Consider the following 72,089-nt stretch of genomic DNA (forward strand, 5'->3'; position numbering starts at 1 on the left):
TTGAACATATTGTGCCTAAATTGTGAGAAATGCGAGAAGTTAAGACCAACTGATAGAAGTGGTGCATGCGTGCTCAGTTGCTCAGTCTTGTCTGACTCTTTAAGACCCCATGACTGTAGCCTACCAGATTCCTCTGTCCATGGAATTTTCCAGGAAGAATACTGGGGTATGTTACCATTTCCCCCTCCAGAGGACCTTCCCAACCCAGGGATCAAATCCGTGTCTCCTGCACTGGCAGGTGTATTATTTACCACTGTACCACCTGGGAAGCCTGATAGAAGTGGTATGCATTATGAGAGGCAGGATATAAGGTACTTGTTTTACTTTTTTGTTGTGTTTGCATGCAATTAGTGCATGTTTTAATCATTATTACATATTTGAGATAAATTTATTTTCAAGTTAGGAAAAAAACAGTCTCATGAGAAAAATTTGTAAAAGTGTGGCTATATAATCCATTTTCAAAATTAAACAATTTTCTAATGTAGTTTAAGGAAGCCCTAGCTGTGAATATGTGCTTCAGTTGAGAGCTAAATTTTAATACAATGAGGTTATGAAAGAGATTTCTATTTCCCAAAGCATTCCCTTACATATTGAAATTTAATTGCTCCCCCCATAAAATTGTTAATGTCATTGTATTATGATTTAATATCAACTTATGGTTGCCTTTGCCTTGTAGTGATGTGAAAGCTATTCAAATTCATTAACAATACTATTAGGATTTATACTTAGAAAAGAAATTATTTTAATTTAAGTAATTTTCATTCTGGCCATTTTTTTTTCTTTTAAGAAAATTATGATCAAGTCTAGAGAAAATTAAAAATGATTTAATTGATGCTGCCTTAAAATCAGGACATGGTGAATATATATCTCTTTGGTAAAATGAATCAATTTTGTTTTTGAATAATCAGGATTTTTAATTGGATATTCATATTATATTTTTAAGATAACATGAAGAATTTACTAGGTAAATTGTTTCAATGTAGCAAATTTTGAGACAGCATTTACAGATCAGAAAACTAAGACTTGGAGAGAATAATAATAACAACTGTTCACTTTTTCAAAAAAAGTCCCATTATTTTCATCTTACATATTTTTATTTGAATTAGGAAGTAAGGCTGATACAAATATGGAGCTTGTAGAAACAGATTATTGGTGGGGATACTAATGGCAACCTGGGACTACAGACATAAGTTAAAATGACAAATCATTATTGACTGCTATATAAAATGAGAGAGTCATTAGCAATTATAAATCTAATTAAGCAGCCATTGATTGTCTATATATCCTGGGACTGAAGAGATTTCTGATATTACATGTTAAAAGTTTCTTAATTTTTAAGGTTTTCTTGGTAATTTAAGAGATGCAATATAAAGTAAAAAAAGTGAGAAATGGTGTAAAAAAAATTGCACTGGATGTTGTTAGATAAGAAAGTAAGTCTTTACTCAAGACTGTTGAAGTAATGGAGAGAGACTGAACCCTATCCCCTAAAACTCAAGGCAGGAAGAGTGACCTAGTGGGAAAGTTCTAGAGGACATTAGGGCAGAGTTTGGAGGGTATAAGGTCATCTGTTTGCCACCCGAAGTTTATCAAAGTTAGGCTCCTTTCTGCTTAAGGGAGACTGGGAATTGGGAATCTTTCTTTCTTTTTTACTATATTCCAAAGGTATGACTCCCTTAAGAAAGGTACCCTTGGGTTTTGAAACTGACTAGAGGCTGGGAGAAAATGTACATCTCAAAGGGTGAAGAAAATTTTTACAATTGCAAGTTTTCTAAAGTAAATGCTCTGAGAAAGGGAAGTCTGAGGTAGATGGGGGGGAAAAGCTGTCTAAAACATGGTCAGTCTGAAGGCTCTCTTTATCATAACAAATTTCTTTATTAGTTTGCTATATTTCAGTAACTATAAGAGAATATATGAATATAGGGTTATAAAAATAGCTTTGTAGTTGTGGTTCCACAAAAGCACATGAAGTAGGGTGGGTTTAAAATGTTTGAACCCATTCTCTAGATCTCTTAAGTCACATGTTATCTTGAACAGTGGATTTTAGTAAATCCAAGATTCACATTCAGATAGACTATGAATTGTGTCTAACAGAGAGGAAAAATATAATCCACTATTATATATTTAACATATGTAAAATATTATTGATATTCTTTTATTTACATTCCTGCTATTAAGGTTATTGCTGGTATGTTTATTCATGGTAAATTTTTAAGTGAGTTCTTTAGTTCACTCATGCTTTTATTATCAAAAGTTTTCTACTGACTATACAGCGTAAGCTAAACATCTAATTGGGAAGAGACTACTGTATTTCTAGTCTATGTTGATTTCTCTATTTCTTAATCTCTTGTGTTAATGATGTGTCATTTTATTTATGAAACATTACAGTTTGCCAAAATGGTTCATTAACATTTTGTTTTGTTTTCACAAATTAACCAAATTATCTTCGTTTTATAACTATTGGGAATCACAAAATGTTATCAAAAGACCATCTGCATTAGAATTACCAGCAGTCTTTGCTAAAAACTCATTTCCTTGATCACCTCTCCATACTCACTACATCAGAATCTCTTTCAGAATCTCAGATACAACTCAGAAATTTGTAGAACTTCTTGGACTGATGTTTGAGGAAAGAAAGAAAGCTAGATAGATAGATAAAAAGAAAAGAAAACATATGAAATATAGATGTGAAAATGAGAAAGATAAAAGAGATGAGATGAGAAATTTGCACAGTAGTGATAGTACTACAATAATAAATGTACATAATGAATATATATGTGTGTATTAATATATATACTTATGTATTAAAGAAAGTATCATATTATAGTATTATAAATAGTTTTGTTATTTAAAACTTATTAGAATTTGAATTAATTTTAAGATTCAGTTCAAGTATGTCTTGCATATCTATGACCCAAGTACTAGGCTATATTCCCGTAATGCAAAGAGTAATATAATAGAGAAATAAATTTGATTATTTTTATCAAAAAATAAACATGATTCATAAAATAGTAAACTAATAGTGTTTAACTTCTATGGATTGTTTTAACAAAACATGTATGCCTAAGCTACATTTGGTATTCATGTAATTCAATAAGAAGAAAGGATGTTAGGCTTTGATTGAAGTTCCATAAATTCATTTCAATTTTTTTAGCTAGTGTTTCCCAGACTACCAATGGTGACATGTGAGATAGTTTTACATCAAAAATGATGAAAATTTTTATTTTTGTTTTATATACTTAAATATATACTTTATACTTTTGTTTTTTATACTGATGTTGAAGCAGAAACTCCAATACTTTGGCCACTTGGTGCAAAGGGCTGACTCATTGGAAAAGATCCTGATGCTGGGAAAGATTGAGGGCAGGAGGAGAAGGGGATGACAGAGTTTGGATGGCATCACCGACTCAATGGACATGGGTTTGGGTGGACTCCGGGAGTTGGTGATGGACAGGGAGTCCTGGCGTGCTGTGGTTCATGGAGTGGCAAAGAGTCGGACATGACTGAGATACTGAACTGAACTGAAATGTAAACATTAGAAACATATAACATAAAACATAAAAGAAAATAAAAGCTATGATTTTAGGAGTATTTTTTGCTTAGAAGGAAGCTTTTGTGGAAAGTGTTTTAGTATTCAAGCATGTGTGACTGCCTGCATTACAGACCTGATACTTAGGTGTATCTATGTCAACTTCAAAAATGCAACAACTTAATCTTTTCCCACAAGTATTCAGCTATTAATACCTGGGTAGCAGAAACAAGAGGGGACCTCCATTACATTTGTGTGTCTGAATATCTATAACACAGCTGTGTTCTTTAGTATTATATATAAAAATAAGATTTCTTGTAATACACGGATATAAGGAAAAATATGATGGGCAAAAATTTGGTAAGCAATATATTTGGCATCTAATAGAAGTCTACCTTAAGTAATGGGGTCAAAAACAGAATGTATAAAATGCTGTAGTCATTTTAAATCTTATGTGTTATTGGACAAGAGACTCAAAAAGGCAAGAATTAACATATCCCTATAGCACTAAAAGAGAACAAAAAGTTTACAAAAGTTCAACAGACAGAAATATGTGAATTACTGTGGAGGTGTCATTAAAAAGTAAGTAATCATTTATTTTTTACTTCTCTATTACAAAACCCTAAGAGAACAAAAGTAGAATTTGAAAAATGACATTTAAACAATTTTAAATCATTAATAAAGTAATATGCCAATCAAAATGAAACAGTGACACAGAGACTCTTCCAGGTAAAGTGACTTAGAGAATTGTAGATGAGTATGAAAGGAGGATTGAGAGCAACTTTGAGAATTAATGCAGGATTGCTGCATTCCCTGGGATATTTACATGAATTCAGGAAGAAATAGAGAGAGAAGTAAAATTCACTTAAAAGTTCAGAGATAGGTTTAATATTTAGTTGACTAAATTAAACTAATGTATTCAGCAAAATAATATGGTTAAGCAAGTCTGTGGAGCTTATAAAAAATCTATGGTGAAAACAGTGTTATGCAAAGTAATTTATCTTCACTTATGAATATATATTTACTTTTGTGAAACAATATCTTGAAACAAATATTTTAAACTAATTTTGTAAGACTTGTTTTACTTGTATCAATATTTAAAACTAAATGTTTTTTTTTCATATGCATATGGGGAAACAGTGGAAACACTGTCAGACTTTATTTTGGGGGGCTCCAAAATCACTGCAGAAGGTGACTGCAGCCATGAAATTAAAGGGCGCTTACCCCTTGGAAGGAAAGTTGTGACCAACCTAGATAGCATATTCAAAATCAGAGACATTACTTTGTCAACAAAAGTCTGTCTAGTCAAGGCTATGTTTTTTCCAGTGGTTATGTATGGATATGAGAGTTGGACTGTGAAGAAAGCTGAGCACCAAAAATTGATGCTTTTGAACTGTGGTGTTGGAGAAGACTCTTGAGAGTCCCTTGGACTGCAAGGAGATCCAACCAGTCCATTCTAAAGGAGATCAGTCCTGGGTGTTCTTTAGAAGGAATGATGCTAAAGCTGAAACTCCAGTACTTTGGCCACCTCATGCGAAGAGTTGACTCATTGGAAAAGACTGTGATGCTGGGAGGGATTGGGGGCAGGAGGAGAAGGGGACAACGGAAGGATGAGATGGCTGGATGGCATCACTGACTCGATGGATGTGGGTTTGGGTGAACTCCAGGAGTTGGTGATGGACAGGGAGGCCTGGCATGCTACGATTCATGCGGTCGCAAAGAGTCAGACACGACTGAGAGACTGAACTGAACTGAGGACATAATTCTATAAAAGCAACAACCAAAAAATTGATGATTTTACTTTACATCAATAATTTTTGAGTGCTGAAGCATAAGATGTGAATTCCCTCTTACTAGTTTGCATAACTATAAACATGTAAGTGAATTATAAAATAAACTGGCAGTTTGGCATACCCATCTGAGCTACCAGGACTTCCCTGGTGGCTCAGATGATAAAGCGTCTGCCTACGATATGGGAGACCCGGGTTCGATCCCTGAGTCAGGAAGATCCTCTGGAGAAGAAAAGGGCAACCCACTCCAGTACTTTTGCCTGGAAACTCCCATGGATGGAAGAGCATGGTATGCTACAGTCCATGGGGTAGCAAAGAGTCAGACACGACTGAAGGACTTCACTCGCACTTTAAACAAGTGAAAGTCACTCAGTTGTGACCAACTCTTTGTGACTGTAGCACACCAGGCATCCCTGTCCATCACCAACTCCCAGGGTTTACCCAAACTCAGGTCCATTGAGTTGGTGATGCCATGCAACCATCTCATCCTCTGTCATCCCCTTCTTCTGCCTTCAATCTTTCCTGGCATCAGGGTCTTCACCAATGAGTCTGTTCTTCACATTAGGTGGCCAAAGTATTGGAGTTTAAACTTCAGCATCAGTCCTTCCAAAGAATATTGCGGACTGATTTCCTTTAGGATTGACCAGTTAGATCTCCTTTCAGTCCAAGGGACTCTCAAGAGTCTTCTCCAACATCATAGTTCAAAAGCATCAATTTTTTGGTGCTTAACATTCTTTATAGTCCAACTCTCTCATCCATACATGACTCCTGGAAAAACCATAGCCTTGACTAGATGGACTTTGTTGGCAAAGTAATGTCTCTGCTTTTTAGTATGCTGTCTAGGTGGCTCACAACTTTTCTTCCAAGGAGTAAGTGTCTTTTAATTTCATGGCTGCAGTCACCATCTGCAGTATTTTGGAGCCCCAAAAATGTCTGACACTGTTTCCACTGTTTCCCCATCTATTTACCATGAAGTGATAGGACGGATGCCATGATCTTAGTTTTCTGAATGTTGAGCTTTAAGCCAGATTTTTCACTCTCCTCTTTCACTTTCATCAAGAGGCTCTTTAGTTCTTCTTCACTTTCTGCAATAAGGGTGATGTCATCTGCATATCTGAGGTTATGGATATTTCTCCTGGCAGTCTTGATTCCATCTTGTGCTTCCTCCAGCCCAGCATTTCTCATGACGTACTCTGCATACAAGTTAAATAAGCAGGGTGACAATATAAAGCCTTGACATACTCCTTTCCCTTTTGGAACCAGTCTGTTGTTCCATGTCCAGTTCTAACTGTTGCTTCCTGACCTGCATACAGATTTCTCAAGAGACAGGTTGAGTGGTCTGGTATTACCATCTCTTGAAGAATTTTCCACAGTTTGTGGTGACCTACACAGTCAAAGGCTTTGGCATAGTCAATAAAGCAGAAATAGATGTTTTTCTGGAACTCTCTTGGCTTTTCCATAATCCAGTGGATGCTGGCAATTTGATCTCTGGTTCCTCTGCCTTTTTGAAACCACCTTGAACATCTGGAAGTTCACGGTTCATGTACTGCGAAGTCTATAGAGTACTATTGACTACTACATTACTCTACTATACACGTACTATAGAGTCCATGGATTTCTCCAGTCCAGAGTAATGGAATGGGTAGCCTTCCCCTTCTCCAAGGGATCTTCCCAACCCAGGGATCAAATCCAGGTCTCCCACATTGCAGACAGATTCTTTACCAGCTGAGCTACAACACACATTTTAAATAATACTCATAATTTTTTGTTTAATTTTATGCTTACATACAACTGTTTACTTTCACACTGTGTATATATGCAGTTAACTGCTCTAAAATTATTAATGATTTTTAAATCTTTAAGAGTAAATAGGTTTTATTATATTTAATTTTCAATTGATAGAATTAATGTGATGAATTTTTTTTTATTTTTTTTTATTTATTTTTTTTTTTAATTTTTAGTTTTTTATTTTTTAAATTTTAAAATCTTTAATTCTTACATGCATTCCCAAACATGACCCCCCCTCCCACCTCCCTCCCCAGAACATCTTTCTGGGTCATCCCCATGCACCAGCCCCAAGCATGCTGCATCCTGCGTCAGACATAGACTGGCGATTCAATTCACATGATAGTATACATGTTAGAATGTCATTCTCCCAAATCATCCCACCCTCTCCCTCTCCCTCTGAGTCCAAAAGTCCATTATACACATCTGTGTCTCTTTCCCTGTCTTGCATACAGGGTCGTCATTGCCATCTTCCTAAATTCCATATATATGTGTTAGTATACTGTATTGGTGTTTTTCTTTCTGGCTTACTTCACTCTGTATAATCGGCTCCAGTTTCATCCATCTCATCAGAACTGATTCAAATGAATTCTTTTTAACCGCTGAGTAATACTCCATTGTGTATATGTACCACAGCTTTCTTATCCATTCATCTGCTGATGGACATCTAGGTTGTTTCCATGTCCTGGCTATTATAAACAGTGCTGCGATGAACATTGGGGTACATGTGTCTCTTTCAATTCTGGTTTCCTCGGTGTGTATGCCCAGAAGTGGGATTGCTGGGTCATAAGGTAGTTCTATTTGCAATTTTTTAAGGAATGTCCACACTGTTCTCCATAGTGGCTGTACTAGTTTGCATTCCCACCAACAGTGTAGGAGGGTTCCCTTTTCTCCACACCCTCTCCAGCATTTATTGCTTGCAGATTTTTGGATCCCAGCCATTCTGACTGGTGTGAAGTGGTACCTCATTGTGGTTTTGATTTGCATTTCTCTAATAATGAGTGATGTTGAGCATCTTTTCATGTGTTTGTTAGCCATCCGTATGTCTTCTTTGGAGAAATGTCTATTTAGTTCTTTGGCCCATTTTTTGATTGGGTCGTTTATTTTTCTGGAGTTGAGCTGCAGAAGTTGCTTGTATATTTTTGAGATTAGTTGTTTGTCAGTTGCTTCATTTGCTATTATTTTCTCCCATTCAGATGGCTGTCTTTTCACCTTGCTTATGTGGGTAATCGTCATTAGCTTTTGACATGCAGTCTTCTAACCCATAATTTGCATGTACTTCAAATATCCATATTAGAGAACTGTTTGTAGAATATAATCCAGTTATAATATATACAAAGAGGACAATATCTGTAATTAAATTATGATCTAAGATGCTTATACACATAGTATTTAATTTAATAATATAGTTTACAGCCATTTTATTATTTTTCAACTTAATGTGTTCTTTCAATATTATTAGATAGAAAATAATGAGTAATGCATTTAAATGTAAAAAGAAAATGTTAAAATTTTTATTGTTGACATCATTAAAACAGAAATAAAAAATTAAATGTACATATAAATCTGTGTTTACATGCATGTATTACAGATGTACGTATGTATATGTGCATGCAAACTCAAATCATGAGTGTGTATATATATTTGGATAACCAGGATTGATCTAGTAAAATGTTTAATCATTTATTTTAACCTATGGTCTTTAGACTTGTCTTTGAATCACTACATGTGAATATCAAATGCAAGTTTGCCTATATAACAGTTGGTATTCTGTTTATACTGATTATAAACAGATTGCAGTTCTTGAAAGATTATATGATAACTGAAATTTAAAAAAAAACAATCCTCTCAAAGCCTCAAAAGTCATGTGAGTATATAACAGATTCTTTGAGAAAATAAGTTTGCCTTGTTTGCAGATATTGTCAATGATATGAAGGCTAAATATTACATTTTATAAAAAAAATATCAATTTCATGCACCTGATCACATAGTTTGTGGCTGAGATAGTCTTTGAATGAGGAAATTAAAACTCTATGCCTGATTGTGTTACTTGCACTACAAAATGGTTTATGACAGAAAGCAGAGTTAAAATGAAACTTAGGTGAAAAAAATGTTCTGACATAGATGCCTAGCTCTCAGCTTTCATTCTTTGTGGGATTACAAAACTTTGGCCACTTTGGAAAACAATTTGGCAATTTCTTATAAGGTTAAACTGATGTCTATTGTATGATTTTAAAAAGTTTTTGCTTATGCAAAAACTTCTATACAAATATTTATAGTAGCTTTCTTTATAATTGCTTTTGTTTTAGTTTAACTGGTGATTGGATAAAAAAAGTGGTATATCTATATAATAGAATTCTATTTAACTGTTAAAAGGAATAAACTGTTAATACATATAATTGGATAGATGAATCTACATGGCATTTTAATGAAAGTGGCCTCATTCAAAAAGCTAAATATTGAATGATTCCATTTATATAAATACAGTAGCTGCTTGTAATTGGGAGTGTGAGAGGGATTGATTATAAAATAGCAACACAAGCAAATTTCCTAGCGGTAGTAGAATTGTTGCTTATCTTGACTGTGGTGGAAGAGACACACACCTCTGTGTGTGTCTTTGACCTTTATCAAAGGTCACTAAGATTTCTGGGGCTTCCCTGGTGGCTCAGATGGTAAAGAATCTGGCTGCAATGCAAGAAACCTGGGTTTGATCTCTGGGTTGGGAAGATAGCTGGAGGAGGAAATGGCTACCCATGCCAGTATTCTTGCCTGGAGAATCCATGGATAGAGGAGCCTGGAAGGCTATCAGTACATGAAATCACAAAGACTCAGGGCATGACTAAGTAACTTTCACTTTTCAATGCCTATCATCAAATTTTTTTTAAGATTAAAATAATTTTTATGCCTGGAAGCTAGCAGGAACTTTAAAAATACTTATTTTTTAATTATTCTAATGATGTTATTTATTTATTTGTTTGTTTATCATTTTTACTTTACAATATTGTATTGGTTTTGCAATACATCAACATAAATCTGCCACAGGTGTACATGTGCTCCCAATCCTGAACCCCCCTCCCACCTCCCTCCACATATCATCCCTCTGGGTCATCCCAATGCAGCAGCCCCAAGCATCCTGTATACTGCATCGAACCTAGACTGGTGATTCATTTCTTATATGATATTATTCATGTTTGGGAATGCAAACTAGTAGAGCCACTATGGAGAACAGTGTGGAGATTCCTTAAAAAACTGCAAATAGAACTGCCTTATGACCCAGCAATCCCACTGCTGGGCATACACACCAAGGAAACCAGAATTGAAAGAGACACGTATACCCCAATGTTCATCGCAGCACTGTTTATAATAGCCAGGACATGGAAGTAACCTAGATGTCCATCAGCAGATGAATGGATAAGAAAGGAGTGGTACATATACAGAATGGAGTATTACTCAGCCATTAAAAAGAATACATTTGAATCAGTTCTAATGAGGTGGATGAAACTGGAGCCTATTATACAGAGTGAAGTAAGCCAGAAAGAAAAATACCAATACAGCATACTAACAACGATAACCCTGTATGCAAGACAGCAAAAGAGACACAGATGTATAGAACAGACTTTTGGACTATGTGGGAGAGGGAGAGGGTGGGATGATTTGGTAGAATGGCATTGAAACGTGTATTCTAATGATTTTAACTACTTATGTTATTAGCAATAATAACTGTGTAACTATTATTTTAAATTAGATTCCAAAATGAACAGACTAGTGTGAGCCACAGTGAAACTTCATTTTCTATAAATAATGAGAAATTATCCCAAAAGAAAATTTGCAGTTATTAGTACTTTAAACTACAAGCTATAAGAATTTTCTTAATGTAGGGGAGAAATAAAAGCTGTTATTTTTTTGATATAATACATATCTTATATCTAGTACTTGTGGTATTTAAATACTCATGTAAACTTGGATTGTTGTTCAGTCATTAAGTCATGTCCAACTCTTTGCGACCCCGTGGACTGCAGCAAGACAGGCTTTCTTGTCCTTCACCGTATCCCAGAGTTTGCTCAAACTCATGTCCATTGAGTTGATGATGCCATCCAACCATCTCATCCTCTGTGGTCCCCTTCTCCTTCTGCCGTTAATCTTTTCCATCATCATAGTCTTTTCCAATAAGTTGGCTCTTCCCATCAAGTAGCTAAATTATTAGAGCTACAATCTCAGCAACAGTCCTTCCAATGAATATTCAAGGTTGATTTCCATTAGCATCGACTTGTTTGATCCTCTTGCTGTCCAAGGGACTCCCCAAGAATCTTGTCCACACCACAGTTCAAAAGCATCAATTCCTTGGTGCTCAGCCTTTTTTGTCCATCTCTCACATCTGTGCATGACTACTGGAAAAACCATAGTTTTGACTTCATGGACTTTTGTCAGCAAAGTGATGTCTCTTATTTTTAATACTCTGTCTACTTTTGTCATACCTTTTCTTTCAATGAGCAAGCATCTTTTAATTTCATGGCTGCAGTCACCATCTGCAGTGATTGTGGAGCCCAAGAAAATAGAGTCTGTCACTGTTTCCATTCCCCCCCCAATCTATTTGCCATGAAATGATGGAATCAAATGTCATGATCTTAGTTTTTTGAATGTTGAGTTTTAAGCCAGCTTTTTCACTCTCTCACTTTCATCAGGAGGCTCTTTACTTTCTATTCACTTTTTGCCATTAGGGTAGTTTAATCTGCATATCTGATATTGTTGATATTTTTCCTGGCATTCCTGATTTCAGCTTATGATTCATCCATCCCAGCATTTCACATGATGTACTCTACATATAAATTAAATAAGCAGGGTAACCAGAAACAGTCTTGACATACTGCTTTCCCAGTTTTGAACCAGTCAGTTGTTTCATGTCCAGTTCTAACTGTTGCTTCTTGACCTGATACAGGTTTCTCAGGGGGCTGGTAAGGTGGTCCAGTATTCTCATCTCTTAAAGAATTTTTCACAGTTTGTTGTAATCCACACAGTCAAAGGCTTTAGTGTAGTCAGTGAAGCAGAAGTAGATTTTTTTTTTTCTTTAATTCCCTTGCTTTTTCTGTGATCCAATGGATGTTGACCATTTGGCCTCTGGTTCCTCTGCCTTTTCTAAATCCAGCTTGAATATCTGGAAGTTCTTGGTTCACAGGCTGCTGAAGTCTAGCTTGAAGGATTTTGAGCATTACCTTACTAGCCTGAGAAATGACCGCAATTGTCTGGTAGTTTGAACATCCTTTGGTATTGCCCTTCTTGGCAATTGGAATGAAAGCACATCTTTTCCAGTCCTGTGGCCGCTGCTGAGTTTCCAAATTTGTGGTATATTGAGTACAGCATTTCAACAGCATAGGTTTTATTATCATTATTATTTAGAATAGCTCAACTCTAATTATATCACCTACACTAGCTTTGATTGTAGTAATGCTTATTAAGATACTAAGGCCCACTTGACTTCACACTCCAGATGTCTGGCTCTAGGTGAGTGATCATATCATTGTGGTTATCTGGGTCATTAAGACCTTTTTTTGTACAGTTCTTCTGTGTATACTTGCCCCCTGTTCTTAATCTCTTCTTCTTGTGTTAGGTCCTTACTGTTTCTGTCCTTTATTGTGGCCATCTTTGTATGAAATATTCCCTTTGTATCTCTAATTTTCTTGAAGAGATCTCTAGTCTAGTTACCATTCTATTGTTTTCATCTATTTCTTAAGTTTTCTTGCTATTCTTTTGAACTCTGCATTCAGACTCAGACAGACTGTGTTTTCAGTACAACGGTTTATGTTGACCAACTTGACATGTTACATTCTTTTATAGTAAAAGAACCAGTGTCTTACTAAGACTATTATTTGTTACTATTTTGTATCTGTGGTCATTCAGTCACTTTTTTCTAAAATACCTTTCTGCTAAATTTTATCAAAATAACAGAAAAAAATTGCATTTCTTAAAGAATCTAAAATGATAGAAAATGTGTTCAGTTCAGTCACTCAGTCAGGTCCAACTCTTTGTGACCCCACAAATCCCAGCACGCCAGGCCTCCCTGTCCATCACCAACTCCTGGAGTTCACTCAGACTCATGTCCATCGAGTCAGTGATGCCATCCAGCCATCTCATCCTCTGTCGTCCACTTCTCCTCCTGCCTCCAATGCCTCCCAGCATCAGAGTCTTTTCCAATGAGTCAATTCTTCACATGAGGTGGCCAATGTACTGGAGTTTCAGCTTTAGCATCATTCTTTCCAAAGAAATCCTAGGGCTGATCTCCTTCACAATGGACTGGTTAGATCTCCTTGCAGTCCAAGGGACTCTCAAGAGTCTTCTCCAACACCACAGTTCAAAAGCATCAATTCTTTGGCGTTCAACCTTCTTCACAGTCCAACTCTCACATCCATACATGACCACAGGAAAAACCATAGCCTTGACTAGACGGACTTTAATTGGCAAAGTAATGTCTCTGCTTTTGAATACGCTATCTAGGTGTATCCACCAATTATTTATCATTTTTCTATAATAATTAACTCCCCAAAAAGTATATCATTGTTAATGAGATGGTAATATCTGTCCTTGTTTAAAAATTCACCTTCTGTTTCACGCCAGTCAGAATGGCTACAATCCAAAAATCTACAAGCAATAAATGCTGGAGAGGCTGTGGAGAAAAAGGAACCCTCTTACACTGTTGGTGGGAATGCAAACTAGTACAGCCACTATGGAGAACAGTGTGGAGATTCCTTAAAAAACTGCAAACAGAACTGCCTTATGACCCAGCAATCCCACTGCTGGGCATACACACCAAGGAAACCAGAATTGAAAAAGACACGTGTATCCCAATGTTCATCGCAGCACTGTTTATAATAGCCAGAACATGGGAGCAACCTAGATGTCCATCAGCAGATGAATGGATAAGAAAGCACAATGGAGTATTACTCAGCCATTAAAAAGAATTCATTTGAATCAGTTCTAATGAGGTGGATGAAACTGGAGCCAATTATAGAGAGTGAAGTAAGCCAGAAAGAAAAACACCAATACAGTATACTAATGCATATATATGGAATTTAGAAAGATGGCAATGATGACCCTGTATGCAAGACAGCAAAAGAGACACAGATGTATAGAACAGTCTTTTGGACTCTGTGGGAGGGGGAGATGGAGAGGGTGGGATGATTTGGGAGAATGGCATTGAAACGTATAATATATAAGAAACGAATTGCCAGTCTAAGTTCGATGCAGGATACAGGATGCTTGGGGCTGGTGCACTGGGATGACCCAGAGGGATTGTATGGGGAGGGAGGTGCGAGGGGATTCAGGATTGGGAACACCTGTACGTACACCCATGGTGGATTCATGTTGATATATGGCAAAACCAATACAATATTTTAAAGTAATTAGCCTTCAATTAAAATAAATAAATTTAAATTAAAAAAATAAAAATAAAAATTTTTAAGGGAAAAATTCTAATTTTTTTCCTTTAAAAATGTTAACACAAACTGTTTCTTTAGTCCTGCTGTCCTTCTGATACTCTATCATTTAGAATATATGCTTTTTAAAATACAAAATAATAGTGAAAATTCAAGATACAGATTTAGTTTCTCTTTAGCTAAAGGATTCTGGAGGTTGAAAACCGAGGCTGTTAATGGAAGCTCCAGTGATATCAGGATCCAGCATCTTCCTGTTATTTGCTGTTAGTTTGTTTTTCAACCCCTTATCTGCCTTCCTTAGTGAGTGGTTTCTATTTTCAGCATCAGATTACACGTTTTAAGGGAAAACAAGGATTGTATATAAAAGGAAAAATAATAAGCAGTATATGTAAAAGGCAAAAATAATCTCTCAACTTTGATAATCCCTCTTATATAGCTAGTTCACTCAGTTTTCCTTCCATTCATTTACTCATCTTCCCTGGAAAGGAAGATGTAAAATATTATTTATTAACTGCTAAAATCATGTCATATTAGTTGTATTCACCCCTCTCAAAGTGGAACAAGTACAAGGTCATATCTTGTTACTCAATAAAGCACAATGTCTTTTAAACCTGGTGCTGGGTAGACCGTGATATCAGATACAAATGTGCCACCTTATATTTGCAATCCAGAAACTAAAGTTCCATTTATCTCCTCATAACACACTCATTCCACAATAGGAGATGAGAATAACCTCAAAAAACTCTGAGTTATTAAAGTGAAAAATGAAAGTGCCTAGCATTCACTAATTCTGAGCAATAATCAATCTTCCTTCTACAGAAATGGATAGAATCGATCCTTACTTGATTTCCATTAAGAAAGCATTCACAGAATATCATACTTACAGATGATTGAATCTGTTTCAAAATTCATGCTTAATTAATATATATTTGAAGAATAAATAAAGTATCTAAGTAGAAAAATATACTGGGGATTTTTGGTTTGGGGGGGACAGGAGGTAAAATTATACCATCTTTGGATTGTATACTGGCTAAGAATCAGGTTTTTAAAAATAAATAGTTTCATTCTTTTACAAGTGGTTGACCAGTTTTCCCAGCACCACTTGTTAAAGAGATTGTCTTTACTCCATTGTATATTCTTGCCTCCTTTGTCAAAGATAAGGTGTCCATATGTGTGTGGATTTATCTCTGGGCTTTCTATTTTGTTCCATTGATCTATATGTCTGTCTTTGTGCCAGTACCATACTGTCTTGATGACTGTGGCTTTGTAGTAGAGCCTGAAGTCAGGCAAGTTGATTCCTCCAGTTCCATTCTTCTTTCTCAAGATTGCTTTGGCTATTCGAGGTTTTTTGTATTTCCATACAAATCTTGAAATTATTTGTTCTAGTTCTGTGAAAAATGTGGCTGGTAGCTTGATAGGGATTGCATTGAATTTGTAAATTGCTTTGGGTAGTATACTCATTTTCACTATATTGATTCTTCCAATCCATGAACATGGTATATTTCTCCATCTATTAGTGTCCTCTTTGATTTCTTTCATCAGTGTTTTATAGTTTTCTACAATCTCTTTAACAAGTGGTGCTGGGAAAACTGGTCAACCACTTGTAAAAGAATGAAACTAGATCACTTTCTAACACCGCACACAAAAATAAACTCAAAATGGATTAAAGATCTAAATGTAAGATCAGAAACTATAAAACTCCTAGAGGAGAACATAGGCAAAACACTCTCAGACATAAATCACAGCAGGATCCTCTATGATCCACCTCCCAGAATTCTGGAAATAAAAGCAAAAATAAACAAATGGGATCTAATTAAAATTAAAAACTTCTGCACAACAAAGGAAACTATAAGCAAGGTGAAAAGACAGCCTCTGAATGGGAGAAAATAATAGCAAATGAAGCAACTGACAAACAACTAATCTCAAAAATATACAAGCAACTTATGCAGCTCAATTCCAGAAAAATAAATGACCCAATCAAAAAATGGGCCAAAGAACTAAATAGACATTTCTCCAAAGAAGACATATGGATGGCTAACAAACACATGAAAAGATGCTCAACATCACTCATTATTAGAGAAATGCAAATCAAAACCACAATGAGGTACCACTTCACACCAGTCAGAATGGCTGGGATCCAAAAATCTGCAAGCAATAAATGCTGGAGAGGGTGTGGAGAAAAGGGAACCCTCCTACACTGTTGGTGGGAATGCAAACTAGTACAGCCACTATGGAGAACGGTGTGGAGATTCCTTAAAAAATTGCAAATAGAACTACCTTATGACCCAGCAATCCCACTGCTGGTCATACACACCGAGGAAACCAGAATTGAAAGAGACACATGTACCCCAATGTTCATCGCAGCACTGTTTATAATAGCCAGGACATGGAAACAACCTAGATGTCCATCAGCAGATGAATGGATAAGAAAGCTGTGGTACATATACACAATGGAGTATTACTCAGCGGTTAAAAAGAATTCATTTGAATCAGTTCTGATGAGATGGATGAAACTGGAGCCGATTATACAGAGTGAAGTAAGCCAGAAAGAAAAACACCAATACAGTATACTAACACATATATATGGAATTTAGGAAGATGGCAATGACGACCCTGTATGCAAGACAGGGAAAGAGACACAGATGTGTATAACGGACTTTTGGACTCAGAGGGAGAGGGAGAGGGTGGAATGATTTGGGAGAATGACATTCTAACATGTATACTATCATGTGAATTGAATCGCCAGTCTATGTCTGACGCAGGATGCAGCATGCTTGGGGCTGGTGCATGGGGATGACCCAGAAAGTTGTTATGGGGAGGGAGGTGGGAGGGGGGTTCATGTTTGGGAATGCATGTAAGAATTAAAGATTTTAAAATTTAAAAAATAAAAAACTAAAATTAAAAAAAATTTAAAAAAAAATAAAAATAAAAATAAATAGCAGTCTGCTCTAATTAAATATTTATTATTAAGTGATAATTTATAGCACTTTTAGAAACTGGATAAATTAGATTTAAACTTTCAGCTATAGAACATTTCTCTGATGATGTAGATAAAATCTTTCATGAAAGAAGTTAGGAGACAAAAGACTGAAATCAATTGTGTTATGTTTAAGGTATATAATGTTCTTTATTATTGTTACTAAAAATAATCTTTTATTTTGAGAGTTATAATTTGTCCTATATATATTTACATGAAAAGCATTAAACCATCCTTTATTTGGTGCAGAAAAATACTCAGAAATTCACTGATTATTAATGATTAGTACATTATGAATTTCAACTATCATATTTCCCTTTTGTTTAACCATAGTACTTCTCTTTTACATAATCACTGCCAAGTATGAAACCTAGTTTGCTGCATGTGCTCTAATAAATATTGTATTTTGGTAGGATTCTTGTAATATTCTTAATATTTTTGAGTTTCCTTTTTGTAGTTTTATCTTTGGGTCTCTCACTTCCCCTCTCCCAACCTTGTTTTAGCAAGAAGAAGCTCCATAAAACTGTCCATAAAACCATCAAGTGTTTGAAGATTTGAAAATATTTGCTAAACTGAACTGACAACAGTTACAGCTTTTCATTGATGAGCACTCAGTAAGAGTGTAGACTCTTTAAAAGAATCCCCTCATTCTTTGAACTTTGTTTTTCATTTGAAGATTAGGTCACCTTCTATTGTTATTATTATAGGCTATTATTCATTAATATTCTGTTTTCCAGGCCCCACATGTCAGTTTCCTTAGATACTGTTTCTTATAGTTACAAGAATTAACATTGCTGTGCTGGTCTACTCTATATATGCTTCAGTTTGTCAATGTTTATCGTCAATTTTGTCACATAAACAAAGTGACATACTTTAGGTGACAGAGATTTTTATAGTTAGGTATCACCTCTTAATCAATGGAAGAGAAGTATTATGTTCTATAATTGGAACACTGCAATACTTCACTTATCTGAGAGTCATCTATTTGGAAACCTCAAATATTCTCAGAAGACACAAAGACCAGAATGTCTCTGTAGGCTTGTTGGGGCAGCCGGGAATCCTGGCAGTCAGTCAGAGCAGATGGTGAAGACCAAGCCTTGGCAGAGTTAGATCCCAAGACAGTTGGATTTAAGAATGTAGAGATGGACTGAACACAAGTCAGATAGAAGCTGACCAGCTGAATGTATCAAAATGAACACAGACGAGGGCCACTAAGGGTAGTTCTATGTAAGCTGCTATTACTGTTTCGTTCAATTTCACAATAATTACCTGATTCAAGGCAAGAAAAGTATATTTTCTCTTTTTTTTTTTTTTTGATCAAGTCTTAAAGGACCCTGATATATTAGAATGAAGTTGAATTCTACTCCTGAGAGACAATCAGTTTGGTTGTACAAGCATTTATTCCCAATTTTCCACTCAATTGACATGTGCACCTAGAAGTTAAGACTTGAGACTGTAATGAATACCAATATGTCCTCTGGTAGCATATGATAAAATAGTAAGTGCAATTCCTATGTTTAATACTCATATTTTAACCAAAATGACCCTTAAACACAAACCTGTATCTTCTAACTCTTAACTGAAGAAATAGGAAATGGTAGTCTTTTTCAAACTGGAAGGAAAACTAGCTGGTCTGGATTTGTCGTAGGATGATATGTAAGAGTGCAATCTTATGGATTCCTAAAGTTGTTTCAAGAATAATTTTCTTTAGATGATATTTTCCTTCCATACAGTATTAAGAATCTAGAATTTCTACTCAATTATTTTACTACAAGGTATTCAAGGAAAGTAAGCATAAATACAAATAGATAAATATCCAAGTCTAAAATTATGGCTTTATTATTCATCTCTAAACAAGCACAGTGGGGAAAAATAATAGAGAAGATACATATTAGTCTTGTCAACAAGACTGACTAGAACTCTTAGTGGCCCTAGAGATTTAGCCTGGATTTTGATGGTATTCTTATTGACAAAGAATTAAATGACCACAGGTTGGTCAAAATAAAGTTACATAGTACAGTCAATGTGGGTCAAGTTCTAAAATATGTTTAAAATTTTTAACATTCAGTTCAGTCCAGTCCAATCGCTCAGTCATATCCAACTCTTTGTGACCCCCATGGACTGCAGCACTCATGCACAGACCAAAAAGGGTAGTTACTTTAAGAATTTTTACATTCTATTTTAGGATGTTAGACAACAAGTACAACAAAACCAAGGGCAAATAAATGAGCAAGAACAATTTCATGTGAGCAAAATACTTGAAAAATAGGAATGAGTCAGGGAAGGCATCATCCAAGGAGCTAGATTTATGAGAGATAAGTGGCAACCCAACAGCATTATTATTTAGCCTCTCAGTAAATAGCAGATTATAAATTGTAAATGATGGACAAGTCAATTGGCTAATTGGAATAAGAGAAATGTTTGGGGCTCTATCTCCTGTAATCTCCACTTTGGTGATTGGTTGTTTTTATAATATACAAAACAAACTTTCAAAAGGGAAAGATAAAAATGCTTTTTGTTATCTCAGGTTTTCCTTCTCTTTTTTCTTACAGAAGCATTGATGACTTCCCGCTGTAAACAGAATCATGTGCAATTAGAATTTTTAGCTTCACTTTCTAAATCACTTTATTATTTAGTACTGGATGAAAATGGCATTATACAAACTGTATAAATAAAAACTAAATTAAATATTGTAATATAACCTACACGATAACAAAAAGTAACTATAAAATTTGTGCTCTCTTTCCAGAAAAAAATAAGGTTACTCATAATTTTATATGATTCCCAGTACCAAGGTAATTCTTTCAAAATACCGTAGTTTTGGTTGGATATAGTAGGCAATGGCACCCCACTCCAGTACTCTTGCCTGGAAAATCCCATGGATGAAGGAGCCTGGTGGGCTGCAGTCCATGGGGTCGCTAAGAGTCGGACTCGACTGAGCGACTTCACTTTCACTTTTCACTGTCATGCATTGGAGAAGGAAATGGCAACCCACTCCAGTGTTCTTGCCTGGAGAATCCCAGGGATAGGGGAGCCTGGTGGGCTGCCGTCTATGGGGTCGCACAGAGTCGGACATGACTGAAGTGACTTAATAGCAGCATTGTCTTCAGATCAACTTAATTAGAGCTAGAAAACAAAGAGGCATTATTTTGGTATGATAATATATGAAGAAAAGTTACTGACATAAATCAATAAATGTATTGAGAAACACAAACTTGAAATTTTATTTGTTATTATTAATGAAGAATATTTGCAAAAATTGGCAATACGTATAATATTTTAATAGCTTGTAAAATGCTATTGGATTTCCCTTCATCATAAAATTAAAATGATAACATTCTTTAAAAGCATACTCAGCAAATGATGAAGAATAATTGATCAAAAACTCAATAATAATTTCTTTTTGTTCTAAATAAGAAACTATTTGATCATGTGGCCAATTTGTTCAATTTTGTATGAAATAGCTAACAATGTAGATAATAATCCTAATTTGCAGGAAAAGTAACTGATGATGTAATTACATTCCGATGCAGCATCTCTTTACACACACATCTCTTTACATACATAACTATTTTTTAAAAAAATTAAAATAATTATTCAAAATATCATATTTAGACCTTTTAATTTTGTCTGAAATATATTAATACCAAGAATTCAAGAAAAAGTATTTTACATCCCCCCATTTTTATAGATATTATAAAATACTTTAATGGATATTTTTATAGATATTATAAAAGATACTATAAAAGACAACTTTTTTGCTTTTAGAAGAAACTTCATATTAAAATAAATATATGTGGAAGATATTAGAAAATATGAAGTATATATACACCTTATAGCTTTGTCTCATGACTGGGTTTCCTCTTTTTTTCAAGAAGGATTCTAACTTTTTTACCTGAAGCTTCATAATCTGTCATCATGGAAATAGTAACATATGCCAGCATCCCACAGCTTGTGTTCAATTTGCAAACAGTATGTGAAATTTTGTCAAATTCATGTGTTTCCAGCATGCTATTTTGTCATCGTCTTACAGGTTAAAATGCCACCACATCTACTGCTGCAGTTTTCCCAGCAGAAAACAGGTGTGTATTGATTACATCGTCAGCAGGGAAACAACAGTTTTGTCTCTTTTTACCATGCTATTATAATGTAAAATAGCAGCTAAGATATGGCAGCAAGCTGATAAGTAGTGAACTGAAGGTAAAGTTCTCAGGTGTTTGGGAATTTCCCAATGTGAATAGGCAGAAAGATTTCATTTTCCTCATTTAATGATAGCATTTTGCTTACTGTGTTTTTGAAGAGTCCACTTTTTTTTTACAAATACATATATTATACTGGAAAGCAATATAATATGTTAGCAGTTGTTGGGGAAGGGGCATGGAATTATAGCCTATCTCCCCTCCCATAATTTATTTATAAATATTATTTCTTCACTAAACATATTTCATTTGTAATCTATAAAGTGGATTAATAGAAATATAGCTTTTAAACAGAAACACTTAGGATGTATTCTAAGGGTAAAAGGAATATGTATAGGTTGAATAGCCTAAATATTTTTGAAGTATCTTTCTTTTGTTACAATACGTAGTTCATTTTAAATTGTTTTCAACATCAACATGTAATTAATTTTGATTTATCAACTAATACATCCTTTACTAATGTGAAAGTTTTATTTTAGCTTATGATTTATTGATTATGACTGCCATTATATATATAATGACTGTCTATTATGATCAGTTGCCAAGAAAATTAATTTTCTGGCAAAAGGTTAATTAGAAAATAACAAATTAGAAATTTACTACATTTAAAAATTATATCAGATATTAGGACAACTTAATAAATATTTTGTATATAGCAAAATAAATTTTAAAAACATGAACATTAACAAATCAACAAAATTGGAGAGGAATATTTGTACAAATATAAACATGAAATAAAATAAATATGGGTTTTCTAGCCCATAAATTTGTGCATTGAATTTCTGTTGTGATTTGTAGTATTATATTTTAGCAAGATCAAATACAATTTTAGATACCTATACACAGTATTGTTGTGTCTTAGTGACATGGTCAAAATTTATTTAAACAGCTGTATATCTTAAAAAAAAAAAAAACACCTTAGAAATGGATTCTTATTTGCTCAACTTGTATTTCTTGAGAACCAACTAAGCAGTAGAATCTGGGTTTACTCTGTGAATATAAACAATAAAGAAAACCAAACACTTTTTCTCTCTATAAATCATTGATAATCTAAACACAGACTCAGAAGTGAAAATCCCCAAACTGAGTATTAAATGGTTTAAAGGAGGTAAATATAAAATGGCATAGAAGCACATATTAAAGCCTCTCATGGAAATTAGTGAAGACATTTGTCTTGTTCAAATACATAACCTCGTCCTGACCTACTTTTTCCTGAATTCTTCAAACTAGCTTGCATTTTACATATTAATATTTTCACTCTTTATATTTAAAAAGTCTTTAAGCCTTGAGTCTACTATGAAGTTTAATCATGTATAATGTCTTACAAGTGTTAGTGGCAGACTTAACAGCAGCATCAAAAATACTAGGGGTAGCATTCAAGAAAGCTACAGTATGTGTCATACATTGGAGCACTGTGTCCCAGGTACATCTTGACTATATGAAAACATCATCTCTCTCTCTCTCTTTTTTTAATGTATTTTTTTTAATTGAAGGATAATTCCTTTACAATATTGTGTTGGTTTCTGCCATACAACAACATGAATCAACCATAGGTATACATATGTTCTCCCTCTGAACCTCCCTCCCACCTCCTACCGTATCCCATCCTTCTAGGTGGTCATAGAGCCCCAGTTTGAGTACCCTGAGTCACACAGCAAATTTGTACTGGCTATTTATTTTACATATGGTAGTGTATATTTTCCATGCTACTCTCTTCATTTAAGCATCACCTCTTTTGATTGTTATACAAACTTATGTAACGTGGAAGTGGAAACAATATATGAACCATTCAAGACCATATCTGAACTTATGCTAGAGAGATGACTCCTGGTGGTCTCTTAGATATTTCAGCATGGGAGCTGACTACCAGAGGAACCAACCATGTTATTAGAGAACACTCAGACTTTGACCCCACCCCACTCGAGAACTTCAAGGAGAAGACAGGGGCTGAAATTGAGTTCAGTCACAAATGGCAAATGATTTACTCATTTAATCATGCTCACATCATGGCACGATCATAAAAATTGCTAAATGAAGGACTCCAGAGAGCTTAGGAATTGGGGAACAAAGTGAGTACACCCCATTGCTTATATTGTGCCCTGTGAATTGCTTAACTTGGCTGTTTCTGAGTTGTATCCTTTATAATAAACTAACAATAGTAAGTAAAGTCTCTTCCTAAGTTCTGAGAGCCATTCTAGAAAATTATAGAACTTGAGGAAGGGATCATGGGAACCATTGATTTACAACCAGCTTGCTGGTCAAATGAATGGGAAGCCTGGATATTCAATTGGCATCTAAAGTGAAGACAGCTGTTTAAGACTGAGCCTTTCACCTGTGGGAGCTGCACTAACTCCAGATAGTGTCAGAATTGAAGGTAATTGTAGGACATCCAGTTGGTGTCTAGATAATTGATTCATGTAAAGAAAATCCCGCACATTTGATGTCAGGAGTGCTGTCAGAAGTATGAAAGTTGCTTTTATATACATTACCCAACTTGTTCCTTACAGAAATTTTTGTTTAGAGTGTTTTACTTGAAAACAAAACAAAACAAAACAGTATATTGCCATGCAAGCATAGTTTCAGTTAAGCTCCAGAACATTTGCTTCACCTCCAAATTTTCCTCATATACCCTTCCAAGAAATCCCCACTCTCATCTCTAGGCCCCTGAAGATCACTGATCTGTTTTCTGCCATAATTATAATTCTACAGAAAGCTATATAAACAGCATTCAATATGTAGCTGTCTTATTTATCAATATTTCACATAATATAATGCAACTATATTTCATCCATGTTGTTAAATTCATCATAGCTTTTGTTCCAGGGGCAAGCATCTTTTAATTTCATGGCTGCAGTCACCATCCACAGTGATTTTGGAGCCCCCCAAAATAAATTCTGATACTTGTTCCACTTTTTCCCCATTTCTCATGTAGTGATGGGACCAGATGCCATGACCTTAGTTTAGTGTTGAGCCTTAAGCCAGATTTTTCACTTTCCTCTTTCACCTTCAAGAGGCTCTTTTCTTCTTCACTTTCTGTCATTAAAGAAGTATCATCATTGTTGATATTTCTCCCAGCATTCTTGATTCCAGCTTGTGATTCATCCATCCTGGCATTTTGCATGATATACTCTGCATAGAAGTTAAATAGGCAAGGTGACAAAATACTTCTTTCTCAATTGTGAACCAGTCCATTATTCATTCTAATTGTTGCTTGTTGATCCACATACACATTTCTTAATTTCCATTTCTTTTAAGAATTTTCTACATTTTGTTGTGATCCACACAGACAAAGGCTTTAAAATGTAGTCAATGAAACAAGAAGATTTTTTCTTTTCTGTATTCCCTTGCTTTCTCTATGATTTAACGAATGTTGGGCAATTTGATATCTCCTTCCTCTGCCTTTTCTAAACCCAAACTGTACATCTGGGAATTCTCCCTTCACATACTGCTGAAGCTTAGCTTAAAGCAACCTTACTACCATGAGAAATGAGCACAATTGTATGGTAGTTTGGACATTTTTTTGGCATTACTCTTTGAGATTGGAATGAAAATTGACCTTTTCCAGTCCTGTGACCACTGCTGAATTTTCCAAATCTAACTGACTTATTTTAAAATTTGCCTGTACTAATGTCATTGTGTTATAAATAACTATGTTTTTGACAAATGCTTCATATATCTAAAGAAAACCTTGGTTTGTCCTAAAATAGCTATTCAAATCTCACAAATATCCTGAAATCCGTTCAGTCTCCAGGTTTGCTTTTTCCAAAAAAAAAAAAAATGGAACACAGCCCCTTCTGACTTTCTGATAAGCATTAAAAAATCTCACATGCTTTTGCATGGCTTAATTATTGCTGATCAATGAATGTTCTATTATATAGATGTAACTAAGTTCATTTAATCATTCATCTATGACCAACCTAGACAACATATTAAAAAGCAGAGACATCCATCCAGTCAAGGCCATGGTTTTTCCAGTCATCATGAATGGATATGAGAGTTGGACTAAAAAGAAAGTGAGCGCCCCAAAATTGATGCTTTTGAACTGTGGTGTTGGAGAGGACTCTTGAGAGTCCCTTGGACTGCAAGGAGATCCAACCAGTCCATCCTAAAGGAAATCAGTCCTGAATATTCATTGGAAGGACTGATGCTGAAGCTGAAACTTCAATACTTTGGCCACCTCATGCGAAGAGTTGACGCACTGGAAAAGACCCTGATGCTGGGAGGGACTGAGGAAAGGAGGAGAAGGGATGATAGAGGATGAGATGGCTGGATGGCATCACCAACTCAATGGACATGAGTTTGAGTAAACTCCAGGAGGTGGCAATGAACAGGGAGGCCTGGCATGCTGCAGTCCACAGGGTTGCAAAGAGTTGGACGCGACTGAGCAACTGAACTAACTAACTAGTTAACTAATGGAAAGGTATCTTGATTGCCTCCAGTTTGGGGCATTTGTGAATTTTTAAAACTTTTATATATTTATTTGTGGGTTCCATGCTTACAGAATTGTTCAAAATGACTAGGCAAATAGCTTCCTGAGATTTTGATTGGGATTTCATTGACTCAACAGATCAAGTTAGGAATAACTAACAGCTTAAATATGTTGAATCTTCCAATCCACGTTCATGAAATATTTCTCTGTTTATTTATATCATCTTCTATTGTCTTCATCAGCTTTTGTAGTCATCTGCATATAGACCCAATATGTATTACTTTCAGATTTGCACCTAAATTTTTGGGGGGAGTAAGGAATATAATTATAACTGGTAGAGTTTTGAATTTCAAATTCCAATTATTCATTACTGGGATATAGGAATGCATTTAACTTTTACATATTGACCTTGTATCCTTGCCACTTTGCTATATTTGTCTGTTAGTTCTAGTACTTATGTAGATTCCCGGCATTTTCTATATAATAATGTTTATGTCCTTCAATGACTTTGTCTGTTTCACTTATGATATCATTTTGTGTATCTAAAAATTTATAAATTTTATTAATTTCTAGAAGAAACCCCTTTTGATTTCATGGATTTTTCCTCTTATTGTTGATCTGATTTAAATTTCCTTGATTTCCACTCTAATTTGTAATTATTTATTTTCTTTCACTTGCAGGGAGAAATGTCAATAGCCTCAGATATGCAGATGACACCACCCTTATGGCAGAAAGTAAAGAAGAACTAAAGAGCCTGTTGATGAAAGTGAAAGAGGAGAGTGAAAAAGTTGGTTTAAGGCTAAACATTCAGGAAACTAAGATCATGGCATCTGGTCCCATCACTTCATGGCAAATAGCTGGGGAAATAGTGACAGACTTTATTTTTTTTGACTCCAAAATCACTGCAGATGGTGATTGCAGCCATGCAATTAAAAGATGCTTACTCCTTCAAAGAAAATTTATGACCAACCTAGACAGCATATTAAAAAGCAGAGACATTACTTTGCCAACAAAGGTCTGTCTTGTCAAGGCTATGATTTTTCAGTAGTCATGTATGGATGTCAGAATTGGACTATAAAGAAAGCTGAGTGCCCAAGAATTTATGCTTTTAAACTGTGGTGTTGGAAAAGACTCTTGGGAGTCCCTTGGACTGCAAGGAGATCCAACCAGTCCATCCTAAAGGAAATCAGCCCTGAATATTCATTGGAAAGACTGATGCTGATGCTGAACCACCAATACTTCGGCCACCTGATGCGAAGAACTGACTCATTGGAAAAGACCCTGATGCTGGGAAAGACTAAAGGCAGGAGGAGAAGGGGACAACAGAGGATGAGATGGCTGGATGGCATCACTGACTCAATGGACATGAGTTTGAGTACACTCCAGGATTTGGTGATGGACAGGGAGGCCTGTCATGCTGCAGTCTATGGGGTTGCAAAGAGTCGGACACGACTGAGTGATTGAACAGAACTGAATTGAACTCTTACATCTCCTGCATATGTAGGCAATTTCTTTATCACGAGCACCACATAGGAAGCCCATATTCATCTATGGGCAAGGTGTATTCTTCTTGAGTCAAGATTTTTCTTACCTTGGTTTTCTGCAGTTTGAACATAATATGGCTATATGTATTTTGGGGATGTGTTTGATGTTGATTGTAGTTGCAATTTATTCTTTGTAGTATGTTCCAGAACTTTCAAATTCCTCTGGTATTTTTATTTGTGTTATCCTTCTTGACTTTGATCTACTATGAGTATTTCTAGAGAAAGAGAATGTACCTATAAGTTATTTTCAGCTGTAACCTACTGTTATACTTCACTATTGGCATGCTTGTGAAATGGAGAGGAGGGAGAATGTTCTATAATCTTAAGACAGCATCTTAGCTTTTAATGCATCTGTGTCTTCAGGTTATGTTCTTTACTAGTGTATGTCTAGTCGTGTACCTTTTTCCTCCACGCTTTCATCTCTTTCCTGTTTGAGGATTCCCCCAACCTATTTCACTGAAACCCTGATTCCTATTAATTATGTTTACTCTTTTCCTTTAGGTAAGACAAAAATTCCAGAAGGGTTGGAATGAAGTGGGAGGAATGATCTTAACCCAGCTGAGATAAGTTTCAGGCAAAAATAGTAAGGCAGTAGTAGGTTCTCTCAGAGAAGGTGATGGCACTCCACTCCAGAACTTTTGCCTGGAGAATCCCAAGGACGGAGGAGCCTGGTAGGCTGCAGTCCATGGGTTCACTAAGAGTTGGATATGGCTGAGCGACTTCACTTTCACTTTTCACTTTCATGCATTGAGAAGGAAATGGCAACCCACTCCAATGTTCTTGCCTGGAGAATCCATGGACGGGGGAGCCTGGTGGGCTGCTGTCTGTGAGGTCGCACAGAGTCGGACACGACTGAAGTGACTTAGCAGCAGCAGAAGCAGCAGTAGTAGATTCTCTATGTGTGTGTGTGTGTGTGTGTGTGTGTGTGTGTGTGGAGAAGAACCATGATGTCTTTCTTACTCTGCTCTTCAACTTAGGAACACGGTGGGGTTTCTGGAGTTAAACCCCAAAAGTACGTGGCCTCTCTGAGAATTTAAACCTCAGGAGGTTCTCATTTTTACACTGTTCCACAGACAGTGTCCAGCTATTCATTGAAATTACCTTTTAAGTGTTATGAGTTTATGGCTCCAGAGGATTCTTCTACTGGGAAACAGATTTTAAACTGTGACTCTGAGGCTGCAGTTATCTCTACAGATTTCAGGTTGGTGATTTTTTCTGAAATACTAGCTGTCTGAAACATCTAAGAAAATTCATTCATTTTCTTATCATAAGTATGGGAGTGCTAACTTCAAAGGTCTTTATATGTTGGAACTGAAACTAGAAATCCTACTCCACTGCCTTCTCCTCCGCCACCAAGTTTGTCTTATTTTGAGTTGTAAGGGGTTTTCTCATTACACACAAACTTTTTTTTATTAGATATGGTATTTGAAAAATTTTATTAGACATTATTATCATTACTCTCCTCTTAGCTCCTTTTCAGAGCTTTAGAAAAATTTTAATAGACCTCAAGTGTTTATAATTTATTCCGTGTCATATCCAGGACTACCTTGTTAAAGTTCTTAATATAAATATTTTCTTCTATGAGGCCTTATCATTTTACTCTTCACTCAAATCACTGATCCATATCAAGTTTTTTTTTTTTCATGTGGTGTAAAGTATGGAGCAAGGTTTATTTTTGCATATTGTTTCCTTTCCTGGTGTACTTTGATTCTTTCTGTACGTCCAAGTTTCTGTCCACTATCATTTCTGTTCTTCCTGAAGATTTTATTTAACAAATTTTTTAATACTGTTTTATTGGGGAAGAATTTTTTTCAGCCTTTACATATCTGAAGAAGTCTTTACATTGCATATTTTTCATAGATATTTTCATTTGATATGGAATTCTGAGTAGTGTTTTGCTCATTTTCTTTCACCAGACAATCTACTGTTAATCTTACATTTTTCTTTCCGCCCTGTGTATGTAGTCTGTTTTCTCTTCTAGTGTTTGAGATTTTTGTTTTATCAGTTTTTAATGGTTGGATATTACAATGTGTTTTGATGTCATTTTCTTCACAATTCTAATACTTGAAAATCATTGAAAATCTTGGATCTGGGTACCTTCATAAATGGAAAACTTTCAGTCATTATTTTTCAGATATTTTTCTGGCTTCCTCACTTTACGAATTTCAGTTACACATATATTAGCACACTACAAGTTTTCTCAGCTCACTGTTTCACTTTTCATTAATTTTTATTCTGTGTTTTACTTTAGTAACTTCTATGTTTTATTTTGAAGAATTTCTATAACTAAGTATTCAGGTTTTCTAATTTTTCTTCCTGCAATGTCTAACTAGTCTATATTTCATCTCAGATATTGCAGTCATTTCTAGAAGTTATATATATATATATATATATATATATATATATATATATATATATATATATATATATAACAACAACAACAACAAACAACAGAAATGTGAAAAAGTCTTTTTCACATTTCTGTTGTTTGTTGTTGTTGTTGAGTCATTAAGTTGTGTTCAACTCTGTGACCCCATGAACTGCAGCATGCCGGGCTTCTCTGTCAGTCACTATCTCCCTGCATCAGGGTCTTTTCCAGTGAATCAGTTCTTTGGATCAGGTGACCAAAGTATTGGAGCTTCAGCTTCATTATCAATCCTTCCAATGAATAGTCAGGGTAGATTTCCTTTAGGCTTGACTGGTTTGATCTCCTTGCTGTCCAAGGGACTCTCAAGAGTCTTCTCCAACACCATAGTTCAAAAGCACCAATTCTTCAGCACTCAGCCTTCTTTATGTTACAACTCTCACATCCATACATGACTATTGGAAAAATCACTGCTTGGACTATACAGACTTTTGCTGGCAAATTGATGTCTCTGCTTTTTAATATGCAGTCTAAGTTTGTTATAGCTATTCTTCCAAGGAGTCTTTTAATTTAGTGGTTGCAGTCACCATCTCCTTGAAATACAGAATATAGTTTTAATGTTTTGTTTTTTTTTCCTAACATCTGTATCAGTCATGGGTAGATTTGATTTTTTTTCTCTCCTATTCATAGGTCTTATTTAATCTTTTCTTTCTGTGCGTGGCAATTTTTGATTGGTCAGCATATATTGTGAATTTTATGCTTTTGGATGCTAAATATTCTCTAATGCAGTTAATTTATTTTGAAGTATGTATTCCTTTCACGTCTTGTTTTTAAGGTTCATCAGAATTGATGCAATGTTTAAGATGAAATATATCCTACTACTGTCAGAAAAGCTTTCTATATGCTCTGCTCATTACCCATGAATCAGGAGATTTTTTTTTTCGGTAGTGAGAACAGGCACTATTTCCAGCCCTTTGCAAATATGGTGCTCTTTTGTCTTTAAATTTTCAGATGATTGTTTCCCTAGCCTTGGGAAACAAATGCATACATTGTTCAGTATTCTTCCAAATACTCGAGTTTCCTCTGCAGACCTCCAGAGTTCTTTCTTGCAAAGCTGTGTCCTACTTTATTTATTTGTACATTAATTTTGTTTGCCTCCTAGACATCTTTGAAACTATGGATTGTTGTCTTTTATTACTTTTGGAGGTTCTCAGCCATTTCTTCAAATATTTCTGCTGACTCATTCTAGTCTCCTTCTGGTATTCCAAATACATATATTAGACTGCTAGATATTGCCCTCTGTCAGCTGCATGATAGTGACTGATGCTGATTTTCACTCCTTTTTCCACCTTTACTTCAGTGTGAATAACACCTAAGGACCTATCTGTAAGTTCAGTTTCATTGCACAGCTTCATTCTTACTTCCAGTAGCCTATCAAAGGAATGTCTTGTGTACATCTTAAATGCTTATTGTTTTTACCATTTAGTTGTTTAGCATGTTAACTATATTTATTTTAATGGTCCTGTATGGTATCTTCAACATCTGTGTCACACATAGTATATATATTAAATGAGTATTATGATATATTCAGTATTTCTTGTATAATTGACATGAAAAACTAAACTCAAATGTATACAACTCTCTGTTTTAAAATGCCATGTCAAACAGGATTTCTGTAGCATTGAAAGTTCTTAGTTTAGTGGCTCAGTTCAGTTCAGTTCAGTTGCTCAGTCGTGTCCGACTCTTTGCAACCCCGTGAATCACAGCATGCCAGGCCTCCCTGTCCATCACCAACTCCCAGAGTTCACTCAAACTCATGTCCATCCAGTTGGTGATGCTATCCAGCCATCTCATCCTCTATCATCCCCTTCTCCTCCAGCCCCTAACCCCTCCCAACATCAGGGTCTTTTCCAATGAGTCAACTCTTCACATCAGGTGGCCAAAGTATTGGAGTTTCAGCTTCAGCATCAGTCCTTCCAATGAACACCCAGGACTGATCTCCTTTAGGATGGACTGGTTGGATCTCCTTGCAGTCCAAGGGACTCTCAAGAGTCTTCTCCAACACCACAGTTCAAAAACATTAATTCTTCAGCACTCAGCTTTCTTCACAGTCCAACTCTCACATCTGTACTTGACCACTGGAAAAACCATAGCACTGACTAGATGGACCTTTGTTGGCAAAGTAATAGCTCTGCTTTTCAATATACTATCTAGGTTGGTCATAACTTTCCTTCTAAGGAGTAAGCGTCTTTTAATTTCATGGCTGCAATCACCATCTGCAGTTTGGAATACTAGCCACTTATATCAAGAAAGCATGTGAAATATGGCTAGTGTGACTGAGGAAGTGAATTTTATACTATACTTAATTTTATTTAAATTTGAGTTGCCACATCAAGCTAGGGGCTACCATATCAGCACAACTGTAGACTTTATCAAATCTAAGCACAGACTTTCTATTTTCAATTTAAAGAATCTAATATACCAAAAATTGCTCCAGTATACACTGAGATACATATAAAGAAAATAATATGAAGTTCTTAGTCACCTATTATGTGAAGAGTTAATTCATAAGAATTTATCAAACACTAACTACAATCTTCCATGTCTATATCTAAAAGCACTAACAACTACCAAAAATTAAATATATTTCTTAAGAAATATGGATTATATAAAAGTTCAAATCAGATACTTTAGTTTATTATTTCTGTAGTAAGAGATCCCAGGACTCCCTAGGGTTTTAAGGGACTTTTTCTGTTATATGAATTTAGCAAAATGTGATACTTGAAATAAAGGGAAAAACTTTTTGTTATCACAGCACAAAATTTTGACAAATCTATAAATAACTTTAGAGTCCAGAATAAAGAGATCAAAATTAGGAATTAGAAATGGTCATCTTGGCTGATTGATTGTGCATCAATGCTTTCAGTGTCATTTACCTTCCATGTAAATTGGAGGCACATATATATTTGTGCAGTTGTTGATAGTGCAGAGAAGCCACACATATTTCAAGGATTAAAATCTTTTTGTAGCTTTGCTCAGAACAGATCCCAAGGTTCTGACATTACAACTGAATATAAACATTAACAATGTTAAATGTTTGCATTTATGTGTATATTTTTGTGCATAGTACAAAATATTAAATATGCATGTACATCTACATGGTATTACTTTTAAAATACATGACCAAAGCTCATTTAAGTAGCTTCATTTTTAATCATTTATATGATTTAGGATGTGTGAGACTGAGATATATTATAATTCAGATTTCCCTGAACTGAATCTATTTATCAGTTGGCAGGTTTGCCCCATTCACCCCCTACTGTTCTCTTGCATTATTTCAACTAGATGAGGTGGTGTGCACACTACTGGTAATTTAGGGAGCTGAGAATAGATGCATACCATTTTAACATTACAGCAGGGAGCCCTTGTCTTGCCTTTTCAGTTATTCAATGTAACACCAATTAACACTGAAGTGATAGAGTTTCAGTTTCTAGGTAAAAACTAGGAATCTTTCTTTCATGCCTGTATACTAGGACCTGTGTAGTTATGATATTCAATCAGCTGAAAGCCCAGGGCATGCACTTGTAGTTGTGTTATTATTTATAATTGAGTTCACCACTGCTGCTGTGGTAAACCTTACTGGCATAATTTGTACAAGGTTTAATGCTTTCTGGTACTGCTCCTAGCTCTCCACCCACCAGGCTATTTTCCTATAGTTTTGCAGAGTATTTTAAAAAACTTGTTTGTGCCTGAAGTCAGTTGAGGAAAGGGGTGAGGGAGGTTGAAGAGTAAAAACAATAGTGAAAGTGAAACATTAATTAATTTTCAAAAATAAGCAAGATCCTTCTCCAATTTTGGCTAATTTTCAAACTTGCTAACATGATGTAACAATTCAGATGAGTATAAATAGTAAGGCTCAGAAGAGAATCAATAATAATAAGCCAAATATCCATTTTGAAGTTTAAAAAAAACTTTAGCATCTGGTGTAATTGTACACATGCATACCATACACACACACAATACACAAATGAGGAAAGAAGTAAGAGTCACAAATCACACTCTAGAAGCCTAATATTCTGAGCTTTAGTGTGCTGAATCTTGGCTGTATCCACAACAGGACCTCTGTACTGCTGCTAGCATGAAAATTGGCATCATAGTTATTATTAAAATGTACATTTTATACAAAGACAGCTGTATTATGATAGAATAGAATCTAAAATAGACCTGTACATGTTTCTCTCACTAAATGTACATTAAGTCCTTAAGCTATCATCTTTATGGGAACACTATGAAAATAATGTTTACTAGACAAAACTATAGGCTACTATTCAGGTAAGTTCATAATAATAAAAACTTTATCTTTCAATATATTTCCTCTGATTTTGTTTCAAATCTTCATTTTATTACCCAAATGATGCTCTGGTTATTTATTGATGTCTTCAACAATGTAAAATTTGTGAAGTATCTACTAATGTTAAACTGTAGCCAATATTTTGGGGATGAAGCATTGAACAAATGCAAAACAAATGCAAATTTATCCAAGCATATCCTACAGCTGCAAACTTCTTTCATAGAGTTTATATTCTACTGTAAATATCCTTGTGAGGCATGCAATCATTCTCCCTTCCAATGATAGGCAAACACAATGAAGACTCACTAAACTAGAACCTGACTGATTGGTATTACACATAAATGTCCTTGATCTTGAAAAGCTATGGCCAAAAGACAACCTAATCCTTTCCTTTTTGCTAGCCAAGTTGCGGTGGTGGTGCATGGGTTTAGTTGCTCCAAGACGTGAAACCTTCCCGGATTAGGGATCAATCCCATTTCTTCTGCCTTAGCAGGCAGATTCCTTACCACTGAGCCACCAGGGAAGACTTGTCTACACTTTTGTAAGCCATGTGTCTCTGCGTGCAGGCATGCTAAGTCATTTCAGTCATGCCTGACTCTGTGCAATCCTATGGACTGTAGCCTGCCAGGCTCTTCTGTCAATGGGGATTCTCCAGGAAAGAATACTGGAGTGAGTAGTCATGACCTCCTCCAGGGGATCTTCCTGACCCAGCGGTCAAACCTGTGTCTCCTGTGCCTCCTGCATTGCAGGTGAATTATTCACCATTGAGCCATGAGGGAAGCTCCTTTGCTAGCTAACTGCTTCCTAAATTTTGAGATTCTGATAACTATTTCAAGAGACTGGTTTTTGCTACTTCAATAGTCTTTCAATGAAGGAAAGGCTGCTTTAAGAGCAGCTGCTGCTTACACACTGGATCTGTAATTTGAAAAATAAAGTAATATAATTGAGTTGTTCATCTATCTTTTAAGTATCACACAAACAACAATGTCAATAGACATTTCTAGCATAGTTGTGAAGATCAAATGAATTTGCCTTTGGAATGCCCACCTTCACAGTTGCCAGCATCTTGTACACACACTTAAATATTAGTGTGTTGCTTTTATTACTTCTACCAGCCACAGAACACATTATGTTGTGGTCTACACTTGCTGATACTATTGAGATCTAAAAATAAAGGAATTATGTTATGTGGTGCTCCACACTGGTTTATCATATCGTATGATCTAGAAAGTAATAGCATAGGAAAGGAAAAAAGAGTATAGTACAAAAATCACTAGATGAGAATTTAAAAGATCAGTTTAAAATTCAGATATGCTACAGCTAGCAGATTTTCAATTTCCATAATTCTCAAGAGTTGAGAATAGATGAGCTAATAATTAAGACTATTTTATTATTTTAGAGAGAATTAATTGCAAAATAGTTTACCCTTTTTAAAGTACTAATATAATATTAAATCTAATCTAAGATGTTTATAATTGTATGCAGTGTTTTATTTACACCTTCATGAGTGATGAATTAACAGGAGACTTTGTTTTTAATAACTTGAAATTTTAGGATAGGCATAAAAGATAATCTTTATTAAACTAATGAACTCAGTAGGCCTTGTGACTAAGTGATGATATATGTTATTTATCATTACATGTGAGACTGACCAATAATAACTATCATTGTGTTTAAATATGAAAGCCAGTTATAGAACATCAATTCCAAAATGGAGAACAGAAAGAAACAGCTTCTGTACATGTTTCTTTGAGTAAAGAGAGTCATGTGACTAGATCTAACTTCAGTAAGATAGAGAATTGTAGTCTTACCTTGTAGTTAGTAAGCAGGGAGCTGGAAATGCTTGATCAACACTGGGGCTATTTTATATATAGTAGTGTGTATATGTCCAGAGAAGGCACTGGCACCCCACTCCAGTACTCTTGCCTGGAAAATCCCATGGATGGAGGAGCCTGGTGGGCTGCAGTCCATGGGGTGCTAAGAGTTGGACACGACTAAGTGACTTCATTTTCCCTTTTCACTTTCCACTTTCATGCACTGGAGAAGGAAATGGCAACCCACTCCAATGCTCTTGCCTGGAGAATCCCAGGGACGGGGGAGCCTGGTGGACTGCCGTCTATGGGGTCATACAGAGTTGGACATGACTGAAGTGACTTAGCAGCAGCAGTGTGTATACATCAATCCCAATCTCCCATTTCCCCCTGATAACCATATGACTATTTCTACATCTATAACTCTGTTTCTGTTTTGTAAATAATGAATTTGTACCATTATTTTAGATTCCACATACAAGCTATATACAAACAGCTCATGCAGCTCAAAAAACAAACAACCCAATCAAAAACTGGGCTGACTCCAAAGACATACAGATGGCTAAAAATCACATGAAAAGTTGTTCAACATCACTAATTATTAGAATGCAAATTAAATCTGCAATGAGGTATCACCTCAAAGGAATCTTAGAAATACAACGTCCAGGGATCAGCATCCTGGACTGAGAGCATTATAGAAAAGGGTGGAGAATAGAACTGGGGTAGAGTAAATTGAGAAAAAGCATACTTAACAGACTGGTTTGTTTTGAAATTTTACTGTGCTATTTATATTAACTCAGCCTCCTAAAATAGCACACAAAAAAGGAAATTTGGATAAAGGAGATCTCTTTTTATTTCCGAGACAGGTTGTTCCCAGTGATGCATTTTTTTTTAATGAGCAATTTCAGAACTGCTAAACTTATATTAGAATATAATCTTTTTTTTTTTTTTTTACAGAAGAAAAGCATTTAATATGAAGTTTCACAGTTTGAGATATTGAAACAGTTGCTTTCCATTCATCTTTTTTTGTTTAATATATATTTCTAAGGAAAATGTTCTCCATTAATGGCTTGTAGCAATTAAACCTGTGTGGGAGCATCAGTTTTGAAAAACTTGCAAAATGTTATTACCTTATAATCTAACTATATTAAAACTATGCATTGTTCATAGAGAACCGATTTCAGTTTCTTTTCTGCTCTTAAAACAGGACCCCTCACTGAGGATTAAATTAAAATAAGTCTTTTCATAGATGGCTCCCACTGGAATGTAAATTACAATTCTAAGATTGCTGGTTTTCATGGCCTGCCTTTGCTAATTTTCTATTGAAGCTTCTAATTTTAGTATACATGATTAGTGTGCCTTGGATCTAATGAGAATGGGATGGCCAGAACAGATGAAGATTAACAGGTAAATCACACAGGTCAAATTGGTTTATATCCAGAGGCTGACTGGATGTATTCATCAGTACAGAAACATGTGGAGTTTGTCTTCTACCATATGGAAACTATGCTAGTGAAAGTTTGAGGGGGTTTTGTTTCTTTTCATTTTATACATAGACATTCAGCTTCAAAAATAAACAAATACACAAAACAAGAAGTATTCAAGCTGAGAACAGATTTATCTCTCTTTTCATTTGATTGCTTTTTATTTTATTTTAACTTTTTGACAATATTTCAATAGTCTTAAGTGTGCACTATGCCTATGACCCTTGAAATATGAGTAATGAAACAGCAACCTCAGCATAACCTGGAGGCTGGTCACTAAAACAAAGTCATGGGCCCACTTCTAAACACTGGATAAGAATACCTGGGCTTGGGGTCCAGGAATTGGAATTTTGACAAGCCTTTCAGATGATTCTCATGTAGGCCAAAATTGAAAAGCCCTATTCTAGAGGACTTATTTGATATTAAAATCAAAAGAGCTTCCTTAACATGTTTTTAAAATGTGTAATTTCTCTAGATATTATGGAGGTCTACATTAATCTTCATTTTAAGTTTTCTGAAGTTCAATGTATTAATGAAGAAATATTTGAAAATGGTTGGTTAGTTATGTTCACTATAATATTATTATGTTTTCTGTCACTAAAAAATGTTTGAGAAGAATTGTATGTGACTACAGATTCTGAGCCCAGATTGCCTCTTTTCTGGAAGCTGTAAGCTGATCACATCATGATATAGTTTAAAAAAAACTGGAAATAAATATTTTAAAGTAATTATTCTCCAAACTCTTCTAATCAGCTTGATATAAAGTTATCAAAAAATCAAAAGTTTAGGTAAACTCTACTAGGAATTATCAGTTTCTATCAAAAATGTTTTATTAGTGAGGAATATCAATTTATGACCAATTCCCACATAGAGAAATAGAAAAATAATCTGTTGCTATGGATAGGGTTAAACTGTAAGAATTCTATACATGAAATTATGATGTGATGATTATCAAAGTCATAAGTAGTCCTATTTTTGAGTGGATATAAAGAATGAATTTTAATGTGTACTATTTTTTGCCTTCAAAAACAAAATGATACAGTACTTTCCCTTAAAGAGCACTTCAGAAGTTTAAATTATAGGGACAATAGAGTATAGATATTACTAGGCAAGTCTATAAGTATATAGACTTAATTTTTTTTAATCCTTATCCTGTCAAACTATAGAATTGGAGAAAACACTAAATGATTCAGTCTTTAGTTTCCTCACTTGTTAAATTTGAAAACAACAGTGCCTAATTTACAGAGCTATTATAAATATTAGTTTATGTATTACAAGAAAAAACATTTAAAAGAGTACATCTGGCACTGCATAATAAATATTAATCACCATTAGTTCAAATTTCAACAAATTCATGTATCTCTACATTTAGCTATTTCTTTCCCAACCATTTCATTCCTTCAATCAATATTTGTGTTGTTTCTTTTAGTTCCTATCTCTCTGAAAAATCTCACATACTTACAGCCAATCCAATGGCATTTCACAAATGCCCATACAAAAGAAAATGCTTAGGAAAAAAAAAAAAAAGAAAACAAGTAGTGAAAAATATTTGCAAAGCACTTACATATTAAACAAACCATCCTAGATTCCTGGACTTTCTCCTCATCCTGATTATCCTTTCAAAAAAGAATCTTTCTGATCTTACGTTCTAAATATTTTCCACCCTTCCTCACGTCCTCTACCACCGCCATGAATTGACTGCCTCCTCACTTAGTTTAGATTTTCTTGATGTTTAATCTCCTACTCACTATACTGTTGCAGTGATATTTCTAAAGCAAAAATCTCAGTACCCAGGAGACAGCAAATTAGCCATGGACTATGCATTCTAGTTTAGATTGCCGGGAGAAATATCAATAACTTCAGGTACCCAGATGACACAACCCTTATGGCAGAAAGCGAAGAAGAACTAAAGAGTCTCTGGATGAAAGTGAAAAAGGAGAGTGAAAAAGCTAGCTTAAAACTTAACATTCAAAAAACTAAGATCATGACATCCAGTCCCATCACTTTGTGGCAAATAGATGGGGAAACAGGGGACACAGTGACAGACTTTATTTTCTTGGGCTCCAAATTCACTGCTGATGGTGACTGCAGTCATGAAATTAAAAGACACTTGCTTCTTGGAAGAAAGCCTATGACATACCTAGATAGCATATTAAAAAGCAGAGACATTACTTTGCTAACAAAGGTTCCTCTAGTCAAACCTATGCTTTTTTCAGTAGTCATGTATGGATATGAGGGTTGGATCATAAAGAAAGCTGAGGACTGAAAAATTTATGCTTTTGATCTGTGGTGTTGGAGAAGACTCTTGAGAATCCCTTGGACAGGAAGGAGCTCAAACCAGTCATTCCTAGAGGAAATCAGACCTGAATATTTATTGGAAGGACAGTCACTGAAGACCTGATACAAAGAACTGACTAATTTGAAAAGACCCTGATGCTGGGAAAGATTGAAGGCAGGAAGAGAAGAGGATGACAGAGGACGAGATGATTGGATGGCATCAGCAAATAGATGGAACATGAGTTTGAGCAAGCTTCAGGAGTTGGTGATGGACAGGGAAGCCTGGCATGCTGCAGTTCATGGATCGCAGAGTGGGAAATGACTGAGTGACTGAACTGAACTGATGCATTCTTGGCATTATTAATAGAGGGGGATATAAATGTGAAAGATATTAAGAGAGACATAACAATATAATTTATTTTTGAATGAAAAAGGGATTTAAGGTGGCCTATTAACTAGATATGCCATGCTTGCTTGATTGCTAAGTCACTTTAGTCATGTTTGACTCTTTGCAACCCTATGAACTGTAGCCCTCCAGGTTCCACTGTCCATGGAATTTCCCAGGCAAGAATACTGGAATATGTTGCCATACCCTTCTCCAGGGGATCTTCCCAACCCAGGGATCTAACCCACATCTCTTATGTCCCTAGCAATGGCAGGCAGATTCTTTTCAGCTGAGCCACCTGTGAAAAACAGATATGCCATTATTACTATTAATGACTATAAAATTCAAGATCACACTCCTCAGTTTTTATTTACTGAATGAAAGAATGAGTAGATATCACATATCACATTTTTTATACATAAATGTTTAAATTAGCCATTATCAATGAAAAACAGGGATAAAATTGAAGAGAGAGAACTCCTAGCTTTGCATTTCTTAGCTAGACATTAATATCAAAGTGTCACATAATCTGGGCCTATACTCACCTCACACGCTAGTAAAGTAATGCTCAAAATTCTCCAAGCCAGGCTTCAACAATACGTGAAGTGTGAACTTCCTGATGGTCAAGTTGGTTTTAGAAAAGGCAGAGGAACCAGAGATCAAATTGCCAACATCTGCTGGATAATGGAAAAAGCAAGAGAGGTCCAGAAAAACATCTATTCTGCTTTATTGACTATGCCAAAGCCTTTAACTGTGTGGATCACAATAAACTGTGGAAAATTCTGAAAGAGATGGGAATACCAGACCACCTGACCTGCCTCTTGAGAAATCTGTATGCAGGTCAGGAAGCAACAGTCAGAAGTGGACATGGAACAACAGACTGGTTCCAAATAGGAAAAGGAGTACGTTAAAGCTGTATCTTGTCACCCTGCTTTTTTAACTTATATGCAGAGCACATAATGAAAAACTCTGGACTGGAAGACCACAAACTGGAATCAAGATTGCCGGGAGAAATATCTATAACCTCAGATATGCAGATGATACCACCCTTATGACAGAAAGTGAAGAACTAAAAAGCCTCGATGAAAGTGAAAGAAGAGAGTGAAAAAGTTGGCTTAAAGCTCAACATTCAGAAAACGAAGATCATGGAATCCAGTACTACCACTTCATGGGAAATAGATGGAGAAACAGTGGAAACTGTGTCAGACTTTACTTTTTTGGGCTCCAAAATCACTGCAGGTGGTGACTGCAGCCATGAATTTAAAAGACGCTTACTCCTTGGAAGGAAACTTATGACCAACCTAGATAGCATATTCAAAAGCAGAGACATTACTTTGCCAAAGAAGGTCCATCTAGTCAAGGCTATGGTTTTTCCAGTGGTCATGTATGGATGTGAGAGTTGGATTTTGAAGAAGGCTGAGTGCTGAAGAATTGATGCTTTTCGACTGTGGTGTTGGAGAAGACTCTTGAGAGTCCCTTGCACTGCAAGGAGATCCAACCCATCTATTCTGAAGGAGATCAGCCCTGGGATTTCTTTGGAAGAAATGATGCCAAAGCTGAAACTCCAGTACTTTGGCCACCTCATGCGAAGAGTTGACTCACTGGAAAAGTGTCTGATGGTGGGAGGGATTGGGGGCAGGAGAAGGGGATGACAGAGGTCGAGATGGCTGGATGGTATCACTGGATGGATGTGAGTCTGAGTGAACTCCGGGAGCTGGTGATGGACAGGGAGGCCTGGCGTGCTGCAATTCATGGGGTCGCAAAGAGTCGGACACGACTGAGCAACTGAACTGAACTGAACTAATATTCATTGGAAATTGGAATTTAGCAACATGATCTAGGAAAATTAAAGCACTAAAAATGGCTATATTTTAAATTTTCATTTGTTGCTGTTCAGTTGCTAAGTCATATCTGATTCTTTGCCACTCCATGGACTTCATCAAGCCAGGCTTCCCTGTCTTTCATTATCTCCTGGAGTTTATTTAAATTCATGTTCTTTGAGTTGGTGATGCTACCCAACCATCTCATCCTCTGTCACCATCTTCTCTTCATGCTTTCAATCTTTCCCAGCATAGGGTCTTTTCCAGTGAGTAGGCTCTTCACATCAGGTGGCCAAGGTAGTGTAATTCAGCTTCAGCATGGTCCTTCTAGTGAATATTAAGGACTGACTTCCCTTAGAAATGTCTGTTTTCATCTCCATGCTGTCCAAGGGATTCTCAAGTGTTTTCTCCTGCACCACAATTTGAAAGCATCAGTTCTTCGGCACTCAGCCTTCCTTATGGTCCAACTCTCACATCCATACATGACTATAGGAAAAACCATAGCCTTGACTAGATGCACCTTTGTTGGCAAAGTAACGTCTCTGCTTTTCAATATGCTGTCTAGGTTGGTCATAACTTTCTTTCCAAGGAGCAAGTGTCTTAATTTCATGGCTGCAATCACCATCTGCAGTGATTTTAGAGCCTCCCAAAATAAAGTCAGCCACGGTTTCCACTGTTTCCCCATCTACTTGCCATGAAGTGATGGGACTGGATGCCATGATCTTAGTTTTCTGAATGTTGAACTTTAAGCCAACCTTTTCACTCTCCTCTTTCACTTTCATCAAGAAGCTCTTTAGTTCCTCTTCACTTTCTGCCATAAGGGTGGTGTCATCTGCATATCTGAAGTTATTGATATTTCTCCCAGCAATCTTGATTCCAGCTTGTGCTTCCTCCAGTCCAGCATTTCTCATGATGTACTCTGCATATAAGTTAAATAAGCAGGATGACAATATACAGCCTTGGCATACTCCTTTTCCTATTTGGAACCAGTCTGTTGTTCCATGTCCACTTCTAACTGTTGCTTCCTGACCTGCATATAGGTTTCTCAAGAGGCAGGTTAGGTGGTCTGCTATTCCCATCTCTTTCAGAATTTTCCGCAGTTTATTTTGGTCTACAAAGTCAAAGGTTTTGGCATAGTCAATAAAGCAGAAATAGATGTTTTTCTGGACCTCTCTTGCTTTTTCCATGATCCAGCAGATGTTGGCAATTTGATCTCTGGTTCCTCTGCCTTTTCTAAAACCAGCTTGAACATCAGGAAGTTCACAGTTCACGTATTTTTGAAGCCTGGCTTAGAGAATTTTAAGCATGACTTTACTAGAGTGTGAGACGAGTGCAATTGTGTGATCGTTTGAGCATTCTTTGGCATTGCCTTTCCTTGGGATTGGAATGAAAACTGACCTTTTCCAGTCCTGTGGCCACTGCTGAGTTTTCCTCATTTGCTGGCATATTGAGTGCAGCACTTTCACAGTATCAACTTTCTGTGGCCTTCTACCTCTGTTTCAATGGAATAAACACTCATGCTTCATCCTAACCCCAGTCTCACTAGACTGCAGTGACTAGTAATCTCTGGGATGGTCATTACTTTGGAGAAATGGAAAGGGCCTTAGATGCTATTAGGGCTCTTGGGATACTAATATTGTCACTATTGAGACACTTAGGGCTCACTATTATAATACTCAGAAGTATTAGACGCTTCTACTATATTTTTATTTGCTTAAAGTTTAAGCCCCAAATTAATGACCCAACCATGACAAGGTGTTTTAATTTTACATTAACTGAGCCCAGATTAGCATTACCACCACTGTGATATATACAGCTTCTTGATATGATTGTATTTTTGATTGTTGTAACTTTAAAATTTAATTATTTGGTCTAAATCCACAATGTCATAAATAACAAGCATAAAATAACTTAATTGTTTGTCAAAAATAATTAATAGAACTATTTGTGGGTGAGCTAAAAGCAAAATGAATTTATTTTATAAAAAGAGGGCAAAATGTCCTCTTTAATTTTACTTTAGTAATGAATTTGAATGAATTAAACATTTGTAATTACTATTATGTTGTTGTACTTAAACTAGCCATGCATAAGAATTAGTTGGGAAGGTTTAAGAAATATTAATTCTGAGTGACTTCCCTGGTTGCTCAGATGACAAACAATCTGCCTGCAATGCAGGAGACCCAGGTTCAATCCCTGATTCAGGAAGATCTCCTGGAGAAGAAAATGCCAACCCAATCCAGTATTCTTGCCTGGAGAACATCATGGAGAGAGAAGACTGGTAGGCAGGCTACAGCTTCGTGGAGTCTCAGAGAGTCAGATATGACTGAGGGACTAACACTTCCACTTGATCTACCTCTAGATTATTTCTGAGAATCTGATAAAAATGGTGATTATGATGGCTTAAAACTTCTTCTCAGCTTGATGAAAGTTTAGATAGGTTTTCTTACTGACTATGGGCACTTCCAAGAGGATTTATTTTAGAAAACTTATAATTATAAATTTGTTCTCTTTACGTGTGATGTGAATCTTCTAAAACTCAGAAATGTCATTCTCAAACACCAGGGAGACATTCCCTTGAATGCAATCATCAAGAAAGTTGGGCCCCTATATCCCAGTCCGTTTTGGATGGTGGAAACCTAAGTCAGATAAAGCATCGATTAGAAAGCACAGATGGACTAATCAGAATGACCAACCTCTCATTAATGTCTTCTAGTAATTTTTCTACTAGCTCACCCTTTTGTATTTATCCCTCCTTTTGTTTTAGAGGAGTTGAGTTTAATCCCTATTGCATCTCTTGAGTCCAAATATGGCTTATTTAACAAGTCTTGTGCAACTTTTTCTGACAATAGTTAACTAAGTTAACTGTTTTCACATACTTTCCTCCCTCAGTCCATTAATTTTGTTAAAATGATGATGAAAGGGTATCAAAAAGGAGAGATTCACAATGGCACTGAGAACAGGAGTTATAGACATAAGTGACTAGAATCTTAGAAGAATTTCTAGAAGATAACAGTGGGATAGTTTGAGGAATACACCAAAATATAGGAAATCATAGGTAACAGATATTTTGGAGAAGATGGTAGTGAGAATGGGATTGCTTTGCCATTCTTTCTAAGAAAGACTCTTTGGATTGAGGATTCAAGATAGGAATCTGCATGTATTAGAAGCAAGATGGAGAAACAGGACATAATCAGTGTAATTAGCTAATATGCTACATGGTAATGACTATGTTAGTTCTCTTATTCACCTGCTCAACATCCTTGCAGATATAGGATTTATGACGGCAAACCCAATACCACTTCTTTGCTAAATTCAGAGATCTTTTCTTTTAAACTACCAAATAATCTGCCTGAAAATATGATTTTGGATGTACATTACAGAAATTTCAAATAATTTCAAATATTTATATGACATAAATGTTTATTTTACATGACAAGAAGTCTGGAAGAAGGATTATTTATGGTTTGACTTTGAACTCTCCTTCACCTTCTTCAGCCAATGGGATAGTCCTTAAATGTGTACTATCATTGTTTTAAAATGGAATCACAGTCAGATGTATTAACATTGAAACAAGAATACATCTGCTTTTGTTGGCAATCTTTTCTGGAATAGAAAAATACTATTTCTATCATTTTTTTTTCCTCAAAATTTCCAGTTGGGTAAAGTCAGAATATAAAAATATGAGTGCATGTGTGTGTGTGTGTAAGACAAAAGTGAATGGATGCATAACTTCTGTGATGCAAGCTAAACATTACAGTAAGTGATATTTATCAGATTTAGTTATCATCCATCCTAGGAAGGAATTTTTATGAATTTTTTTAGAGAAAAAAATTTATAAAAATTTATCATTCCAATTCATTTCTATGATTGTAATATTATATTTTAAATGTCTACTTCCACATACATTACAAATTTTACTTGAAACTACTGTTTCAAAGAATAACCTAATTAGTTATAAAGAATATATATATATATACTAAAAAAGGATGATCTTTATTCATTTATTTTTAGTTACCTCAAAATGTAAACATTATATAATAAAGTCCTATTTCTCTTAAATTAATGCTAGATAAGACATGAAACATATTTTTAAAAAATGCCCTAGATGATATTTATTTTTAATCTATTTTAAGCATTTTTCATTCAATTTTTAACATTTAAAGACTGCTTACTTTTCATCAGACATTGTATTTGCCACAGTGTAACTGATTACACAGATATGCAACTTACAAGGAGACACTGTAAATATATATTATTTATTATAAAAAATCTTCATATAGCAAACAAATATGCTACTTATTTTTATTTATTATAGCAATGTAAATATAATATTACTAAATATATAAATTATATGTACTTCTTTATAATAACTTTATGTTAGTAGCTCAATCGTGTCTGACTCTTTGCAATCCCATGGACTGCCAGACTCCTCCATTCATGGAATTTTCCAGGCAAGACTACTAGAGTGAGTTGCCATTCTCATCTCTAGAGGATCTTCCCAACATAGGGATCAAATCTGCATCTTCTGTGTCTCCCCCATTGCAGGCACATTCTTTACCCCTGAGCCATTGGGGAAGCTGATGTTTAATATACACATGCACATTACCAGATGGTCAATGTCAAAATCAAACTGATAATATTCTTTGTAGCTGAGGATGGAGAAGCTCTATACAGTCAGAAAAAAACAAGAGGGAGCAAGCCACAACATGTGGCTCAGATCGTGAGCTCCTTATTGCAAAATTCAGACTTAAATTGAAGAAAGTAGGGAAAACCATTCAAGTATGACCTAAATCAAATCCCTTATGATTATACACTTGAAGTGACAAATATATTCAAGGGATTGGATCTGATAGACAGAGTACTTGAAAACTATGGATGGAGGTAAATAATCTTGTACAGGAGGCAGTGACCAAAACCATTCCCAAGAAAAAGAAATGCAAGAAGGCAAAGTGGCTGTCTGAGGAAGCCTTACAAATAGTTGAGAAAAGAAGCAAAAGGCAAAGGAAAAAGGGACAGATATAACCAAATGAATGCAGAGTTCCAAAAGATAGCAAGGAGAAATAAGAAAATCTTTAAAGGATTAATGCAAAGAAAGAGGAAAACAATAGAATGGGTGAAGACTAACGATCTCTTCCAGAAAATTACAGATACCAATGGAACATTTCACACAAAGATGGGCATAAGAAAGGACAGAAATGGCAGGGACCTAACAGAGGCAGGGGCTTCCCTGGTGACTCAGCTGGTGATGGATCCACCTGCAATGCAGAAGACCTGGGTTCAATCCCTGGGTTTGGAAGATGCCCTGGAGAAGGGAATGGCTGTCCACTCCATATTCTGGACTGGAGAATTCCATGGACTGTATAGTCTATGGGGTCACAAAGAGTTGGACAAGACTAAGCTACAGATGACACTACTATTATGGCAGAAACTGAAGACCTAAAGAGCCTCTTGATGAAAGTGAAAGAGGAGAGTGAAAAAGTTGGCTTAAAACTCAACATTCAGAAATCTAAGATCATGGCATCCGGTCCCATCACTTCATGGCAACTAGATGGAGAAACAGTGGAAACAATGGCTGACTTTATTTTTCTGGGCTCCAAAATCATTCCAGATGGTGACTGCAGCCATGAAATTAAAACACACTTGCTCCTTGGAAGGAAAGTTATGAAAAACCTAAACAGCATATTCAAAAGCAGAGACATTACTTTGGTAAAAAAAGGTCCATCTAGTCAAGGCTATGGCTTGTCCAGTGGTCATGTATGGATGTGAGAGTTGGACTGTGAAGAAAGCTGAGAGCAGAAGAATTGATGCTTTTGAACTGTGGTGTTGGAGAAGACTCTTGAGAGTCCCTTGCACTGCAAGGAGATTCAACCAGTCTATCCTAAAGGAGATCAGTCATGGGTTTTCATTGGAAGGACTGATGTTGAAGCTGAAAGTCCAATACTTTGGCCACTTGATGCAAAGAGCTGATTCATTTGAAAAGACCCTGATGCTGGGAATGATTGAGAGCAGGAGGAGAAGGGTATGAGAATATGAGATGGTTGGATGACATCACAGACTCAATGGACATGGGTTTGGGTGGACTCTGGGAGTTGGTGATGGACAGGGAGGCCTGGTGTGCTGCGGTTCGTGGGGTCACAAATAGTCTGACACGACTAAGCAACTGAACTGAACTGAACTGAGCTGCTTTCACTTTCACAGAAGCAATTAAGAAGAGGTGGCAAGAATACATAGAAGAACTATACAAAAAAAGTCTTAATCACATAGATAACCATGATAGCGTGGTTATCCCTCACCTATAGCAAGACATCCTGAAGTGTGAAGTCACGTGGGTCTTAGAAAGCATTCCTACAAGCAAAGTTTGTGAGGTGATGGAATTCCAGCTACACTATTTCGTATCTTAAAAGATGAGGCTGGTGAAGTGCTACCCTCTACATGCCAGCAAATTTTGAAAATTCAGCAGTGTCCACAGAACTAGAAAAGGTCCATTTTCATTCCAACCCCAAAGAAGATGCCAACAAATGTTCAAACTACAATACAGTTGTTCTCATTACACATGCTCAGTTCAGTTCAGCTGCTCAGTCGTGTCCGACTCTTTGTGACCCCATGAATTGCAGCACACCAGGCCTCCCTGTCCATCACCAACCCCCAGAGTTCAGTCAAACTCACGTCCATCAAATTGGTGATGCCATCCAGCCATCTCATCCTCTGTTGTCCCCTTCTCCTCCTGGCCCTAATCCCGCCCACCATCAGAGTCTTTTCCAAAGAGTCAACTCTTCTCATGAGGTGGCCAAAGTATTGGAGTTTCAGCTTTAGCATCAGTTCTTCCAAAGAACTTCCAGGACTGATGTCCTTTAGAATGGACTGGTTGCATCTCCTTGCAGTCCAAGGGCCTCTCAAGAGTCTTCTTCAACACCATAGTTTAAAAGCATCAATTCTTCAGTTCTCAGCTTTCTTCATAGTCTAACTCTCACATCCATACATGACTACTGGAAAAACCATGGCCTTGACTAGATGGACTAGCAAGGTAATATTTAAAATCCTTCAAACTAGGCTTCAAAAATAGGTGAACCAAGAACTTCCTGATGTACAATTTGGATTTAGAAAAGGCAGAGAAACCAGAGATTAAATTGCCAGCATCTGTTGGATCTTACACAAGACAATTGCAAAAATATCTACTTCTGCTTCATTGAGTACACTAAAGCCTTTGACTGTGTGGATCACAACAAACTGTGAAAAATTATTAAATAGATGGGAATACCAGACCACCTTATCTGCCTCTTGAGAAGCCTGTATGCAGGACAAGAAGCAAAAGTTAGAACTGGACATGGAACAATAGACTAGTTCAAAATTGGGAAAGCAGTACATCAAGGCTGTATACTGTCACCCTGCTTATTTAACTTATCTGCATCATGTGAAATGCCAGGTTAGGTGAAGCACAAACTGGAATCAAGAATGCCAGTAGCAATATCAACAACCTCAGATATGCAGATGATATTACCCTAATGGCAGAAATAGAAGAGAAACTAAAGAGCCTCTTGATGAGCATGAAAGAGAATAGTGAAATAACTCACTTAAAACTCATCATTCAAAAAATTAAGATCAAGCATCCAGTCCCACCACTTCATGGCACATAGATGGGGAAAAAAGGGAAACAGTGACAGATTTTATTTTCTTCAGGTTCAAAACCACTGTGGCCAGTGACTGCAGCCATGAGATTAGAAAATGCTTGCTCCTTGGAAGAAAAGTTACAACAAACGTAGACAGCATATTAAAAAGCAGAGATATCCCTTTGTTGACAAATGTCTGTATAGTCATTTCTATGGTTTTTCCAGTAGTCATGTATGGTTGTGAGTGTTGGACCATAAAGAAGGCTGAGTGATGAAGAATTAATGCTTTCAAATTGTGGTGAGGGAGAAAACATTTGAGAATCCCTTGGATAGCAGGGACATGAAAACAGTCAATCCTAAAAGATATCAATTCTATTCATTGGAAGGACTGATGTTGAAGCTGAAACTCCAATCTGTTCGCCACCTGATGCAAAGAGCTTACTCACTGGAATAGACCCTGATGCTGGGGAAATAGAGGGCAGGAGGAGAAGGGGGCAGCAGAGGATTAGAGAGTTAAATAGCATTACCGACTTAATGGACTTGAATTTGAATAAACTGAAGATAGTGAAGGTCAGGGAAGCCTGGTATGCTGTAGTTTATTGAGTCACAAAGAATCAGACATGAGCTAGTGACTGAACAACAATTTTATAATATATTATCAGTTCAGTTCAGTCCCTCAGCCATGTCTGACTCTTTGCGACCCCATGAATTGCAGCTCGCCGGGCCTCCCTGTCCATCACCAACTTCCGGAGTTCACTCAAACTCATGTCCATCGAACAAGTGATGCCATCCAGCCATCTCATCCTCTGTCATCCCCTTTTCCTCCTTCTCCCAATCCCTCCCACCATCAGACACTTTTCCAATGAGTCAACTCTTCGCATGAGGTGGCCAAAGTACTGGAGTTTCAGCTTTAGCATTATTCCTTTCAAAGAACACCCAGGACCGATCTCCTTTAGAATGGACTGGTTGGATCTCCTTGTAGTCCAAGGGACTCTCAAGAGTCTTCTCCAACACCACAGTCGAAAAGCATCAATTCTTCAGCACTCAGCTTTCTTCACAGTCCAACTCTCACATCCATACATGACCAAAGGAAAAACCACAGCCTTGACTAGACGGACATTTATTGGCAAAGCAATGTCTTTGCTTTTCAATATGCTATCTAGGTTGGTCATAAGTTTCCTTCCAAGGAGTAAGCGTCTTTTAAATTCATGGCTGCAGTCACCACCTGCAGTGATTTTGGAGCCCAAAAAGATAGAGACTGACACTGTTTCCACTGTTTCCCCATCTATTTCCCATGAAGTGATGGGACCAGATGCCATGATCTTCGTTTTCTGAATGTTGAACTTTAAGCCAACCTTCTCACTCTCCTCTTTCACTTTCATCAAGAGGCTTTTTAGTTCCTCTTCACTTTCTGCCATAAAGGTGGTGTCATCTGCATATCTGAAGTTATTGATATTTCTCCCAGAAATCATGACTCCAGTTTGTGCTTCTTCCAGCCCAGCATTTCTCATGATGTACTCTGCATATAAGTTAAACAAGCGGGGTGACAGTATACAGCCTTGACGTACTCCTTTTCCTATTTTGAACCAGTCTGTTGTTCCATGTCCACTTCTAACTGTTGCTTCCTGACCTGCATATAGGTTTCTCAAGAGGGAGGTCAGGTGGTCTGCTATTCCCATCTCTTTCAGAATTTTCCACAGTTTATTGTGATCCACACAGTCAAAGGCTTTGGCAAAGTCAATAAAGCAGAAATAGATGTTTTTCTGGAACTCTCTTGCTTTTTCCATGATCCAGCAGATGTTGGCAATTTGATCTCTGGTTCCTCTGCCTTTTCTATAATCAGCTTGAACAACTGGAAATTCAAGGTTCATGTATTGCTGAAGTCTGACTTGGAGAATTTTGAACATTACTTTACTAGTGTGTGAGATGAGTGCAATTGTGCAGTAGTTTGAGTATTCTTTGTCATTGCCTTTCTTTGGGATTGGAATGAAAATGGACCTTTTCTAGTCCTGTGGCCACTGCTGAGTTTTCCACATTTGCTGGCATATTGAGTGCAGCACTTTCACAGCATCTTCTTTCAGAATTGGAAATAGCTCCACTGGAATTCCATCACCTCCACTAGCTTTGTTTGTAGTGATGCTTTCTAAGGCCCACTTGAATTCACATTCCAAGATGTCTGGCTCTAGGTGAGTGATCACATCATCATGATTATCTGGGTGGTGAAGATCATTTGTACAGTTCTTCTGTGTATTCTTGCCACCTCTTCTTAATATCTTCAGCTTCTGTTAGGTCCATACCGTTTCTGTCCTTTATCGAGCCCATCTTTGCATGAAATGTTCCTTTGGTACCTCTAATTTTTTTGATGAGATCTCTAGTCTTTCCCATTGTGTTGTTTTCCTCTATTTCTTTGCACTGATCTCTGAGGAAGGCTTTCTTATCTCTTCTTGCTATTCTTTGGAACTCTGCATTCAGATGCTTATATCTTTCCTTTTCTCCTTTGCTTTTTGCTTCTCTTCTTTTCACAGCTATTTGTAAGGCCTCCCCAGATAGCCATTTTGTTTTTTGTGTTTCTTTTCTATGGGGATGGTCTTGATCCCTGTCTCCTGTACAATGTCAGGATCCTCAGTCCATAGTTGATCAGGCTCTCTATCTATCAGATCTAGTCCCTTGAATCTCTTTCTCATTTCCATTTATAATCATAAGGGATTTGATTTAGGTCATACCTGTATGGTCTAGTGGTTTTCCCTACTTTTTTCAATTTAAGTCTGATTTTGGCCATAAGGAGTTCATGATCCGAGCCACAGTCAGCTCCCAGTCTTGTTTTTGCTGACTATAGAGCTTCTCCATCTTTGGCTGCAAATAATATAATCAATCTGATTTCAGTGTTGACCATCTGGTGATATCCATGTAGAGCATACAATCTCTATATACCTTATATATTATACTACACTATTCATAATTACATTATATACATAATATAATTAATAAAGCTCACATGGCTCCCTGATAGTTCAGTTGGTAAGAAATCTGCTTGCAATGGGGGAGACCTGGGTTTGATCCCTGGGTTGGGAAGATGCCCTAAAGAAGGGAAAGGCTACCCACTCCAGTGTTCCAGCCTGAAGAATTTCATGAACTGTATAGTCCATGGGGTCACAAAGAGTTGGACATGACTGAGCAAATTTCACTTCACTTAAAGCTAACATGAAAGTGTAGTCCATGGGAATGTGTGATGTCTCTGTAGGTGAGTTGGCATTTGAAATGAGTCTTAAAAGATTAATCTTGTTGACTGGAACATTTAGGGGTTGTACATTCTAGTAACTTTAACTGCAAGAGGAGGACACAAATGAAAAGCTGAAGTATATTTGTTAAGAGCTGAGCTGAAAGTTAGAAAGCTAATTTTATGAGAAGTCATGGAAGATCTTTGAATGCCATGTGATAGAATTTATCCTTAATTACATGGAAACTTGAAAGGATTTTTATGTCAATCTTACAAAGATCTTGTAGTCTTAATCATTCACATTTGTTGAAGGGTCTTAGCAAATTACTGAACCAATAATATTTGGAAGTTGGAAATGCAATGTCATGACAAAATGTTACTAGAGATAAAAAGAAAATTTTTATAATAAAAAAGTGAAATTTAACAGGGAAATATAACAATACTAACATTGTCCATCATAGCAATGTACCTTCAAAGGTATAAAGCAAAAATGAGAGATAGAAAATTCAAAATCTAACTGGAAAATGTTAATACTCTTATAGAAACTTATGAAACAGCAAAGCTTAGTAAGAATATCAACAATTTGAACAATCCATATTAAAAACATAGAGTCAAACATATTAGCAAACTGATTATGGTATATAAAGAGGATAAAGCAATGTAATCAAAGTTATGTTTTCCAGAATTATTATTTTCATTTAACATTTTAAAATCAATCAATGAACTTTCTACATTAACAGAATAAAGGAAAGAATTTACATGATTACATCAAGATTATTTAAATGTTCGTTGTGATAAATTTAGCAGACTAGGAAGAAAAAGCATTCATTTATCAAACGAAAAGCTTGTGGGTAGATAAATAGATGACATTACACAACTACAATCACATTTAATAGTAACATGTTAAAATATTTTTTTTTCTATATTGGAATTCTTTTAGGAATGTTCATTATCATCATTTTTATGTATTAGAAGGTATAGCTAGTGAAAAACTACAATAAAATGATACAATGAGTGGTTGAAAATGAAGAAATAAAACTATCAGTATTTTATTTTAATTGTGAAAAATTAAACGTACAAACCTATCAAATATATTAAACAAGTATGTCAGCAAGGATTGATGAACACAGGGTCAACATACAAAAATAAACTATATTTCTATAAACAGGCAGTAAGCAATTAGAAACTAAACAGAAAAGAAATTTTTAATAGCATAAAGTTTGAAAATATAAAATCAAGAGAAAAAGGGGAGGGATAAATGGGAGACTGGGATCGGCCTATATATACACAGCTAAATACAAAATAGTTAACTAATAATGACCTACAATATAGCATAGGAAACCCTACTCAACACTCTGCAATGAGAAAAGATCTAAAAGAGAGTAGATATAAGTATACTGTACACCTGAAAATAATACAACATTTTAAGTGAGATGTACTCAAATATTTTTTAAAATATTAAAAAGTGAAGAGAAAACAACTAATAAACAATGTACAAAAAAGCTTCTAATAAAATTTAAAACATTGCTTGCCAAAAACATTAATAAAGAAAGAAAAATGCAGCAATATATTATATAATGAAATAGTTATCTTAATGCTTTAATGATATTAGTACTCCCAAAATATTTAATTAAATTCTATTAAAAAATCTCAAATGTTTTGTGGTGGCAGTTGAAGTAAAAATTCCAAAATTTATTAGCAGTACAAAGAGTCAATTATACCTCATATATACTGAACAAATTAAAGCAATGTGGAAAAAAATTCATCATCTAACATCAAGATTCATGCTAAAAGTCTACTAACTGGGAGGAAAGGGAAGAAAAAGATCAGCTATAGAATTCAGAAATAGCATTTAGCACTGGTTTGTGACCAAGGCACCTTAAGACAGAGGGAAAGGGTTGTCTTTTTATTAATTGGTGTTAGATCAATTGAATACACATATGGACAAATAGTCATAATAATGATAAATAAACTTAATTCTTATAACAGATTCTATACAGAAAATAATTCTAGGTAACTTTCAGAAGTATCAAAACAGTAAAATTTCTGGAAGAAAACATAAGAGAATACCTTAATAACATGGAAATAAACAATCATTGCCTAAAAACAATCATTAATGGATTAAAGATTGCTCAACTGGACTACATTAAAATTATTTTAAGTTGTCTAATAATAAATGACATAAGATAAAGAATGGAAGCTATTCACAGAAAGTAAGACAAAACATTCAGATTGGAATTATATAAAGAACTAGAATTCCATAAGAAATGCCAGAAACTCCCCACCCCACCACCTGCAAATGAGAAATTTGAACAGGTATTGCCTAAAAATGAAATCCAATAACTTATGGAAAGATACTTAATCAACAATATGCTTAAAGTTTAATAAGATGGACAGTTCCAATGAGTGAGGATGGGGATTATAAAACAGAAAGAAATCAAATGTCCTTGTAAAGGGGTTTAAGTAAAACTTGTGTAATTGTTTGTGAATGCAGCAATGAAAAAGCAACGAAGAAGCAATGAAGAGTATGATACAATATCATGATAATGTTGTCATGATATGTGTTTGTATATGTATGAGAGATTGAGAGAGACAAGATAATCTGAATAATAGGGCATACATAATTTGATTTTTTTAAATGAGAAAAATTAAGATGATATGAAGGAAAATGTTATATCTTTCTGTTACAATAATAAAACAAAGTATTATAGAGATATTATAGGAATAAAAACATCATAGACATGCTTTGTTTTCAAATGTCTGCTTATGTTTTAAATATTATAAAATGAAAATATTTTGCATGATTGAATTAAACTACTGTGATACTAAGAAACAATGGAGGATATAATTTCCTAATTCTTGTTGTTTCAGATAAGAATGTCAGTACTAGACTTTTATCCTACTCCACTGGAACCCTCTGCTGAATCACACACACACACACACACTCCATATTCTTTCAGGGAAATAGTCTACCATAGTCTTCTTCTAAAGAAGACACTGTGAAGGGGTCCCTCAGGCTCTCGCCTCCTTCTTCCTGCTCTGGTATTTCCCACCTTCCAATCTGAGTCCCATGTCACCACAGCCGTGCAGTGAGTGCAAGGGAGCACGCATGCCCTGTGATGGGCACAAGGCCGGTAGGCTTGTAATTCTGCCAATGTCTGTGCAAAGAAAGGACCCTTATCTATGGATGGAGCACTAACAAGTCACTGTAGCTATCAGAAATCTAAGCAAATTGTTTAACCAGTCAGTAATAGAACTCATGGGCTTCCCCGGTGGCTCAGTGGTAAAGAATTCACCTGCCATGCAGGAGTCACGGAGATGAAGGTTTGAGCCCTTAGTCAGGAAGATCCCTTTGAAGAGGAAATGAAAATCCACTCCAGGAACTTTGCCTGGAAAATCCCATGATCAGAGGAGCCTGGTAGACTTCAGTCCATGAGGTCACAAAAGAGTCAGACACTACTAAACAAATAAACAACAACAGCAATAGGACTCATTCTCATCTCTGCTCTCTGTCTTCCCTTTTTATCTTTCCATTGGATCTCAGTTTTAATCAGGAATACAATCTCACTTGTTGAATTGCTTGCAATGCCATGAAGAAGATATATAATATGTGCCATCATGCCTGTATTCTGAGCCTAATTTTTCCAAGACACTAATCTTTTTGTGACTATTACAAATTCTATTTGTATTGAATATTGTATCACATAATACAAATATTTTCTATTCCACTGCTTCAGTCAGCCAGTTAATTTTGATGAAAATTTAAAATTATAATGGCGTAATCATATTTCAGGGGCTTCCCAGGTGGTTCAATGGTAAAAAAAATCCGCCTGCTAATACAGGAGATGTCGGTTCAACACTTGGGTTGGAAAGATCTCCTGGAGGAGGAAATGACAACCCACTCAGTATTATTGCCTGGGAAATCCTATGGACATGTGGTCGAAAAGAGTCAGACACATCTCTGCCTCACTGAGAATTTGAATTTTCTCTGAACTGTACCAGGCCCAAGGACACCACCTACCGCCTACAAGCTTATGGTCTCAAGGTGTCTCCTTGTATTATGCAATGATTTTGAATCCAAATCAGTCCTTACTTAAAAAGCATCGTTACTTCTTGCCAGCTCCAATTGTAATTTTTGATAAGCAACTCATGTAAATAAATGTAACCTTGCAGTTTTTTGCCTTTGTAAGTCTCCCTCATTTTGTAGTCCAGTGGAACACAAACTAAGTGTATCTTGAATCTGTGTCTCCCAGGATTTAGTCCTAACAAATTCCAAACAGACACCTCTTTATTTCAATTAGGCATTTGTTTCTAAAATTTTGGTTAACAACCTAAAGATGACAAAGTAAACTATTTCTTGGTTCAAGACTGGTTTGAGAAGTAGCAGAGTAACAGTTAACCACTACTGGGTTGAAAGTAAAAGTTACACATGATAAGAAGAGGGTACATTAGGATCCAGGGAATGGAAAGTTGCAAAGAATGTTTCTAAAATGTAATCCTTCCTCTTGATAATGTCCAATGTAATGCCTCTGCATTACTCTGTGCCTTATTTAATTTAAATTAACCAGAATTTGGAGAAACTGTTTCAAAAAATAGGTTATACAGTTAAACTCTCTGGGTTCAGATCCCAGATCTGCTGGTTATTAGATCTGCTTATAGTATCTAATGTGTTCTTAATCTTTTTATGGCTGAGTTTTATAATCTATGGAGGAAGATAATGACTGAATCTACCTCATAGAATTGTATGGAAAATGTGAGAAAATATACATAAAGCATTTTGTATAATATCTTTACAATGACCCTGTAAACATGAGATATGCTATAATTACTATTTATATTATATCATTACAGTGCTCACATGTCCTTGTTATTTTAAAACAAAATTAACATAATATTCAATTTGAGCTGGCTGTTAAGCTCAGTTTTTTATTAAAAGTCTCCCTGGATTGCAGCTTCTTAGGAATTCTCTTCTGTGCAAAATAACTCCCCAGAGCCACTGAAAAAAGAATCACTTGGATTTATTATTTTGATCTTACATGAATTCACACTATCTTCTTCTTGTTTAATAGACTAAAAATGTGTGGTACAGACAAGTTTAATGCATCAGCAGTCCAATACTATTAAAGTTTCCAGTAGTTTTTTCCACAGCTTTGCCACTAACAGGCCCCTAAGCCCCACTTGATAGTCAAGTTATTAGATGACTGTCAAGAGCCACAATAAATGCATTCAAATCTCTGCAGAATCTCTTTCTTTCTGTCATTATTTCCAGTGTCTATAAATCAATAAAAATACACCAAATGACTTTAGAGCACTGTAACTTGATGCTTTGCGGGGAGGGCTCAGAGAATGTTTAGTATTCTTTATTATAAACTCAGGAATCACTAAGGCTTTCAATGGCTTTAGGATATTGTCTAATTTCAAATGCTGCATACTGAATCAGTGATGCTATAGAACATATCTTTCCTAAATACCATTGTCAATTCCTGGCTGTGTTAAAAAGTTTCTCTCTTTTTCTTTCCTCCTTCCTGCCTTCCTTCTCCCCTTTCCCTTTTTCTCTTGCTCTTTTATTTTCTCTCTCTTTCCCTCCTTTCCTCTACTATCACCCACCACACTCTCTCAGTTTTGTCTTAGAGCTGGTTGGAAGGTCTTAACCTGAAATTAGTGTCATCTATACATTTTATTGAGTGGATTGCCATTACCATCTCTAGTAGTTTTTTTATAAATGCAATACAATTATTTTCAAGAGGTACATTTAAAGGCACTCAATTTGGAAAAATCAGGTAAGTACTTGAAAATAAACATGATGTCAGGTTTTGGTATTAGGGTGATCGTGGCCTCATAGAATGGGTTTGGAAGTTTACCTTGCTCTGCAATTTTCTGGAAGAGCTTGAGTAGGATAGGTGTTAGCTCTTCTGTAAATTTTTGGTAGAATTCAGCTGTGAAGCCATCTGGACCTGGGCTTTTGTTTGCTGAAGATTTTTTATTACAGTTTCAATTTCCATGCTTGTGATGGGTCTATTAAGATTTTCTATTAAAAAATAAATAAAATAAACATGATGAATTAGTGGTTATAGCTGGCCAGGACATCCTAAGGTTTTATTTTTAAGTTTTTTTTTTCTTTTTCCTAAATTTTTAAAAATGTTTCTTCAGAGAACAACCCATTCAGTAACAAAATGAAATAGTAAAGCTATGAAATAAAATATAACCTAAAAATTACCCAGTACTTAAATATTTTTATATTTAAATATTTTTACAGCTAGCAGCAATGGTGAGCCTGGGGAGCCCTCTACTACCCATGGCTCCTGGGCAGTAGATTGGCCCCAGGGTGGCCAGAGGCAGCAGAGGGGCCATGGAGTCCTTCACTACTGGGCATCCTCCAACATCAATGAGCTCCAGCCAACAACTCCAGCAGGGCCTTTGCCCAGGCCCCTGGATGGCACATTGACCAACACCCAGCAGCCAGTGAAGGGTTACACACTCAAGAGGACCATCAGCAGGAAAACTAGGGTGCCAAGCATGTCCTCTGGCTACATGAAGCTGCTGAAAGACATGTCCCTGCTAGTAAGGGCCTGAAATAATGCGGTCAACGGGAGAAGGGAATGGCAAACCACTTCAGCATTCTTGCCTTGAGATCCCATGAAAGTATGAGCAGTATGAAAAGAAAAAAACATCCGACACTGAAAGATGAGCCTCCCATGTCTGTAGGCGTCCAATATGCTACTGGGAAGAGCACAGAAATAGTTGAATAAAGAATGAAGTGGTTGAGCCAAAACAGAAAAGAAACCCAGTTGTGGATATGTCTTGTGGTGAAAGTTTATGCCAATGCTGTAAAGAATAACATTGCATAGGAACCCAAGAGTGTTAGGTCCATTAATCAAGGTAAATTGGATGTAGTCAAACAGGAGATGGCAAGGGTGAATATATACATATTAGGAATCAGTGAACTAAAATGAACTTGAATGGGCAGATTTAACACAGATGATCATTATATCCACTACTGTGGGCAAGAATCCCTTAGAAGAAATGAAGTAGCCCTCATAGGGAACAGAAGAATTCAAAATGCAGTACTTGGGTGCAATCTCAAAATGACAGAATGATTTGGTTCATTTCCAAGGCAAACCATTCAATATCACAGTAATCCAAGTCATACCACAACCACTAATGCTAAAAAAGCTAAAGTTGAATGGTTTTATGAAGACTTACAAGACCTTCTAGAACTAACACCAAAAAGGAATGTCCTTTTCATCATGTGGGACTGGAATGCAAAAGTAGGAAGTCAAGAGACACCTGGAGTAACAGGCAAGTTTGGCCTTGGAGTACAACATGAAGCAGGACAAACGCTAACAGGGTTTGGCCAAGAGAACACACTGTTCATAGCAAAAACCCTCTTCTAACAACACAAGAGATGACTCTACACATGGACACGACCAGATGATCAATACCGAAATCAGATTGATTATATTCTTTGCAGTCAATGATGGAGAAGCTCTATACAGCCAATGAAAATAAGATCAGGAGCTGACCGTGGCTCAGACCATCAGCTCCCTATTGCAAAATTCAGGCTCAAACTGAAGAAAGCAGGGAAAATCACTAAATCATTCAGGTATGATCTAAATCAAATCCCTTATGATTTTACAGTGGAGACAATGAATAATTCGATTCAAGGGATTAGATCTGGTAGATAGAATGCCTGCAGAACTATGGGTGAAAGTGTGTAATACTGTACAGGAGGAGGTGACCAGAAACATCCCCAAGAAAAAGAAATGCTAAAAGGCAAAGTGACTGTCTGAGGAGGCCTTACAAATAGCTGGGAAAAAAAGAGAAGTGAAACGCAAAGGAAAAAGGGAAAGACATATGCAATTGAATGCAGATTTTCTGAGAAAAGCAAGAAGAAATAAGAAAGACTTTTTTACGTGAAAGGGGCAAAGAAATAGAGAAAAGCAATAGAATGGGAAAGAGTACTGATCTCTTCAAGAAATTAGAGATTCCAAGGGAACATTTCATAGAAAGATGGGTACAGTAAAGGACAGTATTGGCAAAGACCTAATACAAGCAGAAGAGATTCAAAATAGGTGCCAAGAATACACAAAAGAATTGTACAAAAAAGTTTTTAATGACTTGGATAACCATGATAATCTGGTCACTCACCTACAGCCAGACATCCTAAAATGTGAAATCAAGTGGGTCTTAGGAAGCACTACTATGAACAAAGCTAGTAGATGTGATGGGATTCCAGCTAAACTATTTCAAATCCTGAAAGATGATGCAGTTAAAGTTCTGCACTCAATATGCCAGCAAATTGGGAAACTCAGCAATGGACACAGGACTGGTAAAGATCAGTTTTCTTTCCAATCTCAAAGAAAGACAATGCCATAGAATGTTCAAACTATAATATAACTGTGCTAATTTCACATGTTAGCAAAACTATGTTCAAACTCCTTCAAACTATACCTCAGCAGTGCATGAACCAAGAACTTCCAGATCTACAAGCTGGATTTAGAAAAGGCAGAGGAACCAGAGATTAAATTACTAATATCTGCTAGATCATAGAAAAAGTAAGGGAATTACACACACACACACACACACACACACACACACACACACACACACAAACCCATCTACTTCTGCTTCATTGCCTTTGACTGTGTGGATCACAATAAACTGTGGAAAGTTCTTAAGAGATAGGCTCAGCTGACCACCTTACCTCCCTCTTGAGAAACCCGCATGCAGGAGAAGAAGCAACATTTAGTAATGGACATGAAACTATGAACTGTTTCAAAATTGGGGAAAGAGTATGTCAGTGCTGTATATTGTCAGTCTGCTTATTTAACTTACATGCAGAGTACATCATGAGAAATACCTGGCTGGATGAATCATAAGCTGGTATCAAGATTGCTGGGGGAAATATCAGATATGCATATGATACCATTTAAATGACAGACAGTGAAAAGTAACTAAAGAGTCTCTTGATGTGGGTAAAAGAGGAACCTGAAGAATCTGGTTTAAAATTCAGTATTCCAAAAATTAAGATAATGGCATCCAGTTCTAACATATAATGGCAAATAGAAAGGGAGAAAGTGGAAACAGTGACAGATTTTATTTTCTTGGACTGCAAAATCACTGCAGCTGGTGACTGTAGCCATAAAATTAAAAGATGCTTGCTCCTTGAAAAAAAAAAAGCTATCACAAAGCTAGAAAGGGTATTAAAAAGCAGAGACATCACTTTGTTGACTAAGGTTTGTGTAATCAAAGCTATGGTTTTTCCAGTAGTCACATCTGAATATAAGAGTTGGACCATAAAGAAGGCTGAATGCCAAAGAATTGATGCTTTCAAACAGTGGTGCTGGAGAAGACTCTTGAGAGTTAGACAGCAAGGAGATCAAGCCAGTCAATCCTAAAGGATATCAACCCTGAATAGTCATTAGAAGAGCTGATAATGAAGCTGAAGCTCCAATCCTTGGCCACCAGATGTGAAGAGCCAATTCACTGGAAAAGACCCTGAGGCTTGGAAAAATTGAGGGCAAAAGCAGAAGAGGCTGACAAAGGATAAGATGGTTGGATGGCATCACTGATTCAGTGGACATGAGTTTGAGCAAACTTAGGGAGATAGTGAAGGACAGGGAAGCTTGATGTGCTGCAGTTCATGGGGTCACAGATAGTCTGACATGACTTGGTGACTGAGTTACTCAGTCATAACAAAGCAAGTATTATAATTTCCCTTATATGTCCCATCAAGAGATATTCAAATTATGTTTGATAAATTACATCTCCTTTCAGGAATAAGAATATTTTCTGTTTACACACACACAAAAAAGCTCACATTCTTTTGAACACTGTCCTATCAATATTTACCACATTTCTTTGAGCTTATTCATATTTTTTTAACTTTATGGTCAGAGGAAATAAAAGTAGATAGGTTGGTTATCTAAAGGTCTACTAATGAAGTCAGCTCCTCACATTCAATATTTAATTCAAATTTTATTGTCTTCAAAATGCTGATGGAAAAGGAAATCCATCAAGGGTTTATAATACTAAGAAAGTTCTCATGTAATCATCCACATGCCTAAGAAATATATAAACGCTGAGATCTTTAAGAATAACTAAAGGATAAGCTAATTTAAATGGACTGGTAATATTGATTTCTTAAATCCAGAGAAAGATTAAATTTTCAAAGTACACTAAGAAATAGTAAAAAACAAAAAAAGTATAATGTGGATACAATGAGATTGCAAATAAAAATTGTATGAAACAGTGTGTTAATGTATGATGAGTAGTAAATAAGTTACATTAAAGTGCTTGCATATAAACCTTTCTCCATACCAGTTTATCTGACTGTCTGAAATGAACAAGAAAAAAGGTTTCTCAGCTTTGGGGATAAAACTTAAGATACTGCTATAATATTTAGGGAAAAACAAAATGTGAAATTTGGTGACAGGAACACACAGATTTTTGTGCAAAATAGACAAAATGATTGAGCATATGTTATTGCATAGTATTTGAGCCCACACATTATCAAGACTGTGGTAATCAATGTTTATCCCTTTAACCTGGTGAAACACTGACCGCAGAGTATTATAATTGCCCTTTCTTCTCCAAATGTCAAGAAAGGTGAATTTTAAGTTCTGGGTAATGAAACTTCCCTAAAAGACATTCACTTTTTTGGGAGGAGTGTCTTTTTTTAAATTAAAGTAGTTGATGTACAGTATTATGTAAGTTATATGTTTACCATAGTGATTCACAATTTTTAACAGTTATATATCACTTATAGTTATTATAAAATATTGGCTATATTCCCTATGTTGTACAATATATCCTTTTAATTCAATACAAACTAATTTGTGCCTTTTAGTCCCCTACCCCTATCTTACTTGTTCCTCCGCACTTTCCTTCCCCCACTGGTAACCACTAATATGTTCTCTTTATCTGAGTCTACTTCTCTCTTCAAGTATTCACTAGTTTGTTGTATTTTTCCAATTCCAGATATAAGTAATATCATCAAGTATTTGAAAGTCATTCACTCACTTTCAGTTCACCAGCAGAGTATGTTCATTGTTTTTCACAGAGATACTCTCTGCTACTATTTAAATTGCTCTTCCCTAGTGACCTGAAACAGATAAATTGCATTGAGAATTGACAAAGAAATGCATGAAGAGGAGAAAAAAGTATTACTGAATCAGCATTTTTCTTAGTTGCATAGCTACAATAGATAATATTTCCATCCATCTCTCCTAGGTTGAGTGAGTGAATGAAGCTGCTCAGTCGTGTCCGACTCTGCAATCTCATGGACTGTAGCCTACCAGACTCCTCCATCCATGGAATTTTCCAGGCAAGAGTACTGGAGTGGGCTGCCATTTCCTTCTCCAGGGGATCTTCCTGACCCAGGGATCGAACCCAGGTCTCCCACATTACAGGCAGATGCTTTACCGTCTGAGACACACATAAAGATGAAGTTGTCCCTCCTCATGACAAAGGAAAAATCACTCCCTCAATTTTGGTATGGATCTTATTCTCTTCCTTGTTTTCAGGATCATCCTTCAGTTTAATTTCTCTCCACCATCTCTACAGGTTTTTTCTTAAAAATATCTTAAAAAAAACACAATAAAACAGAAATAAAAATTAGAATTAAATACAGAAAAGTATAATTTTGCAAACATATTTTATACAAAATCCTAATACATGTAACAAAATTTTAACTTTACAATTTAAGAAAAATAGAAAAATGAGAAAAATATATATGCATATATTTGACTTATCACTTTCTTTCATTTCCCTGTGATAGTCACTAAAATATAGCTATCATTGCATTTTCTTCTGATTCTTTTTATAATTTCATATAGTCGCATCTATCCCTAGATAAGATCTAATGCTATTTTATTTTAATTATAAATTATATCATTGCAAAATATTTTAAGTATTGTTTTATAAACAATTAGGTTTGGCACCTATCTTTATCAATTGCTTTAAATTAAGCAATTTAATTTACTTCTTGCATACATGTAATGTAAGAATAAACTACATTTTATTTCTAACTGTTCTTATATGTTATAACCCTATACTAAGAATAAACACATCATTTGGAAATTAATAGGGGTAAGTTTTAGAGGAGGATTGCTGGAGATAGCTGTTGGTTTTCTTTGAATTTATAATATGTGTCTGATGATCACCTCTAGTCAAATGACAGGGATTCAAGCAGCCCATGTGGGAAGGTTCAGATGCATTTGCTCTAGGATACAATGGACAGATGTCAAATTTCTGCTTGACAGCTTAACAGGTCTAGAGATGGGCTAGCTAGGAGCTAACTGATAAGCCAAAGTAGATCTTTCTGCCTCAGTGGGATCTGCTTGAACTAAATTTTATCTGGGATAAAGGATGAACATATTAGTGTTTTCCATAGACCCATTGGAGGCTGAGAGGAGACTGCACAGGAGGGTGTCCTACTAGGCCTTTCCATGATGCACCTGGCAAATAAAGTAGACTTCAGCAGACTAAAACTGGGGAGGCCAACAAATTACTTGTTTGAGGCAGAGAGGAAAAGAACATGATCCACAGGAAGAACACAATGGTTGGAGAGTTGCTCTGATAGTCTGCTTTTAACACCTTCTAAGTCAGCACAATAAAGGGCTGTGTGTGTGTTCAGTTGCTCAGTCCTGTCCTACTCTTTGCATCCCAGTGGACTGTAGCCCACCAGGCTCCTCTGTCCATGGAATTTTTCAGGCAAGAATACCCGAGCAGGTTGCCATTTTCTAACAAAATGTTAATATAGAGGAGAGGTAAGAAGTAATAATCTGACAAGATTTTTGTCCTCAGGGTAGAGACTCCTCACTAACTACAGAGTAGATTTCAGATTTGGAAATTAATGCAACCAGGGTTCTTTGTTTGTTTGTTTGTTTGTTTGTTTTGCATTTTTTTAAATTTCAGATTTCAAATCATTTTACTTTATTTTACTTTACAATACTAAGAATTGAATCACCAGTCTTTGTTTTTTTTTAAATTATCATTTTATAAGACTAGACTTTCTATTTGTACTATTTTTTAATTAAGATTATATTTTAAGACAAAATTTCAGAAAATAATTATATGTCCTGTAAAAATATTCAAAATAAAATAACTAACTTCATCGAATAAAGATAAAGGAGCACTGAGAAATAAAAAAAAAAATTTCTTTACTATCTCATGATTCATGCTTTTCATCATACATATTCCTATCATTTGTTTATAAAAAAATGCTAGTTTAACTGTCTATAACTCTACAGGTACACATGTGGGTGGTTTCCTAAAATAGATATTTAAAGTGGGATTCTTGGAATTAGTAGAAATCTCAAGTAGGTCTTAGAGTATATGCCTTGTAAGTTGTACTAGACACTATCATATCTACTCCAAGCCACTTTTCCCATAACCTTTCCAATAACTCATTTTAATATTTTATTATTTTAGTGGAATTTTTCATTATACCTAAATTTGTAATTTTTCTGTAGTTGCACATATCATTATTTCCCTTTAATATTTTTATATCTTGTTTAAAAAAATACTTTTCTGAAAAAAAATCATACAATTATTTACCTTTAATTTTTTTCAGATTTTGACCTATTTATATTTAAATATTTAACTGCAATTAATTTCTGCTCAAAAGCATATATATTTAAATATTAAAACATCATTGAATTTCCCTAATGCCATTTATTTATTAGATTAATTGTTTTACTGGTTACTGTTCTCTAATTGATTATAAAAAAAGATTTTAAAGTATACAGTCAATCCTTGATAACATGAGTTAATATCCACTTAAATTGAGGTTTTATTTAATAAATATATTGGAAAAATATTTGGAGATCTGTGGCAATTTTCAGATGAACTGCATAACCTAGAAACACTTAAAAAATAAGAAAAAGTCATAGATGTCATAAATATATTAAATATACATAGATACTAGTCAATTTCATCACTTACTACCATAAAATGTACATAAATCTATTATACAAAGTTAACATTTATTAAAGTTATGCTCACAAACACTTGCAGGCCATATATGGAAACATTTTCAGTGGAGAGAAACTTAAAAAAGGAGGCAAGTTATAAGTGCATAAAATTAACTATAGTATATATTGTACTACTGTAATAATTTTATATCCATCTTCTGTTTCTATTGCAGTGAGGTCAAATATTGTGAATATCTGCTTCAAACATCTAGTGATGCTAATTACCATCATGTTTACTGTAATATCTTAAACCTTAAATTAACATCATAGGACCCATACAACTTGCCACTAGAGATGCCGCAAATGCTCCTAAGAAGGAAAGAAAAGTCAAAATATTGCAAGAAAAGTTGAATTGCTTGATAAGTACTTTAGATTGAGGTCTGCAGCTGTGGTTGTCTGCCATTTCATGATAGATGAATCCAAGTACTACTTTAAAAAAGAGAGAGAGAGAGAGAAAGAGAAAGAAAAGAAAATTCATGAAGTCATTGCTGCCTGCAGGAGCTAGAACCTTGCTCTTTTGGCAAAATATCTTTATATCTAATATTGAAAACACAATAACAAGAGTTTTGTCCTTTATGTGAGTGCAGAATTGCTATAAGAAAAGCCTACCACCTATAGACTCTTAATATGATTCCAATAAAAATTGAAGCCATTACATGACAACTTAAAACAAGGAGAGTGAAGAATCTAAAGCTGGAGAATTTAATGTCAGCAAAGGATGGTTTGATAATTTTAGAAAGGGATTTGTCTTTAAAAATGTCAAGATAACAGGAGAAGCAGCTTCTGCTGATGAAGGGGCAGCAAAGTTCCCAGATGCCTTTAAGAGAATCATTGCGAAGAAAGGCTATCTGCCTAAACTGTTATTTAATACAGATGAAAGTGTCCTATTCTGGGGAAAAAAAAAACAAAACCCGTCATACTAGCAAGTAAGGGAGAGAAGCAAATGCCAGGATTTAAGGCACAAAAAAATAGACTAACTCTGCTGTTTTGTGCAAATGTAGTGAGGTTTATGATAAAGATTGCTCTTATCTATAGAGTTGTTAACCTGCAAGCCTTGAACAGAAAAGATGAATACCAGCTGACTGTCTTCTGTTTGTGCAACAAGAAGCTTTGGACATTGAGAAAATTTCTCCCCAGTTAGTTCCACTGATGCTTTGTCCCTGAAGTCAGGAAGTACCTTTCCAGTAAAGGACTGTCTTTTATTTATTTTTAAATATAAATTTATTTTCATTGGAGGCTAATTACTTTACAATATTGTGTTGCTTTTGCCATACATCAACATGAATCCACCATGAGAGTACACGTATTCCCCATCCTGAACCCCTCTCCCTCCTCCCTCCCCATACCATCCCTCTGGGTCATCCCAGTGCACCAACCCCAAGCATCCTGTATCCTGCATTGAACCTGGACTGGTGATTTGTTTCATATGTGATATTATACATGTTTCAGTGCCATTCTCCCAAATCATCCCACCCTCTCCCTCTCCCACAGAGTCCACGTCTGTTCTATACATTTGTGTCTCTTTTGCTATCTCGCATACAGGGTTATCGTTACCATCTTTCTAAATTCCATATATATGCATTCAGTTCACTTCAGTTCAGTTACTCAGTCACGTCCAACTCTCCGCGACCCCATGAATTGCAGCACGCCAGGCCTCTCTGTCCATCACCAACTCCCGGAGTTATGCATTAGTATACTATATTGGTGTTTTTATTTCTGGCTTACTTCACTCTGCATAATAGGCTCCAATTTCATCCACCTCATTAGAACTGATTCAAATGTATTCTTTTTAATGGCTGAGTAATACTCCATTGTGTATATGTACCACAGCTTTCTAATCCATTCATCTGCTGATGGACAGCTCGGTTGCTTCCATGTCCTGGCTATTATAAACAGTGCTGTGATGAACATTGGGGTACACATGTCTCTTTCAATTCTGGTTTCCTCGGTGTGTATGCCCAGTAGTGGGATTGTTGGGTCATACGACAGTTCTATTTGCAGTTTTTTAAGGAATCTCCACACTGTTCTCCAAAGTGGCTGTACTAGTTTGCATTCCCATCAACAATGTAAGAGGGTTCCCTTTTCTCCACACCCTCTCCAGCATTTATTGCTTGTAGACTTTTGGATAGCAGCCAATTTGACTAGCATGAAATTGTATTTCATTGTGGTTTTGATTTGCATTTCTCTGATAATGAGTGATGTTGAGCATTTTTTCATGTGTTTGGTAGCCATCTGTAGGTCTTCTTTGGAGAAATGTCTGTTTGGTTCTTTGGCCCATTTTTTGATTGGGTCATTTATTTTTCTGGAATTGAGCTGCCAGAGTTGCTTGTATATCTTTGAGATTAGTTCTTTGTCAGTTACTTCATTTGCTATTATTTTCTCCCATTCTGAAGGCTGTCTTTTCACCTTACTTATAGTTTCCTTTGTTGTGCAGAAGCTTTTAATTTTAATTAGGTCCCATTTGTTTTTTTTTTTTTTTTAATTTCCAATATTCTGGGAGGTGGGTCATAGAGGATCCTGCTGTGATTTATGTCGGAGAGTGTTTTGCCTATGTTCTTTTAAAAGTTCTTTGATATTGAACAATGCTCCTGGCCAAACCAGAGCCCAGTGAGTTCAACATCAAAAGGATTGACAAGGTCTACTTGCCCCTAAACACAATGTCTCTAATTTAGCCTCTAGAACAAGGGAGTCACAAGGAAATTTAAGGCCCATTACACAAGGTAACTCTATGGAAAGATTTGTCAATGCTATAGAAGAGAGCTTCAATAGAACATCATAGAAATCAAGGATTACAACACTGAAGATAGCATTGATGCTTCAGAATAAGCCACAAAAACCATCAAACCTGAAATAGTAAGTTCATACTAGAGAAAACTCTGTCCAGATGTGCATTACTTCACAGAATATATAGCATACCCAATCAAGAAAATCATGCGATTTTGACTACAGCAAAAAGAAAGAGATAGATTTGGAGTTGGGGTTGACATGCAATCACTGCTATATTTAAAGCAGATAACCAACAAGGACCTACTACATAGCACAGGGAACTCTACTCAATATTCTGTAAGAACCAAAATGGGAAAAGAACTTGAAAAAGAATAGATACATGCATGTGTATAACTGAATCACTTTGCTGTACACCTGAAACTAACACAATATTGTTAGTCACCTCTACTCCAATCTAAAATTAAAAAGTTTTTAATGTGAGGGTTGAAGTGTTTTGAGATATAGTTTGTGAAAAAAATTCCAGAGGTAATAAACACCATGCCAGAAGGATTAACAGAAGACAACTTGATGGAAATGAGTGCTTTCAAGCCAGTACCAAAAGGTTTTGTCCAGAACAAAATACCAAGGTTCTTTTGATGTGGACAAAAAGTCTTATGGATCAAATGCATTATGAATTTTTAAACAAAATCAAATGTGCCCCAAGGATTTGTACATAAACATAAAAAATCTATGTCAAGATGAATATATTATTCTATTTGAAACTGTTGGAAGACAATTTTTCTTCCTGGTAAGCAAGAGAAAATATGAATCAAGATATATATTTTAACTTTATGTTAAAATAACTTAATTAATTTCAGTTCTAGAAACCTATCCTAATAAATAATCAAAACTCACTTTAAAACACACATAAATCATGTTGCTAAATTGCGACTGTGTTTATAAGTTATAAAGTTGAACAAGTTTAACAATCAAAGAAAGATTGTTCAGAAAATGGTGAGACTTTATCTTTGGAATTAAGTTTTAAAACATATATACTAATGTGGGAAAATGTTATTAACTTTATATATGAGAAAGTCACTGAACAAAATGGTGTGTACATTTGTTAAATTAAAACTGCAAGCTGTAGAATAATGGGTATAATATGATATTTAGTAAAAAAACTCCTGAGTTGGTGATGATCAGGGAAGCTGGCATGCTTTAGTCAATGGAATCACAAAGAATTGACACGACTGAGTGACAGAAATGAACGGAACTGAATATTTATCTATCTTTTTATATTGATTTGTAAAAACATAGAAATATGTTTGGAAAGATAACAGTAAATATTGTTCATTTATTTTGTGAAACACTGCATTGAAGAGAAGGGAAAATGATTAACTTTTCTTTTATATCCATATGTATACTGTTTTTTGTAAGCAAGTATTAAAGAAAATAAAGTTATCCAAAACTTTACACTACTATGAATATATGCAAAAATATGCTTGAATAGAAAAATATGGAACAATTTGTTGCAAAACATTAATCAATAATTTTCCTTCTTTTCAAAGTTTTTTTTTTTGCTAATTTCTCAATTATTATGTATTGCTTTTAAAGTTGTACTGATTAGTCAGAATAATAGCATTCCAAATTTGTGTTTGGGGTAACAGATAATCTACTGATTTTAGTTCATATAGGCAGAAATGGATGTGTGTGTATTCAGTCATGTCTGACTCCTTGTGACCTCATACTGTAGGCTGCCAGGTTCTTCTGTCCGTGGAATTTTCCAGGCAAGAATATTGGCCTAGGTTGCCATTTCCTACTCCTCTAGGCATCCATACACATTTATATACAATTTTCAAAAGACTATAGTTAAAATTAATATCAAAAGTGGTTATTTTAATGTCAAGAATATAGATAATTTATTCCTTTATACACTGTCTGTAATGACTATTTTATACGCTTAGTCATTATTTATTTTATAAGCAGAATTCATTTTTATTTTTAAAATGAGATCATAGGTAAAATAATAATGCAGTTATGAATATCAAAAACTGTTACTTTTAGTTGCACTTTTCAGGAACTGAAGGACCTATAGTGATTTATCATAAAACATAGATTTCTCATTTGTCTGAAAAAACTGTTCCAAATTTACAACAACAAATAAGTGTCATTCATGCCACAAGCTTATCAAAGTTGACAGACAAGCCCCAGAGCAGGTGGATTGCTTCAATTATTTGTCGTCTATCATGAATATAAAATATGTTCTAAAAGGTTTCTGGAGATCTGTGGGATGCTGGCGCTAGCTCACAGCATTATGACATTGATGATGAAGCTTGGGCAAAATAAAAGTCACACACACACACAAATAAATAAAGGCAAGGCATTGTTTTTTGTGACCTTTCGTTTGGCAACA

Source organism: Ovis canadensis, chromosome 8 (assembly GCF_042477335.2).
Source record: "Ovis canadensis isolate MfBH-ARS-UI-01 breed Bighorn chromosome 8, ARS-UI_OviCan_v2, whole genome shotgun sequence".
Classification (NCBI taxonomy): domain Eukaryota; kingdom Metazoa; phylum Chordata; class Mammalia; order Artiodactyla; family Bovidae; genus Ovis; species Ovis canadensis.